General features: G+C 29.1%; 6 protein-coding genes and 1 long non-coding RNA gene across 11 annotated transcripts in view; 5 read left to right on the plus strand and 2 right to left on the minus strand.

Annotated features, from left to right (window-relative positions):
- The window catches only part of LOC122538394 (39S ribosomal protein L37, mitochondrial), a 5,680-nt gene extending 5,171 nt beyond the window's left edge, over window positions 1–509 (plus strand). For all 4 annotated transcript variants that reach the window (XM_043672429.1, XM_043672428.1, XM_043672427.1 and 1 more), the window contains exon 7: window positions 50–509. In XM_043672429.1, the coding sequence (XP_043528364.1) occupies window positions 50–471 (422 nt within the window). In that variant the 3' untranslated portion in view covers window positions 472–509. The remainder of the gene's footprint in view (window positions 1–49) is intronic.
- An 85-nt stretch (window positions 510–594) lies between these two features.
- On the minus strand, window positions 595–2,551 carry LOC122538395 (cyclin-dependent kinase 20-like). Its single transcript, XM_043672430.1, has 5 exons — window positions 2,112–2,551; window positions 1,815–2,003; window positions 1,423–1,659; window positions 915–1,142; window positions 595–841 (listed from the first exon to the last, which is right to left on the minus strand). The coding sequence occupies exons 1-5, from the start codon at window positions 2,295–2,297 to the stop codon at window positions 686–688; spliced, it is 996 nt and encodes a 331-aa protein (XP_043528365.1). The 5' UTR covers window positions 2,298–2,551; the 3' UTR covers window positions 595–685.
- A 3,235-nt stretch (window positions 2,552–5,786) lies between these two features.
- LOC122538393 (DNA helicase MCM8-like) lies at window positions 5,787–24,365 on the plus strand. 2 transcript variants are annotated; one of them, XM_043672423.1, is made up of 14 exons: window positions 5,787–6,200; window positions 15,077–15,217; window positions 15,347–15,588; window positions 15,659–15,791; window positions 15,877–16,127; window positions 19,636–19,740; window positions 21,821–21,964; window positions 22,048–22,267; window positions 22,342–22,505; window positions 22,664–22,876; window positions 22,956–23,080; window positions 23,161–23,383; window positions 23,878–24,015; window positions 24,086–24,365. In XM_043672423.1, the coding sequence occupies exons 1-14, from the start codon at window positions 6,125–6,127 to the stop codon at window positions 24,278–24,280; spliced, it is 2,370 nt and encodes a 789-aa protein (XP_043528358.1). In that variant the 5' UTR covers window positions 5,787–6,124; the 3' UTR covers window positions 24,281–24,365. The 2 variants fall into 2 exon arrangements, with proteins under 2 accessions (XP_043528358.1, XP_043528359.1); XM_043672424.1 differs by lacking the exon at window positions 15,347–15,588 and having other exon boundaries at window positions 5,794–6,200; window positions 24,086–24,356.
- Window positions 24,366–25,597: 1,232 nt separating this feature from the next.
- On the plus strand, window positions 25,598–59,113 carry LOC122538396 (keratin-associated protein 10-4-like). The gene is given in 4 exon segments (XM_043672431.1): window positions 25,598–25,763; window positions 25,827–25,908; window positions 58,257–58,890; window positions 58,893–59,113. Coding segments are annotated over 4 exon segments (933 nt in total). The 5' UTR covers window positions 25,598–25,674; the 3' UTR covers window positions 59,021–59,113.
- On the minus strand, window positions 35,204–54,743 carry LOC122538398. Its single transcript, XR_006308847.1, has 4 exons — window positions 54,732–54,743; window positions 53,725–53,732; window positions 53,463–53,467; window positions 35,204–35,266 (listed from the first exon to the last, which is right to left on the minus strand). It is a non-coding gene; the product is annotated as an uncharacterized LOC122538398 (long non-coding RNA).
- LOC122538397 lies at window positions 38,732–39,293 on the plus strand. Its single transcript, XM_043672432.1, has one exon. It carries the CDS (start codon window positions 38,732–38,734, stop codon window positions 39,191–39,193), a length of 462 nt encoding a protein of 153 aa, XP_043528367.1. The 3' UTR covers window positions 39,194–39,293.
- A 3,536-nt stretch (window positions 59,114–62,649) lies between the features above and the next one.
- Window positions 62,650–65,463, plus strand: LOC122538401 (zinc finger BED domain-containing protein 4). Its single transcript, XM_043672434.1, has 3 exons — window positions 62,650–62,768; window positions 64,184–64,701; window positions 65,195–65,463. Exons 1-3 carry the CDS (start codon window positions 62,650–62,652, stop codon window positions 65,461–65,463), a joined length of 906 nt encoding a protein of 301 aa, XP_043528369.1.
- Window positions 65,464–72,089: the final 6,626 nt, after the last annotated feature.

Here is a 72,089-nt window from a genome sequence, read left to right on the forward strand (position 1 = left end):
AAGTTTGTAAATTATAATTATGAAATTTAAACATATATTAACATTGTAGCAATTACTATGGACTCGCCATTGATGAATGTTCATACTATCTTTATAAATCACAATCCAGAGGAAGTTAAAAATTTAACTGAATTGCCAGTTACTGAAGATCAAATCCATGCACGTTCAATGATAAAATCATTTGGTGCAGCAGCAAGTTGTGCTCAACAAAAGTTTGGGTTAAGTGTGAAGGAATTACCTGAACCTATTGTTGTACAATGTATTCAGTCGGACGGACAAAATTTTCATTTCTCTGTGTATCAACTTAATACCTTAGATATAGATGGCAAAGAAGGAATTAAAAATTTTTGGTGGTCAGAACCATCAATAAAATTATATGAAGAAGCTCTATACAAAAATGGACAACCTTGTCTCGAAGGCTACAATACTGATGTTTTTAAAAGATATCTTGCATTTTATAAAAATAAGTAAAATAATATAATCATTAATAATAAATTCATCTTTTTAAAGAAAATATTCTAATTTTTTAATTATAAAAATATTTATACCTCATTCTGTTGTCTTTAAAATATATAAAATTACATAATTATATAATTTATTTGATTATCTGTATATGTTATATTTCAATGTAAATTATAGTTATATTTTATTGATTACATGTATATTTTATAAATATTAATATTTATTATATAATACTTAATAGATTTTTAAAAAGGATAGTAACTTGAATATTTGTATTAATTTCTTTTTCCTTTATTTGATAGCGATGACTAGTTTGTGACTTTATCAGATGTTTTGAAGAAATATGAGGTTTGACATGAAAATATGCATGACACAATGCCTGGAATAAGAAATGTTAATTTAATTTAATTTTTATGAATTCTGTTAATTATTATATTTACTGCATTACACACTTCATCAGCTGACAGGCGTTTTGATGAATTATAAATAAGAATTTTACTAATTAAATCAACAGCTTCTGGTTCAGTGTCTTCGATAATTTTTTCCCATACTATTCCTTTATGATATGGAAATGTAATTTTATTGTAATCAGGTAATATGCTTAAGTCTGGCCACGTTTCTGATGTAGGAGAACCTAAATATTTTAGAACAATTGCTAATTGTTCAATATCTGTTTCTCCCTGCAAATTTATTAAATAATTTAATAAATTCATTAATCAATTTTAATATTACACAATAATATATGTTATTGTTGTAGAAAGTGCAAAATTGTGAAAAATACACAATGTGAAAAAATGTAAAGTATAGTGCTATCTATAATATCTAATGTGTAAAACAATCTTCTATCCAAATTTTGATTTTTAAATTATATAAACGTATGAATTTGTATAAAAAATATGCAGTATAGTTTAATTATAAATATTAAAATATAGTAAATTAATAAATAGAAATATATTTTACAGGAAATAATGGTGATTTATTAAGTAGTTCACCAAAGATACAACCAATAGACCACATATCAATTGCTGATGTATAATATCGTGCACCATATAATAATTCAGGTGCTCTGTACCATCTAGTGGCAATTTGATGAGAATATGGCTTTGTTATGTTTTTCCATAATAATCTTCCTAAACCAAAATCAGCAATTTTCAAAATACCTTTTTCATTTATTAATAAATTAGCAGGTTTTAAATCCTAAAAATATTATTTTAATGATTTTTTTTTTAGTTGAATAGAAAACTAAAAATAGAATTCTATATATAAATTTAATATTTATACAATTATATACACATTAAATGATAATTTATAATTATTTTGATTTATATATAAACAATGTTACCACTTCTTACTCTATGTATTATATTCTTTCTGTGTATGTATGCAATGCCTTCTAAAATCATTTTTGTATAAATTTTTATTTGAACTGGAGTTAATAATATATCATTGTCTTTTATTACTTCCCACAATCCTGTTGGCATGTATTCAAAAACCATTATAAAATCTAAACCAGCAGGGAAAGCCTCTAATAACTCTATAACCTATTAAAATTAATTTTTTTATGAAATTTATTTCTATATCATTGAAAAGATGTTTTTATAAAATTATGAATGAGTTTTATATATAATACAATAATTAAATAAACATACATTAGAATGTTTTAACTGTTGTAAAATTTTTATTTCACGAATAATAGGAATGGATATACCATTATCAATATTTTTTAAAAATAATTTTTTTAACGCAACATTTTTTTCTGTTTCCACGTCGTATGCTTTCAAAACAATACCTTGAGCTCCTTTTCCAATTTTTCCTGTGATTATATATTTATCCATAATGAAGATAATTCTGAATCAATATTAATAATATTCAAATACTTCTTCTTTTTAAAATTAAGGAAGAATTATTGAAATTTATGACCATAATTTAATGAAGAGATTAAAAATTGAGTAAGTAAATAATTTGTAAAGCTCAGATAGGGTAGCATTAGGGTATTATTAAAGCATAGACCAGGTATATGAATAGACATTCCATCTTATGGAACTTCGTGTCCTGTGATCCAAACATACCGATATACTAAAAAAATCACTGATCTTTTAGCGTTTAAACAAGAGTGAGTTGGAGAACTAGTGAATGCTCCAGCAACATGATTCGAGAAACACAGTGTTGTCAAACTTTCAATACCGAAATGTGAACCTAATAATTAACCAAAATCATCATACTGTATGTCAGAAAGAGCTTTATCCTTGTTTTATGAATTTATCACAACTTTTTTCAATATATAGTAAATTAAAATTTAAAAATTATTAATGCATGGTTTTAGATATGAATGATTTATATTTTATTAAACATTTCTAAAAATAATTTTTATTTTCGTTGATTCGATAAAACGATTAAATTAATGAAATAGGCGAGTTAGAGGATTTTTCGTATATCTCAAAGTCCGGCGGAACTCAACCAAAATTATCCGATTTGGACAAAATAGTTAAATAATAAGTAATAAACAATAATTAAAAGTATAATTTTTATTTAAATAAAAATTATTTAAATATTAAAAACAATTTAATACACATTTCTGATTTTCGAGAATATGTTTATTCTATATTTAATATTATATAAAATAAAAATAATTTTTTATTTTACTTATTTCATGTTCGTTATATTGAATATAAATCACACAAATAATATCATTGTTTTTCATAAATATAATTTAGAATGTTACTTCTCTTTTCAACAAATTTTCGTGATAAAAATATAAATATTGGACTTGAAACAGTTACAAAAGTACAGTAATAAATATTAAAACCAATAATACGTATTGATGACATGAACGTGCTATTTTATTATTTCATTCATTGTCAGTGCTATTATTTCTATTCTTTCATTCATTATCGCTGCATTGTGAAATAATAGGAAAACTAATTGTAAAATGAAAAGGCATAAATGTTGCGTAATAATATAATATAGTATCACTTTTTCTATTTCTTCTATTAAAATTCGTTCAAGTTTCACAATATTGTTTTAGACAATTAATTCATGAGAATTTGGTATTATCAATGGTTGCAGCAGAAAGTGAATTATTTTTTTAATTAATAAAAGTTGAATTGTTTTCAAATATTTGATAAATAATAAAAATGAAAAAGAAAACATTTTAAAATAAGAAAATTTATATTACTTATTTATTTGTTATAAAGTTTTATAAAAAATAAAGAAATATATATTTCAAAAAATAAAAAGTTTTGTTAAAAATAATAATAAAAAAAAGTTAAAAAGAATTAAAAATCCTTTTCCTGATTTTAAATTTAAAATATTATGTTTCTTATATTTTCGTTTCCTGACGAATAGAACAGCATTAGATAAAAAATCTTCTTAGAATGCATTTCAGCAAGCGTGCTTTTAATAGGAAATCTGAAACTTATGTCCTTTTAAATACTTTGTTAGGACTTCGTCATCGAACTGTCTGTAGGTTTGGTCAAGGACTAAAATACAAATCAGAGAAAGGTATACGTATTTTTACGTATTTCAAGAAACTATCTTGTAAAAAATCTACCTTGTTCCAATAAAATTCTGTAAAATTGTAAAGTATTTTTCTGCTATCTTTCCTTGATCTGCAAAAATATAATTTGCACCACAATAATGCCTTTCTGTGCCAAATTTGTAAGCACATTCAACAAAGATTTATATTAAATAAATAACAAAGTTTTGTTATGATCATAATATTGGTAGGCAAAGTAGTTTATAGAATAATAGGAAAAGTAGTTTATAGAATAATTTCGAATAATATTTTAATTCAAGCGTAATTTTTACTAATGAATTACAGAATTTATGTTATTTTCACAACCAATCCACTGCATAGTTATAAATTGCTAAAAATTTAACATAAATTTGAATATGTAACATAAGGAATATGTAAATGAGGAAATATAATAGTTTTAATATTTTAATATTAATAATAATTTAAAATAGCTGAAAATTTAATTAATTAAAAATTATTTTTAGAAATGTTTAATAAAATATAAATCATTTATACCTAAAGCCATGTATTCATAACTTTAAAATTTTAATTTACTATATAAAAAAAGTTGTGATAACTCCATGAAAGTAGGAGTGGTAGGTGAAGGTATACAGTATAATGATTTTAGTTAATTATTAGGTTTACATTTCAGTAATGAAAATTTAACAACACTGTAATGGATCTCACGGATCATGTTGCTGGAGCATTCACTAGTTCTCCAATTCATCCTTGTTTAAACGCTAAAAAACCAGTGATATTTTAGTATGTCAATATTTCAGATCATGGGCCATGAAAGTGTGTAAGATGCAATGTCTATTCATATATCTCATCTGTGATCAAACAAAACGATCAGCAGGAGGGACGAACGGGTAATTCAATACGAGCTTTCCGGGACGAACTGCAACTCCTTCGAATATACGTCAATTATATAATTTATCTTACAAAATTATTTTATAAATCTATTTTGTATTTTAAATTAATTTTCGCACAATGAATGCCAGATTATTGTGTTTGTTCAACTGCATTAAATATCCGTACTGTTTTAACATGAAATTCAATCTCTTTGATAAACATTTTATTCCGAAAAAACTTCTTTAGATTAAATGACTGGAACAAAATTATTCAGATGATTTTTCAACTTTAATTTTTTTTAATTTTTATGCCTCATAAGAATATCGCCAAAGATATGAATTCCATTACTTTCATTTTAAAGTGATCTTGAAAATAATTCTTTCAACGAGTGTGTGCAACTTTTCTCAAATATTTTCTTCATAAAAATAAAAATACAGCAGATATGTTTTCATTTAAAAGCCGCATCCTGTATAAAATTTGAAGCATTTAGAAAAATATTAATTTTTTTTTCAACATTGTGCAATAATTTTTTTATTTAGAATAGAAAAAATTCAATCAAAAGAATCTTAGAAATTCATTAAAGAACAATGCATTTTTGTGAATCATACGATGATAGAGCTTCATAAACAATATCTAGTAAATTCGTATTTATTTATTACGATTATTGTATGTACGTACATATATATTGCTCGTAATAAAATGTCACCGAATTCAATTCAATAAATAATTTTCAATGTGGAAACAGCAATAGTCCATATTTTTTGATTTTAGTTTCTATCGCTACTAACACTGTAGTGCAATACTTGCGTAAGTCGATATGACAGGATGTGATATGAAAATGGTAAGAGGATCAGTGACTTTCAACGTGGGATACGAAAAAGCACCTGAAAAAGCATTGGATATCCAATCTATCCTATTAGTCAATGATTGTATGCAATGTCTATTCATATACCTTGTCTGTGATGCTTTAGTTAGTGAACGTTAATTAACGATGCGCTAAAAAACGAGTGATTTTTTTCTTCGGTCGGTATTTTAGATTCTGAGACACGAAATCCCATTTTATGTCTGATCTATTCTATCTTTAGTCAGTGGTATAAAATGATTAAACAACTATTTTCATAGTTGTGACTTGCTTGACTAACCTTATGTGTGGTTAAGTTCCTTCAAAATATTTTACAGTGAATTGATGAAAACAGTGAAGACATTAAGTTATATACATATATTTAACTATAATATATTTATGAAATTACATTTTTTATTAATTAAAAATATTTTTTGTGGTTCTATGTATTAAATATGAGTAATATAAAATCGAAAAATTTTACGTATAAAAACAAATGGTATCCCCGTAAGAAGTCATCAAAATCTTACAGTAAGATACTTTTTTCTCATTTTTACATACTTATAATTCTAAATAATTTAGTCAAATACAATCAAATCTCATTTTAACATACCTATAATTCTAAATAATTTAGTCAAATATAATCAAATATAATTATCAAATCTGTATTTATCTTTTGTACATAAATTTGTACATAAATTGTTGTTTTAATATTTGAAACGTTTTTTGATGTAGTGGTTATTGTGTTATACAGTTTTACTTTCATTATATGTATATGTATAAAAGAATAAATGAAGAAGTTATTTTTATTGCATTACATTACTTTTTTTATATCTAATGAAAATTATCAAGGTAAGCTCGATAATTTATAACTCAAGATACTAGTTTAAATGAAATGGAAGTGTTAGAAGTTTGTTTCTAAATTATGAAATTATCATTAAATATGTTTGATATGTTTATTGTTATAATATTACTAATGTTTTTTTAGTGTTATAAACATGTAATATTTTTACATATATGTTTTATGCTTTTATGTTTTGATTACATAATTTATAAAATATAAATAGAGATTTTTGTAACAGATTAATATTTTTGAATCTTTTCATTTTAATTAGTATCTCTGAATAATTAGATTGAATGTATGGCTAATTATGTCATCTTCGTATTAATTTATTGGATATATATTAGTAAAGAAAAGAATAATTACAAGGAAGAGTAATTGCACATTATCATTAAAACTTTTAGCATATAGAAACATTTTAGTATTTAAAATCAACTTACTATGTGAGAAATGGTACATAATCTACATGTAATAATTAAAGACAAATAATAATTATTTTCAGATATTTATTTCTATAATAAATGATTAAGAGGATACAAAAAGTTTAAAAACATTTTATAAAAAAAATTTGTATTTTCATATCACCTCTTTTTATATTCTAATTTGTATTTTAAATAACATGGAAAATAATATAATTATTCTATTATATGTTTCTATTCACAACTGTAATAGTTGTGACAATATAGCAATGCTGCCATATTAATGTGTTCAAGAAAATTTTTCCTAATTTATATATACCTATTAGTTTTGAGGGTGCCATCTCATTGTATATCATAAAGTAAAAAACTACTTTTAATAACTATGTTATTATGTTACATCTACTTGATGAAATTTACTTTATAATTTTATAAAAAATATAATTTTAAAAGAACTTGAAATATAGGAAGTAATAATATATGAAGATAAATCTCTTGTGTTTTTATCTATTTTCTTTTGTTGTTTATAATGGCTATTAATATTATAATAACTTGTATTATACATATTATGAATGTGAAAAAATATATAAAGCAGTGAAAATATTTGAAAGAGAATGAGACAAAATATAGGAAAAAAATTTGTTATAATAATATCTAAAGAATTAAAATACAATCTGATTTTAATATATTTATAGAATTATTTAAGAGAAATAAGTTTTTTTTGCTAAATTTTTGGATAAAAATTAATTATCATAGTGATTAATGTATCATTTTTGCCTTGTGTAATAATGTACATAGTGAAGGTTTTGAACATTCTTTCAAAGCAATCTATCAATTGTGATGAAATTTTAGGAATCATCGTGATAAATTTCAAATATGAAATTTGGAATTTTATGTATTTGAAAAATACGAAGTTATTCTTCTATATGACATATATGACACTATTAAATCTGTAGACGGTGTTTCACGATTTATGAGTTCAAAACATATGTACGTATATACATACTTGTATATATATATATATATATATATATATATATGTACACACACGTGCGCGCGCGCATACACACATATATGTAATATATGATGTATATAATATATGAAATTTATGTGAATTCAATGGTAATGTTTAAGAATTATTTAGCGTACAAGAAAATCTCGGTAGCCAAAAAATTCCGATTTTTTCAGAAATTTTATAGATTTGTAGCGAAGTACAAGAGAAGCATAAAATAATTCTTTTTTTCTGTTCCTTTTCGGTTGATAAAAATACTTTTTGAATAGAAATAGATGTTATTCCATTTTCTTGTAAAACTATAGATAAATAATTTTTATTTTTCGGCTCCACAGTTAAGAAAAGTGAACTTGATTTACATTTCGCTTTTTTTCATTCTCTCTGTTTCTCTCACTCTCGCTCTTCACTCTCATCTGTTTTATACTCTACCTGCACTATACGTAACTTTTAAGCTATACTTAACAATTTAATATCGGTTGTATTACACATAATTTGAGCCATTAGCTTTCGCCGTTTCCTAGTTTCCTTAGATATTCCAGTAGTCCTATTGTCTGAATGTGTTTGTATCTTTCATTATACCTTGATTTTTGTATTTTATTGTTCTGCACTTGGCCTTGTCTTTCCATATTTCTTCTTCTCAGATTCTCTATTATTTCTTTGCCTTCTTTCTTAGGTTCTCTATTATTTCTTTTTTCTTTCTTTTCTGTTCCAATCCGAGTTTACTCAGCCCATTTCTTATTAGATAGTCTTCCCTTTCTTCCATACTCTTTGCCTTCTGTTTTTCCTCCTTTTCCCTTAAACATTCCTTTACTAGGGTTCGGCCTATACTCTCCCTTATCCCTTTTTCAAAGTTTAGGGCTCTTTGTCCTGTCCTTATCCTTTTCTCTCTTCGTCTCTTCCAAGACTATATACTCTGGGGTTCATATGTCCAAGCCTAGTATTCATTTTATGTACTTTATCTGGATCCTCTCAACTTCAGCCCTTTCTTGGAATCCCCACACTTTTATTCCGTACAATAACATTCCCGCTATCAGGCTGTCCCACATAAACATCCTCATCTTGAAATCTTGTTTAAATTTACGTTCCCCTATCCCCCATACCTGATTCAGTACTATCCTCGCTCTCCTGGTCCTCTTCTCTATGTACTTAATCATATTTCTGTTCCTTTCCAAGACTATTTCCAGATAATTAAACTCCTTGATTATTTCTAGTTCCTGCCTTTTCCATTTCCAGTCCTGATTCTTCGTTTTCATCCTTCCTTTTCCAAATATCATTATTTTGTCTACGTTCAGCGTCAAGCCTTTCCTGTCTAAATACTTCCCTAACATCATCATACTTTTTAGGTCCTCCTCCTTGGTTGCGAGTAAGACCACGTCATTCGTTGTAAAACCATAGTAGACTGAATGATTTTTCATGCTTCACAAAATAGTGCTATTAAATTAATAAAAAATTTTATTTATATAAAAGACCCCGCACCAGTGGGAAAAATTTTGAATTCTGAGAATATACATGGAATAAACATAGATAAATATGTTAAATATGTTAAATTTATTGGAAATACCACAGTTGGAAGTAGTTTTATTTCAAAGAATACCAAAGAAGGTGACAGGATTAATTCAACTATTCGATGTTTATGGTTTTCGAATTTGGAAGAATTTTATTAGAACATTAGATTTATTCATTGATTTTTATATACGAAACAATATCATAAAATTATAATCATTAACTTATAATCAATTATCATTGTTCCGTTTGTATAATCTTTTTAAATATGCTTGAAGTTACAGAAGTGCTCATTTTTTTCACAGACCTGAAACATTTGAAAATTGAATGAGTCTTTGTTATTTGAACATAGATTTTATCTGTATAATGTGTAGAAGCCCGCATTGTTGTGATATGCCTAGTGTGAATATTTTGTTTCGAATACTATTTTTGTAATGAATAAAATAAATACTTACAGAACGATAAATATGTATATATGTGTCTGTATATAATATGGTAATATATTATATTATATTATCGATTAATACTTAATTAACATTTTTTATAATACTAATTATAATAAATTCCTATATTCTGTTAACGAATAATAAATATTAATATTAATAATAAATATTAATTAAAATAAAAGTCAGAAATTTAACAATAATCGAATAAATCTTTGTCCATTTTATTGTTTTTATTTTTATTTTACGTCATACATAAAAATTAAGATTCACATACATACAATTGATAATGATACAGGTAACGCATCGTTCAAAGTATAAGTGTATAAGATGCATATATCGCATAAAATTATTTAAATGCCACATTATCCAATAAGATTAAATTTTGATTTATTATTTTATTGACAGTTATTATTATTTTTTCTTATAAATTTTTTACGAAAGAAGTTGCATAATATTTAATAAGGTTTTCTTTGATGTAGAACTTCTCTTTTTTTATTTAGTAACTTTTTAAAATTCATAAAAAAAAATTTCATTTTTATTTTTCATCGTGGAAGAATAAATTAAAATGATTATTTTCCTGAAAATTGTTTTTCTGAACAACGTCCATAATTCATTTCTTAATTAATCGATCTATTTTTATTAATTGATTTATCGATTTAACTTACTTGCTTATAAAACAGAATTAATATTAGATGATGGCATTTTGTTTTAAAATAAAGCTTTATGAATTTCTAGTTTATAATAATTATGTGCAGTAAAATATATTTTTTAGTAAACTTGTACACTTATTTATTTTTTAATTCACTTTTAACGTGGTATAAATCAAAATTTAAATTAATAAAATTAAATTTCAAATTAAAAGTAGACATTGAAAGACATTGAAACGAAAGTTTGACTATAATCATATCGTCAATTTGAACAATGTACGTCTATACTTAACATGGTCGTCCTCTTTTGTTGTTTTTATTAAGTCATTCATGAAAGTCTTTGGAACCATTTACAATTATTGAGAATTTATGCATTGGATTCTTATCTATAAAACAATATTTCAACAACAATCGGAATATTCAAGTTTTAAGCCATAAATACATACCGTTGCAAATTTGCAACGTTCTACATCATTATATCATCATCTAAATATGTGGCATAAAAAAAATTGTGTATTTAAGGATTAAGAATATACGAATAAAATTTAAAAAAATCTGACAACAGAAGTGAACAGAAATGACAGAATAAGTTTTTTATTTTACCTCCATTTATAGTTCTCTTTATCTTTTTGACATTCATACATGTACTCATTTATTCTCATCCGTTCTTTTGTCTTTATCTCTTCACATATCATTTATTGTTATACGTTTTTGTAATATTCAATTGCATCTCATATGACATATGATAGTATTAAGGCTTAAATTTATGGATTGTTCGTAATATTTCATTACTAATGTTTCATTACTAATCGTAATATTTTATTACTAATGTTATATCGTTAAGATCTATCGAGTTTTCTAAGTCTTCTGTTAATGGATATTTTTATGATCATTGATCTGATATTTATGTTTTAATATTCAAAGATCTTGTGATATTTTCTAATATACTATGGACCTTAATTATTTTTAGAATTTTTGTTTGTTACACTTCAATTTTCTTTTGTTAAATTTTGATAGAGTAATTTAGAATGGTATTTTGTATGTCTATAGTCCACAGTTATTTTATAAGAGAAATGTATATTTGGTTTATTAATGTTTTAGATTAATTTTCAGTTTTGAGCTTTTTCCAATTAGTTAGTAAGAGATCTTATGTTATGTATTTAATTTTGTTTTTTTATTTCTTTTATATTCTTATTTAGAACAAGAAATGTATATGCAAGTAAAATTTCAAAACATATAAATTATTTTTGTAATAATTAGCGTCATTAATTACAGTCGATGTTTCATGAGCGTTTTTAATAGTTTTTTCTAAATTAATTTTTATATGAAATTATTTCATATTTTTATTGTTTTTAATATTTTTTTTATATTATTTCATAATTTTGTTCAAAACGAAAATTTTTTTATAAATTAAACTTATTTACCCTTTTGTTTAAATTTTATTTTAAAATATTCAGATATTTATATTTGTTTAAAATGCCGTCAATGAAGAGATTTCGATTTTCTTTTGCTGCCTCTGTGTTTTACCATCAAGAGTAAATTTTATTTTTCTATTTATATATTTTTATATTTCCATACATAATAAAATATAATAACATAATATAATAAAATATATAATATTTATAATGTATGACCGGCTATGGAAATCGTCCTTATATATTGGATTGTCGTGCTGATTTTTAAGGAAAATTCAAAGGCAACATTTTTATGTGTTGATGTTTATTTATTCAATCATGTGTTCACCATTTTGTTGTACAACCTTTCTCCATCTTTCATGCAACTTGAAGATTCCATCCTTTCAGAAGTTTTCAGGTTTCATGATGAAAAACTACACAAAGTAGTTTTTTTATGCTGACCGAAGAGTTGAAATTCTTGCCATTAAGAAAATTTTGCAAAGACCTGAATTAGTGAAATTCTGAAGGTATAATGTTTGGTGAATATGGCTGGTAGAACATCCTAGTCAAGCTCCAACAATTTTTGTTGAGTAATTAAAGAGACATGAGGTCTGGCATTATCCTGATGGAACATGACGCCCTTTCTGTTAGCTAATTTTGGATATTTTTCTTGAATCGCTATCTTTTCGCTTCGTCCAGTTGCGAGCAGTATCTGAATTTATCGATTGGTCGTTTGGTAGGAGTTCATAATACAGAATTCCATTCCAATTCCACCAGACACAGAACGTGACTTTCTTCGGATGAAGATCGGTTTTGGGGGTAACTAATGGTGGTTCATCTCGTTTACTCCAAAATCTTTTCCGCTAAACATTTTTGTAAATGATCCATTTTTCATCGTCTGTCACTAATTACTTAAAAAACAGTGCGTTTTTGTTGCGTTTGTACAGAGAGTCACAGATGGAGATGCGATCCATTAAATTTTTCTTGATCAAATTGTGCAGAACTTATACATCATAGCGATTTATGTAATCAAGCTTTATTAAATATTTGTGGACAATGTCATGTAACGCCGGTTATCCTTGATCAGTTTATTTGGTGGTCTTGATTTGGTCATCATCAGTGGTGGAAGGTCTACCCGAGCGTTCTTAGTCTTTAAGGTTAAAATCACCAGCTCTAAACTTAGCGAACCACTTGAGAACAGTTCTTTCAGTTAAAGCATTTTCTTCGTAAACAGCACATATCTTATTTGTTGCTTGTGCCTTTTCGATAATAGAAAAGCATTAAGTGTCTAAAATACACTTTGTTTTCTTCCATCTTCCAAAACTGACACAAATCAATTTATTTTAAGCAACTTTTTTTCTAAAGATGCGTTGAAATGTCGTCTTTAAGAATATGTATGTACATAAATCATATGTTCTCAGTAACTTTGACATATTCAGACATGTTCCAATATCATCTAGTCTACTACTAATCGGCACGAACTTTCCGGACAACCAATACATTACTGCTGAATATTTTGAATTTTATTTATGGATAGTATTGATTTAAAAATATTTACAAATAGTATTTCAAGCACTTTAAGCACTAAAGCACATAGTAGTAAACGGAAGTGAAAATGACGTAAGGAACCACTACGAAAAACAACTTTACGATTGGACAAGACAATACACCGGCTGTCAGAAGCAGATCGATTTCAAACTGCAGTTGATATTCATCGTGAAATTTCGACTCGAATGAACACACAAATTAGTGTACACATTGTCCAACAACGTCAGAAGAGCAGAATTCGGATTAAAAGGTCGCGTTGCACGCAAGAAACCGCTTATAAACCAAAAAAATTGTAAAGCAAGATTAACTTTCGCCAAGGATTAGCTTTCATTCAGGATAATATTTACAGATGAATCCAAATTCAACTGTTTGGATCGGATGGAAGAACTTACGTAAGACGAAGAATAGGTGAGGAATTTAACCTGAAGTGCATAAGATCGACAATTAAAGGAAGAGGGAGTTCTGTTATGGTCTGAGTTGGAATGACTATAAACGGTCCTGGTCCAATTTGCCGTATAAATGGCATTATGAATCAGCATCAGTATCCTGGACAAAAATTTAATACCCTTTGTTGAAGAAAACTTACCAGAGGACTGGATATTTCAAGCAGACAATGATTCTAAACACACGTCTAGGAAAACTAAAAGATTTTTGAAGGAGCATAATATTAACGTCATGTGTTGGCCGGCACAATCACCTGATTTGAACTCCATTGAACATCTCTGAAATTATGTAGAGAAAGAAGGTAAAACCTTCCAATTTAAATAATTTGTACAATGTAATCGAAAATGCGTGTAAAAACATTTCATCCGACCGATGCATTACACTTATTAATTCTATGCTTCGTCGCTATGCTGAGGTGATAAAAAATAAAGGTGATCCAACAAAATATTAATTACTAGTTATCAATATGTTGTATAAGTAAGGAAATTTATATTTAAAAAATAAAATAAGTTACTTTTTGAAACAAAATTGGTGTTTCCCTATTTAACTGCCCGTCCAATATTTCCCGTTTTCAACAATGCATATTTTTGTTAAAAATCAGATAATGTTAATTTTACAAACTATATTTATAAATGAAGTTAAGGAATCGTACTTTCAACATGTGCAAACAGAATAGAAGAAATAGTATTATCATTAGGACACTGCATTAAATGAAAAATACTTTTTTTCTATTTATGCTCGTTACTGTATATGTATTCAGCGATACAATTTGTATGACTAAACGATATAACTTCAATTGAGTAACGATTGTACGACTCAAATGTGATTTCTCAACTATAATTTCTCAATTCAACTCAACTATGACTCTTATTCAACTATGATTTCTTAATTTAAATCAACTGTTCGACTCTATCTTGACTTTTGTCTTCTCTCTAACTTACTTTTTTTTATATTGTTACATTCCTCATTTTTTTCAGACCCGATAACAATATTTTCCCAACATCTGTATCTTTTCCACTATTTGGCTCTTATAATGGCCTTGTCCCTTAATATAAAACTAATCTACCAGACTAAAGTTAAACATATAATTAAGTTCCAATATTACATTATTATATTATATTATTTATGTTATATTTATATAATTATTAATTTACAGATCAGAAGAATAATCAATGCAATGAAAAGATACGTCAACCTTTAGACCCTATTGAAACATATAATTTATTAAATGTACATAATAATTATATAAATTTCAATATTCCTTACTATGGATGGAAACTATTCTTTGATGATGAAGGTAAAAACATTTTTTATATCTATTATTAATTTTATTTATTATTAATTATTATTAATAATAATGTACTAATGGTTATATAAAAATAATTTATAAGTAGGTTCTAATATTGAAAAAAAAGTTTTGTTTTAGATTATAAAAATGATTCTGATACTGTTAAAAAAATTCAAATAATAATAAGTTTTATACATAGATATCAGCGATTATCAATGCTACTTTCGTTAGAAAATTTAGAAAATGGGATAGTTTTTATTATTGACATGTATGAATTATACAATGATCAAATTTTTTTGAACGAATGGCCAAATTTTAAAAAAGATATATATGAAAATCCATTGCATACTTTAAATTGTTTTAAATTAGCTGTGCACCAGGTATACTCATAATATTTCTTTTTATAATATTATATATTTATTTAAGAAATATTAAGTTTTGTATTTTTAGCAAATCTTAAATTCAGTTCCACAAGAAAATTTAAACTCTATAAATATAATAACTACACTCTCTACTGTTAGAATAAAAATATTAAATTATGAACCAATTATATCTTTGCAAGACTTGAAAGCAAATTCTTATGGTATGTATACAATATAAATATTGAGTATAAATAATTATAAATATATCTGGAAATAATTCTCGTCTTTACTTAATTTATTTAATAGGAAGATTAGTATCGATTAAAGGCTGTGTAATAAGAGTAGGTCATATAAAACATCTTGCACAATGGATTGTATTTGCTTGTCGTAAATGTAATTTACAGAAAATAATGAAACAATCATTAGGAGTTTACACAATTCCAAAAAAATGTGATATATGTGGTACATCTAAATTTCGTGCAATGTTGGATTCACCATTGGTGAAAAGTATCTTTTTCCAAACGATTAAGATACAAGAACATTCAAATAATGATCAGGTTTTTAATTTTATTACAAATAAAAGATAATCTTTATGTTATGCAAGTATGTGTTTGCATACGTGCATGTAAATGGATAATTATTAGGAATGTGGATCTCGCCGATTTCAATGATCTTGAAATACATATTAGGCGAAAAGTAATGTCGTTTTTTGTGTGTTATTTTGAAACTAATTGTCGTGCAACTGCGCCGAAGTACGTTAATTGTTGATACTATTTTTAAGCTCTTATACTGTTACCGTTTTCATTTCATTTTTTTTATTTTTACAGATAGTAAAAATGTCAAGGCCAAAGATCGAAGAGGTGCAGTTGCGGTCTATTTTGTTATTTTTGTTTGACAAAAGATTAAAGACCAAAGAAGCTACAAAAAATGTTAATAAAATTTACGGCGAAATCTTGAATATCTGTAAATAGTGGTTCAAACAATTTAAAAACGGCGAAAATACCGAAATCTTAAGAATAAGCCGAAATCTGGAAGACTATAAACAATCGATGACAACGTGTTGAAATCATTGGTGGAATCAGATCCGCGTAAAACCATTAAGGAATTGTCGCAGGATATCAGCTGTCCTTGGTCGACTGTAAAAGATCATTTAAAAAGGCATAAAACGCAGGAAGGGAGTTTGTATTTCGTACGATCTATCGTCGTTCGCTTTAGATCAGCGAGTGACCATTTGTTTTTCGTTGCTGACCAAGTAAGAAATCGATCCGTTTTTGAAAAGAATTGGGAAACGAAATATGGACCCTTTAGAGCAATCCACATAGAGGAAAAAAACAATGGCTTTGTCCAGGTCAAAAACCGGTTTTAACACCTCATCCATCTTTGACATTAAAAAAGGTTCTTCTTTTATGTGTCTGGTGGAATATTTCGAGTGTGATTCATTATGAATTATTAAAACTTGATCAGTCTATCACAGAGATTTGCGCACAATTGCAAAGATTAAAGGAATTACTAAAAAAAATGATCCGTTTTGGTGAATAAACAACGACGCATCTTGCAACAAAACAATGCGAGGCCGCATGCAACGAGAACTTAAGATTTCGTGTCGTTTAAATTGTTTGAACTACCGTTGGCATTCACGGACATTCAAGATTTCGCCGTAAATTTCATTAACATTTTCTGTAGCTTCTTTGGGCTTTAATCCTTTATTAAAAAAAAAATAACAAAATAGACCGCAACTGCACTTTTTCGATCTTTGGTCTTGACATTTTTACTATCTGTAAAAATGAAAAAAATGAAATGAGAACAGTAACAGTAGGAACAGAACTTCAAAATAGTACCAACAATTAACGTACTTAATCGGCGCAGTTGCACGACAATTAGTTCCAAAATGACACACAAAAAACATTACATATCGCTGTATCTAATATATCATCAAGATACTCATACATCTTACTACTGCAGATCTTCACTATTGCTTTTTTGTGATATTCGTAAAAAACTTCAGCGTCATTTCCAGAAAATGTATCATCTCCAGAAATTTTTAAAGTATATAAACTCAATGTTTATCAATAGGATCTTTAGCGACTCAAAAGTTAAGACTCCAAATTTTGTGAGAAAATTTGGAAATAAAAGGTATACGAGGAAATTATTCGGAATAGAAACGATTCCATCGATGTTTGTCAATTTAAAATAATCTAATCCAATTAATTTAATTCATATCTAATAAAATATAATAAAATATCCATAATAAAATAAAATATCCATAATAAAATAAAATATAATAAAATATAATAGTATTGAAAATGTTTTTATGTGTAATATATCTTTCATTTATGTAAGTTGTTAGTCGCCTTGTGACCTACTTCAAATACTAATTTAAAAAGTTTAAGTTAGATAAATCTCCGCGATGAAACCCAGGTGGATATATTGTATTTATATTAAAATAATTCACACAAATAAACAATTCTTAATGAACAAATTATTTATCGGACTCAAGAAAATTGTTTTTAAAATCGGTGAATCATTCCTTATATTCCTAATAATTATTATAAAACGAAGAATTTCAACTCATTTTATAAAATTCGGTTTATATACAGAATGTTTCGTTACCAGAATGGTAAGAATTAATACTTCATTATCTATTTTTGGAAGTATGAAAAAACTTTATTCGCAACGTTGTTCAATATAAAGGAAATTATAATGTGGCAGTACCTATTAATTTTAAGTGGAGGAATTTCGGAAGGTCGCTTCCGTTTAAATGGAATTATATGTTAAATTTTGGAATTATTATAAATTTTTTTAATATATTAACTGATGTAGCTCTACAGTCTTTGTGAAAATATATTAACCTATGTATGTAAAACAACTATTAGTTTAGGAGATATTTTAATTTTAATTCTGTAAACTCTAACGTACAGATGTGAACGAAAGTATTTGCACACTTGATGAAAAATTATCGATACTTTAACTGTTACAATTTCACTAAAAAGAGTCGTAGTTGTCTTATTTTTATTGCCACTAGTCATAGCTTCAAGCAAGAATATTTTTTTCTAGAATATTGTAAAAATTAAAACGCGAAATATAAAAAAACTTGTTTATTACTAAATGATCTTGAAGATTGAAGTTTCCACGGCCTCTTAAAACTTACTGTACGATTTTTTCTTGCCATTTAATTAAACTGCAAGCATGAGGATTAAATGGTAAAACATTTACCATTTAATCCTCCCCAAACATAAGATTTTTGAATTTTGTTGTTTAATTCTGTCATTCAAGGTTTAATAAAATAGCAAAAAAAAATTGTATAATAAGTTTTAAGGAAGAACTTCGATCTCTGAAATTATGATAAATCTAATCTTTGTGAAAAGAAATTTTCAATGATCTTAGAAACGCCTAAATTTTTACAATTTTCGAAATATTCTTGCTTTTTCACCTGCTGCATCTTTGAAAAAAAAAATAAGAAATAGAATAGAGAGTTTAAAAAATGAAGCCAACTGGATCGTTGTATGATTTTGTTTCACGAATTGATTATTGATTTTTCATCAAACGTACGAATACGTTTGCTCTGTACCGATATCTTATTCATATCGATGATTTTTAATATGTTGCAGAACTCAATATTTTAAACAACTTTTTCCTATATAAAAAGTATAACAGTCTGTTTTTATTGTTAGAGATATTAGCAAAAAACGAAATGGCGATATACGTATATAAGTAGCATATATAATTGCATATGGGGCTGTAAAAAACCATTATTGAAACTTTTCATTTAATAATAATCACCAAATATTGTGATACATATCGATACATATCGACTTTATTACAAAATGAATCTCCTTTGAATGTTCTATATTAGAATCAATAGCTTTGCAAATAATAAATAACGATTGTAATTTCTTTGTGTTTATTTATATTGACAATGTGCAATAAAAGAATAAATTATTTTGATTGTAAATATTAAGAACTGTAAAAAATGAGTTGATTTATAATTATCTATAAATTATCACAATGTCTTATATCTTATTTTAGTATAGAAATGTGTCTTACATATATTTTTTTTGTATACAGAATAATAAAGGAAGTATGCCTAGAATGGTTGATGTTGAATTAATGGATAACTTGGTCAATACTTGCATGCCTGGAGATGATATTACTTTAACAGGAATTATAAAGGTAAAGTATACTTACGTGGTAAATTACAGTAAAATGTCAGTGTTTATAATTGCTTAATTTATATTTATAGTTATAGATTTTTCAACAAATTTTGGCTATGTACATACATGAATTATATTTTTAAAGTTTTGTATTTGTTGCATTTTTTCTCGCAACATATTTAACTTTGTTCTACTTTAAATATTATTATATTATTTTTTAACTAAAATTTCAATTTTTGAGATTTTAAATCTCAATATTCTACACGTGACTAATTGAAGAATGTTTATAAAAAAAAAAACTATAAAAGTTATCCAATTTTAACCTATTTGGTAAAATTTAATTTATTTTTAATGCTAAGTGTTAAAAATACAATAACCCGAATATATAAAAAATTTTTCATTTTTAGCGTTAATATGATACGTGTTGAGTGAATGAAAATGTCCAGTAGATCTGGGTAATGTGGTTGACTTTGAAATGAACAATCACTGTATAGTACTCTGAATATAATCCTACAAATTTTTATTTTAGTTTCAAGGTTGAATTTTTTCGAATTATTTGTAAAAAATCTTTGAACATTAAGTTGTTTGAATTCATTATATACTTTGGATCGCAACTCCATTATATAATTTAATCCCAACTCGTTCTTATAATCGCTCTATAAAATTTCGATTTTCTTGTTGTCTCTTTCTCTTTTACTTTTAAATGAACTCAGTGCGTTCACATAGTAGAACCGTAACTCTTTTTGTCGATCCTCGTACATTGTATATTATATGTTGGTATACATGAGAAATAGTTTGAGTATACAGTTTTAGTATACAAAATAGTCTGTGTAATTTAATTATTTCTAATTTCTAAGGTATGTACGTTGTATACAAAAATTGGATGGTTTGAAGGAGTACATTATGTAATGTATATATTTTTCATGATCATCTCTATTTTTTAATATTATTTTTTTAAATAATTAACATTTTAATTACTGCGAATTAGTATAAAATAATCTCTAAAAAAATTTGACTGTTATATGTAAAAAAAATTTATTCAAAATGTAGTGTTTTACATTTATATTATGTATTTAAAAATCATCGAAATTAATGAAACATTCAGTTTCCAATTACTTCATTTTTTTTCATTTATTGATTTAAGCAGAAGCAACGCTATCTGTAAATGCTTGTATTTTATTTTATTTTATAATATTTTATCCTATCTTCACGAACAGAAAAAAATTTATCATTTATTGATGTATACTTTTAACCAACTAAATTAATAATTAGGGATTCCTTTTTCTACTACTCCGTGTTTCTAAATTAAAATGTGAGATGACATATCGCGGTTCATATATAGATGAGACTCACCTAAACTTATCCACATTAAAATATGTAAAAAATATCAAAACAGGGATATGTATCAATTATAATAATATGTTTATTACATATATTATTATACATAATTATTAAACATATAATGTAAATATGTATATTATTATTACTAAAATATTTATTATTATATGTTATAAATATTTCGAAAATTAAGACGAGTTACATTTGCATTATGATTATATATAATAGAAAATATGTAGTTGCTCAGTATGTCTCTGACAACAAAAATCACTGAAATCGGTGAAATGAATCTATAATTATCTAAAATTTATCATAAATTATCTAAGATTTATAATAAAAGTTTTTAATAAAATGTTATTGCTAAAATATAATAAATTTTATTTGAAATATTACTTTAAATATAATATTTCATCATTGCACGAGAAGTTTATAATATTGTTTTTATTTCCTATAATTTCTTCTATCTAAATATAGAATTATTTTAAATCATACTAAAATTATCACATTGAAAATAATTTTATCTATTTAAATAGATTCCTTAGGAATCTCAATAACCTTCACACTTCTAAAAATTTGACTTAAAAAACCAACAAAATATGTATTTTTATTCTAAACATTTCTTTCGCATTATTAAATATTTTAAATTCTAACTTTTGAGATGATTTATTTGTACAATGTTTTATTAATATATTATAATACATATTTTACTTTTAATGTTATAATGTTATAAAAATATTAATATGATATACTATATTATACAGGGTACTAATAATGCTAAGCCTCGAAATAAAATTTCATTTTCTTTATATATGGAAGCTATTTCAATAGTTAACAATAAACAAAGACTTCAAAATAAAAATATCATAAATAGTGAACTGACAATAAAGGATTATTTAGCAATAAAGGTATATAAATTGTTAATTTATTTTATCATAGTTTAAGTAATTTATGTTGTTATGAAATATTATTTTTTTATTAACTTTGATAGGAAGTATATAACACACCAAATATTTTTTCACTTTTGGTACATTCCTTATGTCCAAATATATATGGGCACGAAATTATTAAAGCTGGATTGATATTAAGCTTATTTGGCGGATCTGTAGAATGTTCAGAATCACGAGAAAATATTCATATCTTAATAGTTGGTGATCCTGGTCTTGGAAAGTCACAAATGTTACAAGCCTGTGCACGAATTGCTGCTAAAGGTACAGTACAGGATAATAATTTTATTATGTAATTAAGTATATTTTCAAAAGATCTATAAGAATAATTTTTATAGGTGTATATGTGTGTGGAAATTCAAGTACATCCTCTGGTTTGACAATAACGCTAGCAAAAGAAAATAAAAATAATAATTTTAGTTTAGAACCAGGAGCATTAGTTTTGACAGATAGAGGTTGCTGTTGCATAGATGAATTTGATAAAATGTACAAACAACATGCGGTAAAACTATTAAAATTATTTAAGTATCAAATTAATTGAAACTATTAAATATTATGTTTTTTATCAAATACCAAAAATATTATATTTGTGTAAGAAATAATTTACTTTTTTATTATGAGATAACATAATAAATTACAAAAAACTTTTTTAAATTTTAGGTTTTATTAGAAGCTATGGAACAACAAAGCATAAGCATTGCAAAATCAGGAATAATATGTTCTCTTCCTACTAGAGCATCAATTCTTGCAGCTGCTAATCCAATTAATGGTCGATTTAATAGAAGTAAAACAGTAATTCAGAACTTAAAAATGAGCATTCCTCTGTTGTCACGTTTTGATTTAACATTTTTATTACTAGATGAACCAAATGAGGTGAATATTTAATATTTAATAATTATACATAAATGAGTAAACACATTATGTATGATATTATGTTTTCTGCATGCAATAGCATATAGATGATTTATTATGTAAACATGTTATGTCAGTTCATGCTGATTTAAACGCAACTGACAGTATTCAAAGTAGTATGTCTCAACATATGAATGTACCACATACAGATAAACTTTCATTAAGGTAATTAAATCATATTAATCTTTTAGATTAGAGATAGATTACTTATAATGTTTATTTTTCACAAAACAAATTGTTTTTAGGAACAGACTGACATCTTCCATAACAGAAAATATGAATATCATTCCACAATCAATTCTCAGAAAGTATATTTCGTATGCCCGACAATATGTTAAGCCAAAATTAACTAAAGAAGCAGCTATAATATTACAAAATTATTATTTAGAACTTCGAAAAAGGAATAATAAATTTAGTGGTTTATCTATCTGTAATAGACAATTAGAAGCAATGATACGATTAACAGAGGTTTAATTTTTCTAGTGTACAGTTGTTGCAGTATATATACAGAATAAGACATCTAAAAAAAATGTATCCAATTAATCTTGCTTGGCGTTGTATATAATCTGATGTTTTTTCGCATAAAGTGAAGTGGTCAACTTTATTTTTTAAATGGAATCATTTTTTTATACTATAAACATTAAAGTTGAAATATCTACCAATAAGTTTTCTTATATAAATAAATCAATACTTTTTATAGTGAAGAGAATTTATTAAAGATTTAAAATTGTTAAATTATATGATTTTATTTTAAAAAGCGAAATTGAAAATTTATTATATTCTTTGCATGCTCATCTATTAAATATTAGATTACGTGTATTTGGAGACCAAGCAAGTTTGATGTATTTTTTTCTATTATCAATAAATATTCAGATATTTTAGATGCTTCATTTTGTATATTTTGAATTTTTCCTTTTTAAGAAATGAGAATTAAATTTCAAGAATTGAAAATTATTATACAGGCTAGAGCAAAATTGGAATTACGTACAGAGACAACAGAAAAAGATGCTTTGGATGTAATAGAAATTTTACAATATACATTTGAAGATAAAATTACAAATTGTCAATCCTTAAGTACAAAGAATGTAACTAATGGAAGAGTAAGTAAATTAATGTAAATTTACAATGATAGGAAATTGTAAAATAGTAATATGTATTTTTTATTTAAAGGTTAAAGAATTTATAAAAATATTAAAGAAAGAAACAGTTTCTAACAGCAATAAAATATTTTCCATGAAAAGATTAAATGAAATCGCACTGGACAATAAATTTTTAATGAGTAATTTTCCTGAATTTATTGCGAAATTAAATGAAAATGGCATTTTGCTGAAGATGGATAGTAATACGTTTAAATTTATTCCATAATAATTATATAATTATATGAAATTAACTATATACATATTTATTATATTATGTTCCTAAAAGCTTAAATAATTTATTCTGTTAATTTTAGGATATTATAATTGTAGTAAACAATAATATTTTATTACTAAAATGGCATTTAATAAAAGCGACATTTATTAGAAAATTATTAACACAATTATAATATCCTAAAATTTTTTAATATCCTATAATAATATAATAAAAATAATAAAAATAATTATATAATAAAAATAATTGTAATATCTTAAAATTTTCAGAATTATTTTGGGACATTATACTGTCGTATTAATATTATTTGCTGTATTTTATTAACATAAATTAAATAGATTTTTTAAATAAATTTTTATTAACATTGTTATTCAATTTTTTACACTTCAAAACAGTCAGCTTTACATGGAAGACGCCAATATAGGTACAGGCAGCATTTTGGTTCTGAGATATGAAAACAACCAGGTTTGCGACAAGGTTTTTTGGGAATATATATTTTTGATTGTGAAACACGTGGAGGAGGTATAGTGACTTTGCAAAATCTGTGTAATAAAAAATTTTTAATCTTATTTTTTTATAAAGATTTATATATTTCATAATTAAATATTATATATCATATATAACTATATATAAATATATGTATCTAAGGTTTTGTTGCTAACCAAGGTATAAAATATATTAATTATTGATATCCAAACTAACATAGTAATTGTTTTTAATCTGTGCCGAACGGACAAAAATAACATAAATTTTTATTCTTTTAATATGGAAATAATTCAATTAAAGCATTGTGCTGTAATTTTGGTTAAACATCTTGCAGCACATGCAGGTGGACAATATGGAATACATTTCGGTGGGCAAGGTCCGGACGGCACTGGCGGTGTACATATAGTAATTTTACATGGTGATGGACATGCTACACAAATTGGTGAAACACATGGATAAGCTACACACGATGGATAAGATGGTAATTGGTACTGGATCACAGGTGGCGGATAACAAGGTGATTTGTAACATGTTAAAAAATTTCCTCCACAAGACATTGTATTTCTTTTCCTTTTTTTTTATTAATTTTTTGTTGTATATTATTTTTTATAATATTATAAACATGAAATTTTGATATTGCTATTTATACGAAATATCTAACAATTGAAGTTTGTGTGAAGATATCATTCATTTATTATATATTAAAGACATATTCAGAGAATGTAGTCAATTTTTTGGAATAAAATATTTTAGTGCCATAAATCGAATGATAAATTAATAGGGTAAAAATATACTAAAAATATAATGAATATGTAAAAAAATTTATATTCTGCAATTTTTATAAAACTTGGATAATATCAAAATTTTTGTATTCAATTATTTGAACATAATTACTGTTAAAAATGCCGTGTGATGGACAAAATCCAAATTGTGACAGAAGACGGGAATTATTAGCTCAGTTAAAATGTTTGATTAATTCTATGGAAAAAAAGTAAGGAAGTAGAATGAAATGAAATTAATGAATATAAATAAAGTTATAAATAATTTATTATAGGAAAGCATGTGAATGGGATGAGCCACCTTGTCCACCTCCTGTTATTTGTTCTGCACTTTGCACATCTAATATTTCTGATTGCGTAAGTATAAATTGATTTAAATGTATAAGTTGTAATCATTTAAGTAATATACGTACATTTAGTGATATTGTATTCAAATCATTATAAAACTAGATCATAAATATATTTATGCATTTATAGGAAATTAAAAGATGCAAAAATGTATATAATATTAAAAAATATATAAGATATTCAAATATATACGATATTTATTATAATAGCAAAATAAATTCGTATTTAAGTGTTATTATTATTCGCATTATTTTCTTAATTACATTTTTAAAAAATTTAAAAAGTGCACAAAAATCTGCACTCTATTTATAATATACCAACAAAAAGTAAAATATCCTATTGTTTAAAATGTTTCTGGAGAAAATTTTAAAAATAATACATATATTATATTATAATATAGATATATATCTATAATATAGATATATATCTAATTAGAATATAAAGTAAATAAAATATTTAAATATATACAGGCTGTACGCGTTAAGTTTTGTCACCAGTTTTTAAGCATTTCCGGTAGTGCAATTAAAAAATGACCAATAAACTATGATACAGAGCTCCGCTCTGTGTATTAGACGTTTTGTTGTCATTATAATTACGCTGTCTTTGTTACTTTTGTCGCTTCCCATATTATGTATGCATTTATCACATACGCTCCAGAGTCATCAGTAAGACATCATTTCAAAGTCATAGTATAATACATTGTTGAATTCGTTTCGACATCAGCAACAATCCTATGATATCAAAAACATATGGTGTCATTTAAAAAAGTCAAGGTGACCTTGATTTTTTTACGTAAAAAGCATTTTTTGAGATTTAAGGATATGGGAACATGTAGCCCTCCAAATACTAAAACAATTTGTTTGAAACATTTTTTAATTGCACTATCGGAAATGACAAAACTTAACGCGTACACCCTGTATATAAGATGAATTAATAAAAAATTTTACTTTTTCAGTTATTTTCAAAACTAGAAAATTTTTAGCAAGATATTTTGCTAAGTCATTTATATGTAATATAAACTTACAATTGATGTTATTTGTGAAACATATATAAATATAATATATCATTATATTTGCTAATAACTATCAAGTAAAATAAAAATATGTAGTATAATACCAATCAACATGGATTATAAAAAGTTGTTTTGAAAATGTTCTGTAGATTGCTAGTATTAATAGAGTGTTATATAAAATACAGAATATGTTTGTATTATATTATACAGATTTCTGCATATTATTATAAAGAAAATATAAATTTGTTACTAGCTTTTAAGTTCAAGAAAATTGTTATAATTTTCATGTTATCTTCATGATCAATTGAGCATAAAGAATTACAACAATAACAATTATTGAAATTAGTATTATTTTAAATTAGGATAATTTTGTTTAGAAAATATTTATTCAATTTTATTCACAATATTTGTTGGAAATACTTTTATCAAAAGAGAAGGATTTCATTAAATTATAGTAATATAATTAAATAAATAAAAGATTAATTAGAAAAAGCTATTAAATAGCAAATTTCTTTTATAACTATTATTTTGGTTTTAAGCGTATACCATTTGCACGTTGACTTTCACAAGGATGAAGTGAATATGTATTTATTTTATTTTAAAATATTCTTTACAAATCATGCATTTTATACATACAATAATAATCAGATAAGAATTTAAAATAAGCAGTAAATAATAAATATAATTATTTAATATATTTTGCTATAAGACATAAAGAAGTATAGCGAAATAAAAAGAAAAAGATAATAAAGAGAATATTTTCTTTACTTTTTTATACAAATAATATCTTTTTATAAGTAATGACGAGTTGTACCAATTAATATAATAGAAAACAGATCCATTTAAAAAACAGATCTTTATGCGCCCATCTATAAAAATATATAATCTATAAAATCATTATATTTTCATCTGCAACATATTATTGACATAAATCAAGATGGTAATATATTATTTTTTCGCATTAAATTTAACACTTATAAATTCTGATTTATTGGAGAGTGAAGTTCTTTTGAAAAGTTGTCGTTTATACTGGTAGTTATCTTTATTTAGGAAGCAGGTGGATAGCTAATGGAAGTGACGTCTTACACGAGTGCTATGTAAAAAATTTCTCACAAATGAATACTGCATTTATCTCTTCGAGAATGATTGCGATATCGTTTGCTTTCAAGTAGAAATGAATGAGTTTCATTTTCTAAAGATGTGTATTTATTGACGAATAATTTGCAAATATTAGTGAGAATTTTATATAGTAGAAACTACGTGCAAAAAACATATAGACAATAGCAACGAACTGTTCGTGAATATTAATGCGGACTTGGGAATATAGTTTAAGAGTAAACTTTCGAGAATTAATCTCAAACGCCATTATCTGCTGAGAATATTGTTTTGAAAAGTATCAGCGATTGATTAGTACGAAATTTTGAGCGGAAAGGAGAGGAAAGCGACTCTAAATCTTAGCTTCAGATATTTATTAGTTCCTGAGATATTAATAATGATATCACTCAGTACCTATAGGGTACCCTATGTAAAATCGATTATTATAATTTCGATCGAATTTTATACCATGCATCATTGGTAACTAATACCAAGGTTAATACTTTATTCTTTAAATTCCAATTATGTTTTTGTATCATTTGTATGATTACTTTGTATGATTACATACAATTTTTATGGTTTCTAATGTGTACGTCTTATTGTTAGTTGATAAATTATCTCCATTTATATTTATCCGTAAATCTGTCGTAATACACAATTTTTGTATATGAGATAATTTTTCAATTATATTTCTTTTACTTTCTTCGTACTTTTTATTTATTCAAGATTTTATTAATTTTCTATTAGGAAACAATACTTTAGATCGCGAAATTTTTCTAAAGCAATTTATCCACTATTTTTTTATAATCGATAAACGTTGAAGATGGTACTAAATCTACACTCAAAAAATTGATTTTTAATCAGAATTATTATCTGAAGGAAAAAAAAGGACTTCTATACATAATACATAAAATGAAATCATACATAATAATAATACCTAAAATATACCGTATTTCCATATATGCACTTTAATTGTGAACATGTACTAATTGAAATAGAATTAATGAAGTATTTTCGTAAATGTGGCAGTTTTCTAATGAAACATCGTCTTCCTTTTATTTAGATACATCATGAATTTTCACATATTTAATCAAATTAGTAATATATTTATAAAATTTTAATTTCTTAAAATATACATATAACATAAGAGTTTTAAGATTCTGAATAATAATCTCATACCAAGAACATTTTGGCATGTTTGTTATCCGTCGATTTCGGAATTTTTGGAGTGAAAATAAATCAGCGCTACTTTGTACAATAGTCAAATATAAACTAATGGTAAGCATAAACTAATGGTAAGCAAAGCGTAAATTAAAGAAATAGAAGGAGAAGAAGAAAAAGAATATATTTATATATACATACATACGCTTATTGATATAATGATAAAATAATATTTTACATTTCATCTACCTAATTTCATTTGAACTAGCCTAGATTTCGATATTAATGTGTATATTCTAAATTGTATATATAGAGATTTGAGAAAGTAGATATGTGTGCGTGCGTGTCGTGTGCGTGTGCGTGTGTGAGATATAATTTATTTTGCAAATGTTGAATAGGATGGAATTTTATACTGTGGTGCAGTAATTATTCATTAATGAACGAACCTGAATCTTCCATTATACTATATGGCTGTAAATCTAACGCCATCATTCGAACACTTAAATATGTGCTATTGGTGCAGTTTTTGTCATAACATTTGCATGTATATCGGGATTGTGATTTTAAATGACTGCAATAGAGCAGTCATGTTTCTATATTTCGTTTTGAATTCCTGTTCACATTTTATCTCTTTCTTGACATTTATTTTCTCAAAGATCATTTTTCATGTCTACTTGTGCTTTATACTTTCACTATCATTACTAATATTACACTTTTGTTTCAGAATTTATAAATTTCGATAAAACAATATACGTTACTTCTAAGTTTTATGAAGTATTTATGAATTGCAAAGATTAGAGTAATAATATTTGTAAATATTTTCAATTCAATTCGATGAAGCTCGTCTCGAAATTTCATCTCGAATCCCGAGCCGAAAAAGAATTCGTGATCCACTCTGTGAGTACTTGAATTTTTCGGGTTTCGCACTTGACCCGACACAATCCGAATAATTTTGATCTGACCTGATATTTCGGGTTCTCACACATCTTCATCAAATTGTTTCTATTCAGAGTCAAACGATTCCTTTGACTAAATCAAGTTGATGAAAAATTGGAGAAAACATTTATCGGCTTCATTGTTTCTGGATCTCAAGATATTTTAAAAAATCTCTGATATATCTTATAAAATCAATGATTTATGGCACGAAGTTTCCACTGATGTAGTCAGTTTCAGTTCTGATAAATCAATAAGGCCTTGATTCTTTTCTTCAAGAAAATGTATTAAAATTTACTTAGAAAAATTATAAAAAAATATGGTTTTTAAATATATTGTTTAAACAAATAGTTTTTTTTGCAAAATATACACCATTAAAGTTGTTAAAGAATTAACTTTATCAATTTACATAAAAACTGTATCCTTAATAATTTCGAAGATATTTAACAAAATATGTTCCAGATCCACTTTTGAGAGTAGTTTTTATCCCTTCAACATTGATGATTGTCGATAAAAAAAATACATATCAAATATTTTGTTTGAAAACTACATTTATGCTAATTTTATCAAAATCAGTGATTGACACTTCGATATGTTTCTTTGTGAGAATCATATTCTAGATAATGTATTTCAAGGTTGTTAAAATCGATGGGGAAGTCCATATTCTCAATAATTATCAAAACTAATAAGCACAACATGTGAATAATTAGAAGATTAATGAAGAAAAGATAATAACAGAGAATATTTATAGAACAGATAAATTCAGATGATGAAGGACATAAAGCATCATACTTTACATAGTTTTAGAATAGGTATAATCATTTTGACTTACAATTAAATATGTTAAGGATATTTATTGGTATATAAAGAAGGAAAAAAACGCAAGATATTACATGCAGTAATAAATGTAGATACAAATTATGCATGAAAAAGGAAAAATTCTAACAATAAGTATGATAGAAAAATGAAAAAAAAAAGGGAATGTGCTATGATGAAAGAGGAGCAAGCAAAATAGATTAAAACTGAAAGTACAAGATACTAATCAATAGTAAGTAATTTTGAAAAAAATATTTGTAATTCAGATTCAATATTAGATAACGATAGTTTACATATAAAAAAAGATAAAAATTCAACTGAAAAGAAAAAAAAAACTAACAGAGAAGATATACAGAATAACAAGAATAAAAATAACGGAATGAATAAAACGAAAAGGAACCAAATAAATTACATAAAAAATTTAAATGGATGAAGATAAAAACAGCTACGAAAAACAGGAAAAATAGAAAATAGAACAAATCTTGATTTAGCAAATGCATATATATCAACAAGTTAAAGGATTTTAATGATTGAATTTGAATGTTGTATTTCAATGGTTTATACATATTATATATAATGTTTATACATATTATATTATAATGTTTAAATAAAGAAATACTCATAATTAGATTAATGATATATGAAGAAGTTCGGAAAATTTAAAAAAAAATTGGAAGGAAATCCAAACTTTAAGACAAACAGTGATTGTCTAACATAATTTAAATCGCGTCATCATAATTAAACGTTAGTAGAGAAAAATTTTCTGCAGATAAAATTGTTACAGAGACTTTTAAGACTTTTCTAATCAAAGAAGAATATAATTTAAATAGTATTTATAACGTTGATCAGATGGGTTTAATATGGAACTACTGCCAAGAATAATGTTTCTTGTTATGAAATAACAATTCTCAATCGCGAAGTTTGTAAAAAACTTATTACGGTACTAGTTTGTACAAATTGTACAGAGTCTCATTGGCATTTTTAATGTCAAGGGTCGAGGTGTTTCGAATATTAATATGTCTATTATGCCACTTGTATACATGGCTCAAAAAGATGCTTAGAATTAGATGGATAATATTGTATTTATTATTTTTTTTTTATTACGCTATAAAACCCGCTACTGGGTTATTAGCAGCATGCACATTGCTGTGCATACTAACAGTACAGAGAAAAATTCGCATGCTTTTTGTCTTGAAAATTACACGGATATACGACTATGATACATTTTATGTTTACCTATTTATAACTAGAACTTAAGGATATTGTTAAATTGTTAAAAGTCATTGCTAAGTACTCGATACAAATTAATTATAGATTTTTTTAGGACTTTTAAGACTAGTTTCTACGCCTACAAATACACCGACTTCTTCTAAGCGTTTTTGTAGTTCCTCTTTACGACTGCAAATTCTTCTACACACACACACACAGTTTCAGTAAAGCAGCTTCAGTCCAGTTCTAGAGCAGAGGTCACGGCTATTTAAATTCATGGCTGTGCAGATTAGGATTGGATGTATAAATTAATGGGAGTAGCATCCTCTGATGATATGGAGAAATCGGTGTCCGAGTCTGGGTTCTGAGATGAGAGAGGTTCATCTTCATTGTCCTTTTCTTCGGTCTAACTACCATGTAGTTCAAGTTTTTTTATAATTCGTGAAATTCTGTTTTTGATAGACCTATTTGCCAAGCTCGGATTTCACGCAACATTTTGGTTAGCGAAGAAAGATGTAGAATTGTGCCAACTGCACGATGTCTGGATTTTCTTTGGCTTTAGTTATAAATTCTTTATATGTTATAAATTCTTTACTGTTCGAACTTTATAGCGTATGCGGATTTTTAATGAAAATATGTTTAACAGGTTCTAGTGCAAAATCTATTGTTTTTGGATCAATCTGATCAGCCTTAATTCCGTTTTTCTGCTTCTTGTATGGAATAATAACTCGCCTTATTGAAGAGGGGGTGCAAAAGGAGAGGTCTCTTTGTTTCAGGGGGAGTTAGCAATCATCAAAGTGGGGTTTACATTTTTATCTATAGTCACAAAGCCAGCATGTGAGGTATTAGTAGAATTTGTAGAGAGTGGTTTCTTATTGGAAATTTTGTTTCAAGAAAGGTCCATATATTTATCATTTAAATCCTATTGTTTTTCAGTATTCAGAGGAGGAAATAAAGCTTTCTTATTTGAATCTAGCATGTGGGTCGATAAGGAAGTGCTGTTGCAGTGAGTCTCTGATAGGGACAATGTTTCGCTAGATGCCCTTCCTTCTTACATTGGAAACACTTTAAATTGCCTGTAGAAATGTAGATCCAATAAGAAATATCATTATAGTTCACTTGTATGATGATTCTTCGGTAGTTTGTCATCGTCCGGATGAATGTATACCTACCTACGGAAGCTGAGTATATGTGTGAATCCGGCTTCTGTGAATCCTACTTTTATGAAGGAGATTGATGATACGGTTCTGATTCCCATTTGAAAATGTTTGATATCACATTGTGTGGAATAATCAGACATACGTTTGAGAGAATAACTCACTTGGTTTTCATAATTAGGGGTCTGACAGAGAGCAACCGATCTTTGATGAATATGTTTAGAAAAATTCTAAACTCTCAACTTTATGTTTCTAAAATTAATTGGAAATTTTATAGAATGGCAATTCATAATAAAATATCAATATAATTGCACTTACTTGATAGTAGAATGATATTAATGTCCATTTAGAAAATATAATTCAGATAACTGAATCTGCTAGTCATAATAAGAAAGGCCGTAAAAAAATTCCATGTGGAATAAAAATTATAGTTCTATAATTTTCCTACTAGGAAAGCTTTTCAACACACTTAACACACTTAACATACATATATAATAGACAAAAAAATAAAATAAAATTCTCTTCTAAAAATAAAATTCAAAGAAATTGCAAGTCATCTTTGGCAAAACAATGAAAGATAGTAGCTCTAAATTTTTGATTGAATATGTTTCTTCTATTAATATTGTATGTGTCTTCTATTAATATTATAGCTGATTTAAAAATGACCTGGTTTCAGAAAATTAACAGTTATTATATACTTTTGAATATCCCTGTTCTGAATATTTCAGATTCTTTCTTGCTAACTGATCAGAAAGACATAGTGAAAACTTTAGTTATAAAATTTGCTAATAACTTTAGTGACCATAACTTTCTCCAAGATTTCAAATAAAAAACCAATAGTCTTTTAAGAAATCTATGTTTCAAATATTTTATCTCTTTTCAATAATTTCTATTGAAGATTAATTTAATTTACTTAAAGAACTTATTAGTGCTCAAATTTGCAAAAAATTCCATTCTCTGCCCTGATGGTATACCAAATTTGTTACTTAAACATCTTCCTTCAATTAGTTCTTTTTGCTCTTCTAGACTTGCTACAACCATATTTGGAACCAAAGAACTTTTCCATCTACTTGGAGAATTGTTATTATTATTCCGGTTTTAAAAACCAAAACAATCTTCTGGATTGTTCTTCTTATAAACCAATAGCCTTAACTAATCTACGTAAAATTTTAGAAAAAATGCTAGACTTATCTGAAAATTAGACTCAAATAATCTTCTTTTTATACATAGCACATTCAGAAAATTTCGATCAATTAATGGATCAATTAACAATCTTACTTTTCAATCTGTGGAGCCTTTACAAATAATGAAAAGGCATATGAGATGGTTTGGAAAACAAGAATCGTTCATTTCTTATAGAAATTTGATATATGTACCTACATTATTAACTAATAATATCGTTGCATTTATAATTAACATACTTTCTAATACATCAAAGTTAAAATAAACAATGCATTATCTCTAAACTTATATTTATTTAAGACGGCTAAGGATCAGTCATTAGTGTTATGATTGATTTATTTTTGATAGAAATTGACGAAATTATAACAAATATAACTTGCTTATTGATGTTTTGTATTCTGTTATGGAAAAAATATCAATTCCATCCAAGATCTATTACAATCTTGTCTCAACACATTTCTTTTTTAGGCTACTTATAATGGTTTCATTTTTTCTAAATTTAATCTAAATTTAATCACATAGATAGAGATAAAAAAAGTTTCCCTAATCTTAACTTGTTTTTAAATAGTTAATCTATTAACCCTCCGCCTACTGTGCCGGAATCATTTTTGACCCATATTGAGAGCTACTCGAATGCAATAACGCACACAGTGATGGGAGCTGCTTGTGTTAGTAGCTGAAACCTGATCGCACTAAACACGAACCCCAAGTAGCTAACACGTGTCCGCCAAAGTACCGAAGTGACGAAGACTGAAGACAAAGGAATCAGTTTTTGTTAACGCTCTGAGGAAAGACGTGTGCACTGCAGGACCTCGATCTCGAGCGACCATCACTCTGTTTAGCACAGTATCGGTGAGTCGTTCGGGCGATCTAAATATGTGAAATGTCCGTGTGAGTCAAAAATGATGGCAGAGGACTCCATGCTTCAGTAGTCGGAGGGTTAAAGAAGTCGATCATATAAAATTATCGAGACTTATATTTTTGATAAAAAATTAAATGATTAAAAATTAAAAATTTGAACAACAGCTGCATCAAAAGAATCAATATTTTAAAAAGTTTAGTCAACAAGAAGTCAGGAGCATTAATGTACTATTAACTACATATAAGGCACTGATTCTTTTAAAAATTGATTATTACTTTATAATATATGATTCTGTCAGTAAAACCCTACTAAATATTCTTAATCTTATTCCAACTTGCCTAAGAATTGTTTCTGATGCTTTTTGCACTGTATCTATATCTAGTCTACAAGGTTAACGAACTTCAATTAAACATTAGGCCTAAATTATATGCCTCTTTATGTCTTGTCAATTGCTATCTCATCGAATAATCTAGTCAATAATTATATTTCTGTAAATAATACATTAAAATTTAGCTCCAATGATAAATATTTCTACAAATCTGTAATCGTTAGAGCTTTCAATTCTGCTCAAGATCTTAATTTAACTTTTTCTTTCATCCTTTCTTTATCTACCTATAGTTCTCTTTTATTCTTCCCATAGATTCCACTTTTAGTAATTATGAAACAAAAAATACTAACAATTTTTAACGCTGTTTTCCAAGAGTACATCAATTCTGGTTCCTCTATTTCGATTTTTTACTGATGGTTCCAAATCTTGTGATGCTACTAGATGTGCTGAATAACAAATATTTCCTGAGAAGTTACTACTTTTGGCCTCTTCTTTAACTTGTGCATTACAAAATTTTAAAAATGTTTTGCTTTATATCGTGAACTCAAATTGTTTAAACAAGAGATTTTTTATTTTTATTGAATTTTCTTAATAAAGTTTTTTCTATCTTTACTGAGTTTTTCTCAGTGCCATTAGTATGCGGTTATTATTCGACAATATAATTTATTCAACAAACAATAACAGGGTTCAACAACAACAGAAATATGATTAAACTTATTTGAGTCCTAATATCTTAGGAATCGAAACTACAGATAAAGCTACTAAGGGTACCACTAAATTCCCCGTTTATATAAAAAATTGTGGAATTAATTTTAGAATTAATGCCAAAGCATTTCAAAAAAGTTTTATTTGCATACATTAAACGGAACTGGAACAAAATTTTATGATATAAGATGTAATATTCACTTATATTCAAGATTTTTCTTCTCTCTAGAAAAGAACAAATGGCGCTATATTTCGTATTTCATATTTTTTTTTTTTAAAGTGGAGGAAATCTTTGAAAGACACTCGGTTATCTTGGGGGAGATGACTGGATAGTGTCGGATTCTTACCGATTAAAACCTCCACGATGGCCTATTTCTTGTCTTTAACGATAGTTCCGGGGCCGAGGTATTCACCGGATATGTGATACTTGCGGCGTAACACTCACAATTCACAAAAGGGGGGAAGGGGAGGGAGGGAGGGAGGGAGAGAGCGAGAGAGAGAGAGAGAGAGAGAGAGAGAGAGAGAGAGAGAGAGAGAGAGAGAGAGATGCAGAAGAAGCTGAGGGAAATAGCAAAACAAAAGAGAGAGGAGGGGAAAAGAGTGATGGTAAAATACAAGGGGCTATGGATAGAGCAGAAGTGATATGTGGAATGAAGTAGAATAAAGTTTAGAAGAAAGGAAAGGAGAAAGAAATGAATGAAAAAGGTACTGCTTGGGGGAGCGAGAGAAGAGAGGGAAAAACTATGTTTCTGGAACACAGCTGGAGTATGAAACAAAAGCAAGGGTGTATGGAGGTATTTGGAAAACTATGATGTAGGTCTGGTAGGTCTGGTGGAAAGCTATGAGGTAGGTTTGGTAGGTCTGGTGGAAACATGGTTGGATCAGAGGTCGGAGGAGAAATTAAAAAACAAGTTATCTGAAAAGTTCAACTGGTGGTACGTGCTTAAATTAAGAGAGAACAAAATGGGTAGGGCAAAGGGAGGAATTATGATGGCGGCAAAAAAAGGATTAGAGGTGGTAGCGTTCAGGAAATGGAGTAATCAGATGGCAGAGTTAAGGCTAGAACATGAGAAGAAAAGTTGGCGAATAGTAACAGTGTATAGCCAGAATACAAAGAAAATAATACAGACAATCACAGAAGGAATAGAGGAAAGAGACAATATTGGGAGGAGACTTTACTGCAAGGGTTGGAGAGGAGGGAGGCCTATTCAAAGAAATGATGACAGAAAAGAGGGAAGAAAGAAGATCGAAGGACAAGAAAGTAAATAGGAAGGGAAGGATGCTAATAGAGGGACTGAGGGGTAGAGGTTGGTTTATAGTTAATGGATGCTTTGGGCGAGACAGAGAGTGGGCATGTAAAGGAGAAAGAGAGGCATCGGTGTAATTGCAAACACAGAATCATTTGAGGAGATAACAGATGTGAAAGAAGGAGAGAGGACAGAGTCGGACCACTTTCCATTGGAAGTGGATAGGAGAAAAACGCATAGACGAGGAAGACGAGAAAGGAAGAAAGGAGAAGAATAAAGCGATAAGAACAGTTGATTGGTCGAAGGAAGGGATAGAGAGTTATCATACCGTATAAAGAATGCGAAAAAGAAAGGGAGAAGCATGAGAGGATGGAGGAAGAAAAGATAAGGATGATTAAGACGGAAAGCGAAGCTTGGAAGTACGTAAACAGATATGGAGGAAGGAATTGTCAAAAACATGAAATGAAAAAAATGGAAATCGCATTTCATGGAACTATTATGGAAGATAGAGGGAAAACTAGCGGAGGGGTAATTTGGGTTTAGAGCGGAAAGAGGAACCACCGATGCCATATATGTTCTGAATTATATGATTAACAAGGAACTAAGTAAGAAAAGAGGAAAGCTGTTTGCCTGCTTCGTAGATCTGAAAGCGGCATTCGACAGAGTCAAACAAGAGAACACTGATGGAAAGATTAAAGGAAATGGATGTAGAGGGAAACTTAAGGAGGAGAATAACAGAAATATACAGGGAAACAGGCAACATGGTGAAGATCGAGGAGGAGAGAACAGAAGACTTCTGGACAACAAGAGGAGTGAGACAAGGATGTTAAGCCCAATCTTTTTTAATGCATTTTTGTCGGACTTAGAAGAGGACATAAACAAGGTGCAAGAGGAGTTGTGATAGAAAGAGAGAAAGTGCGGACGATAGTGTATGCTGATGACATCCTGCTTGTAGCAACGTCAGAAGTGGAGATGAAGGGGATGTTGATTTAGGAAGTATGTAGAGAGGAAAAGGCTGACAGTAAATACAGAAAAATCTAAGGTAGAGGCGAAAAGGGTAGAGGAAGAGGAAGAAAAAGGAAAGAATGGAGGTGGAGAGAGGAAGAGCTGGAGGAGGTAAAGGAAATGAAAAAGAACGGAAAAGTAGAGAAACATATACAGAAAAGGATAAGGAAAGCAGTGGTGGCGATGAAAAGAACGTGGCACATTGGAGAAAGATTATTTAAGGAAGATTTCGAAAGAAGAATAAAGATGTTCGTGGTACGAGTGGAGAGTGTGGCGTTGTACGGGGTAGAAATCTGGGGATGGAATGATGAAGGAAGGTTGGACACTATCAAGAGGAGATATATGGAGTGGATCTTAGCGTTGAACAAGGTTACATCAAACTATATTTTGAGAGAGGAGATACAACAGGAGGAACGAACGAAAGTAGTGAGGAGAGTGTTCAAGTATGAAGAAGGAGCAAAAAATTCAGACAAGAACTTAGTGAGAGACTGTATAAGGGAGATGGAAAGGCAAAGGGGGAAGAAAAATCTAAGTGTGGAAAGAAAGAAGAAGAGAATTGAGGAGGAGACTGGGAATCAGTGAGGATTGGATGGGAAGAGTTAGAGAGGAAGAGGAAGGGAAAACAGAGGGAGTTGCAAAGAGAGTAAGGAAAAGGATAGAGGTGGAAGTGGAAAGCAGAAGATTGAAGAGTCGAAGTACAATATACACTATAAAGAAATTGCAACAAAAGAAAGGCCAGAATATCTAAAGCCTGATAGCAAGGTTTAGGCAACGAAGTTAGGGGAAGGCAACACTGGAGAGAGGAGAAGGATAGACGGTGTAGAATATACAAAGAAGAAGAAGAGACAATAGGGCATGTGATAGGAAGATGTGATGCCATGAGAGGAGGTCTGAGAGTAGAAATTCTGAAGGGGAAGAGCTAGAGCAGATGAAGAGAGTACAGCGGGAAAGGAAAAGAAAAATCGTGGAAGAGGCAAATGTAGAAGGGAGGATGTTAGAGGGGTTGGGAGAAATAGATATATAAAAGAACGCAGGAGGGAGGATAAAAAAAAAACAGAAAAAGAAACAGCAAAACAATACCAAAGAAAAGGCAATAATAGAAACCAGTAGAAGATAGTTTTTTTCAACAAATTTTCGACAAATTAGATCCATAAGATGTAGACATTAAGAATTAGCTATAGAGTTAGAAATTAAGAAAGAAAGATGTAAACTGGAAGATTGTAAACCGGAAGCCATCCTAGGCAAGGATTATAATAAATAAATAATAATAATAAATATTAACTAACTAAGTATGTGCAATATATATTACGAGCTAAAGTATAATTTCCAAGTGCTTTATCTATGTGCTATTCTACTATGAAGCATTTGACACACGTTATAACGATGAAAACTATTATATCCATTAGATAACCAGAAATTACTATGGATATTAGCAATGATCATAATTATCTGTATCTGTTAGTGGATCGAATAAAAAACACACTGATTATTAACAGATTTAATATTTATAAATTATGAAACACATATAATATTTAATACTCATTAATTCACTCTCTATCTATTCACTCTTGCTTCTCGTTTTTCGTGATTCGCGTTTTTTCATTTTCCCGATCACAACTGTTTCTTGTCACCATCTCTCGCATACATCTCATGTATACTCAGATCACACCACACCACAATTATATGCACACTCGCCACACTCATCCTTCCATACAAACATTATGTATATTCATTTCACAATATATAACTATCTATAACCACAGTTATCGGATCATAGTTATCTGATGTGTTTACAAACTATTTCAACATAGGAATATGATAATGCGGTTACAGAATGTGTAATAACACATATACTCAAAAACAATTATTTGACATAAATAAATAAAATAAAATTTTAACATTATCTATAGAGGGAGGGAAAATAATTCTATTATTTACAAAGTTTCTTCACTGCCATGTTTTGAGATTTCACAAAAAAATTTCATTCAGTAACAACCAAATATTATGATAAATATCAACCTTTCAAAAATCAATCTCCTTTCAGTGTTTATATTTAATAGTTTTAGACTTTTTAAGAAATAGTGAGTAATGGTTAAAATTTCTTGAGAGTTACTCAGCAATAGCTAAAATTTTTTAGGAGTTACTCAAGAGAATGTCCTTGATAACATATATGAAGCTCACGATCATCTCCTCTAAACATAATATTTATCATTATAAATTTAACTATAACCAATATAGAATTAAAATATAGAATCGGTATCAGGACCAATGGTAGAATCGTTATCGGTACAAAATCGAAATAGAATTTATTAGAACTATTATTTTAATATAACAGTTATAACATTATTTCGGTTCTTCTAACTGTTTTAATTAGAATCGATACATAACAGTTTGAAACAGTTATTTTCGGAACTATTTCGAACCTTGACGAGAAATAATTAAATTGAAGTTGTTGCTGTAAATAAAACGAAAAAAAAAAAAGGATTTTGGATAGTAGTAAAGACGAAAGATTTGTAATGAAGGAGAAATGAATGAATAATATTTATTTAAGATGATTTAATTTAAGAAATAAGAAGAGAGAAAGAGAGATTTCGAATTTGAAAATAATATCTATGAAATATTGAAAGAATTAGTTTTGGAAGAAAAAGTATAAATAGCGAGATGTGTCTGCAGTTGACAGTATTTAATGTTTTCCGTAAAATAAAAAGTTTTCAGTAAATTAAAAGTTGTTTCCATTGATAGATGGTGACCTGCTAAAAGATATACCAGAGCAATATAAGATTCACAAAAATTATTTTTTTATTTGGCGTATCACAACTTTTAGTAATAAAAACAAGTAGATATGTAGAAATATATAATACAAAAATATGAATCTAGTAAATCTAACAGAATAAAGAATGGAAATCACGATGGAAATCAAATTACGATGAAATAAAAAAGTTCTTGAATCTGCTCATTATTTATTGCAAAATAGATCCACTATATTATTGTAAATTGATACAGCGTATTATGTTTGCTAATACAATTAAATTGTTATTTTCGAACATATAGAAAAACAAAGTCGCATAAATATGTATTTTGTAATTGTTATATTATTACATTGTTAAATTTATTAGTACAAATATCATCAAGATATTTTTTTACCCAGCAAAAATATTGTGACTAATAATAATTTTCTGGATATTCTCAACAAAATATATAAATATAAAATAAAATTATTCAACAAAGAACATGAAGCTTTATTTTGATCAATCGGTTAATGCAAGTAAAGTGACAACTTTTATACGAATTACGAATTAGCCTTAAAATTTTTAAATTTGAAAATTTAAAGTTCTAGACTATAATAGAAAATCCATACTAAAAGACATGAATTATCTGAAAAAAAAAAGAAACTATAATATGGTATCACATCTAAATAATAATGTGATCATAAAATGGAAGGACGTGTATAACGTACGATGTTAATAAAATATAATATCTTTTGTAAGCAATAATTTTACACTGAAATTTCCGTTAACAACAAAGCGTGTATTTTCGTGATAAAACTGAAGACTGGTTCGGACGTGCGATCTTGGCGACGTTCTCCCGACAGAGTGTCGCCTGGCTTCGTGTCCTCGTTCGGGTATCCTCCTCGGTCCAACCCTCGTCCGGATACCCTAGCTCGGTTTACAGGCGTCGGTCATAAACATTGGAATCGGCCCGTGGTCCTTAATCTCGAGTGGCCTCTTCTACCGAATAGCCAAGGAAGTCTTCCCACGCCTACGGGCGGCGTGGCTAACATTTGCTTACACTTTGTATTCAAAAATTCATCCATTTGTTATTGAGTAGGGACTTTGACATCATTAATCTTTTTCGAATGTAGTATTAGTAGTATTGAGACGCTTACGGTTGGCACTAACTCGATTGGTTGTCTATATTCAAACCTAATCTCGTACAGACACATTAAAAACTACATTTCCTGTAGTTAGTAACTGATCTGAAGTGATCAGTATTTCGTTCAACTGTTTTATCTCACTCGTATTTGTAACTGTAACTATTTACTTATTTTTGTGACTGTTTGCCAATATCTGCCACTGTCTATCTGCTTATCTGTCTTCCCGGCTGATGGCAGGTCTGTTCTGTAAACTTTAATTGTAACCAATATAACGAATTATAACAAATATAAATCAGTATAAATATAATTCAATCAATTTAAAGGAAGGACGGCTCGATTGTCTTGATCTAGGTGGACTAACGTTATTTTAAATATTGTTACGAATGATCGACGTCAATTACTTTTGGAGGACGCTGAACAAAACGGGCTCACGATTGTTGACTGGAGATGACAACAAAATGACCGTGTTAATAACTGTGATCGAGCGTGGCGGTCATTAGGACTTTTTATCACATGAAAAAGTGGGCGAACGTTATCTTTAGTCATAAATACTCTAAATTTAGACAATAGATTCTTCGTGCTGACAAGACTAACGTCTTTGATTTAGGAAATTCTGTATATGTAGATTGCGATTTTTATAACCGTCTCACGATTCGACGGAAAATGCTCCGACCACGGTTCTTCATTTGTTGAAGCTACTAAGGATTCAATAAGTAGAACAAGATGATTCTCGCAATTGGGACGGGTTATATCTAAAGAATAATAAATGAAAAATTGAAAATGAAAAAAAATAATAACAGAAGAATTGTTGAGGAGAAAATTAAATGATATGAGATTTACTTTTATTGTTTTTTTTTTTTTTTTTGTAGATATATAGATTTTGTAGAAAATGCAACTAAAAAAAAATGCAATTATATTTTTTTTTACTGTAAATCGATTCATTGCAACAATCTGCGTAAAGTCAATATTTAAAAAAAGTTGAAACATTTTTCATTAAAGAAGATATTCGAATGTTTCGTCTTTATATTTTAAAAATTTCATAATTCGTTTTTTTATGTATTTTGTTATAAAATTAAGATGATTATTGTTGCAACAGTATAATCTGTTCTTTTAAGTTTTCTACGGAAATAGAGTGGGTATGAATATATTTTTAAAATAACCTTATAAAAAAAATCGAAGGAAATTAAGTTCGAAAATAAGATGTTGACATATGTATATGTATGTATATGTTCCAAACCAATTTTTAGAATAATCCTTTGTCGTAAATAATCTGCTGCAATGCATGTATTATGTACCGATGCATTATTCTGTTGAAAATATTTCAAATCCAATTGTGTGTACAGAAGAACAGTATAAATGAAACCAGTCAATACAAATTCTATAATAAAAAGTGTTCATAACTTTCAACATTTATTTTTTTAAGAAATTTCGTTTCTTGTATCTAGGCGGATTTAGTATATATGGGGAATTTTTCCTTCCCACAATTAATCGTTACTAAATAGTCATTCATGACAATAAAAAATAAAGATATGATAATTGTTATGATAACGCTTTCTGATACATCATTTTTTATGAATGAATAAAGAGAGGATGTTGTTGATTTTGACTTGGATAACTTTTGCATCTAAGAAGTTATACAGCAGTCAAATAACTGACTTGATTGCGAAGGTATGACATAGGTTATAAATGCATATACTATACATATCCTTAGATTTATTAGGTATCTAATCATAGATGGAGAAAAAAATAATTAAGTTAAGTGGTTATGTTGCATATGGTCGTATATGTATGTTACATGAAAATCACTATGTATTTCAGGATTTATATCAAATATGTTATCTTATAAAATTGTATAACATCTCAATACACTACTTGAACTGATTGTTCAAACTTACTTTGTTTAATCCTAAATTCATTTCATTGTGGTCGTATGTTTTCTATAGTGAATTTTCAGATAAAGCCCATGATTTGTCAAAAAGTGTAAATTGTATATATGTACATATTTGGCACATTTTTACGCATTTAAGAAATTCTTCCTTTGGGTGTATTAGACAACACCCGATGGTTAAATAGATCTTGAGATTGAATGGTTAATTATTTTTCGTTGACTGGACCGTATTTGATCAACGTATTTGAATTTAATCACGACTACAAATTTGTATCTCACAAGTCTTTTCTTATAGTTAGGGGAGATAAAAAGAAGTCATGCATTAGTAAGCGGTAGTAGAACAAAAAAAGGGAAAATGGCAAACCAAAAGAAAGAAAAAAAAAAAAAATGAAAAAGTCGCGAATAAAGAAAGAACTAAAAGTTAATAAGAAGTAAGTGATAAATTTTGTAGTTTCTGCAACAATTTGATTTTATTGGATTGCTGGAAACATGGGTAGAAGAATATTGGAAAAAAAGATTATCAAAAGATTGAAAATGTCAGGCGGTAAGGAAGTAAGAGAGAAGAGGGAGAATACTAACAGGGATAAAAAGAAATAAGCAAAAGGAAGAAGATCACAATGGAAAAAGAATGAACAGTGAAAAAAACAAATAAAAGTTAGAAAGTAGAAAATAGAATAGTGAAAAAAACAAATAAAAGTTAGAAAGTAGAAAATAGAATAGTTTAAGAGAGAAATAAAAAAACTAGGAGAGATAGAAGAAGGCTTGTTATTAATGTGAGGCTAGGTGAAGAAGGAATAAGGGGATGAGATGGAAAAGAAACAAGGAAAGATATAATTTGTTAAAGATAGAACAAGAGTGAACGATATTGAATGGCAATAAAGAATGCACCTTCAGAAGAGATGCAAGGATAGTAATAAATTATGGTATAGTAAATGAGGAAATTTATAATAGGGATAAAGTAGAAAAATTTCAAATTGAAGGATTGAACGCTTTGACTATCAGTCATTAATAGTGATAAAAAAAAAAAAAAAAAAAAAAAAAAAAAAGAAAAAAAAAAAAAAAAAAAAAAAAAATAGGAAAATGAAAAGAAATAAGGATAGATAGAACAGAAGATATAATGTTGAGAAGAGGAAGACATAGAAAAATACAGAAAAATTAAATGTAAAGGGAGAAGAAGGAGTTAAAAACTGAAATAGAAATGAGGACATGATCGAAATATATAGAGATGAAAAAGGAATTGATGAAATGCTGGTAATAGTAAGAATGGGGAAGAAGAAGATAGAAAACTTTTGAAAGAAAATAGACAAAATTTGAAAATGAAGTACAAGAAAACGAAGTGCAAAGAAAAGAAGAAAGAACAGAAAAAAGGAGAATTGAGGAAGATAAGAAACGAGCAGCAGTTATGAGAATATATTTTGGGAATCCACGATTAGAATGGTCGCGTCTTGGTTACATCGTGACTTGATAGGTTATACTTATTGACTGACTATTTTACAAACTGTACTCTTGTGTACTAAATGATGCATATTAACTGTTGTGTACTGACTGTTTATCATTTTACAATTTTTTTTTGCCTTAATCTGTATTGTCTTCTTGCAGTGCCTGGAATAGTGTTACTCTATTACCTGCATTTAGGAGATAGTGTTACCCTATTACCTGCATGAGAGGTTTTGTTTATTATTTTTTATTTGATCATTTTAGTTGTTTAGTTTAATTTGCATTTAGGATAGCAGGAAAAGTTTCAAAAAATCTGCTTTTCTTGATGAGTTCATATTGTGTGCAGTGCGCTAGTCTGCAAGTGTAAATTGTACATGTTTTGGTAGTTTGGTTTTTATTTTGAATAGCATGTTGTTGATATAGTTTTCAGTGTGTCTAATTATCGAGTTATGATGTTTAGTATTGTAAACTGTTTCCATTGAATTCCTAGTATATTTCTGGATGGTCTATATGTTGGCTGTATGGTGTAGTTTGTAGCGGCCTAGAATCCCTCGAGTACGAGTTTCGAACACCCACTCGTACAAGCCGCAAGTGGCTGTGCGCCTAGCGTCGAAGTCAAACGATATTCGATGTTAAGCAAACAGAATGCGGAACACCGCTAGGATGGGTGCCGTCCAGCCTTAGCGAGTAGTTAGAAAAACAAGCGTCTGGGGCAAGGGGTCGCTGCCATCAGCCCCACTGATGAGTCTAGGCAGCGACTCTGAGACGAAACGCACAACCTTTCCTCACCTTACCCACATTACCACTTCCTACATTATCCTCGCAACATCTTCAGCCCTTCAAGTTCTCTGATTAGCGTGTCGCATGTTTTATTTAGGGATAATGCGGAGAAATTTGTTCTGTATTTTTTGTATTTTATTAATGTGAGTTGTGGCTGCTGCCGTCCAGATTTAGTATCTGCACGTAATAATTGGCCTGATGTATATTTTGTATAGGTTGAGTTTGATGGCGATTTTTAGTGTATTGTGTCTGGACAGTAGAGGATAGAGCTTTTTTAGGGTGGAATAGGCTAGTTCTTTTTGCTATTGCCAGGGCTCAAATTATTTTCTAGAATGACTTCGAGATATTTGAACATGGACTGTAGGGGTCCATGGGATATAATGTTCTGTTACTTTTATGTGGTCCGTGGGTGTAATCCTTTTTTTGGTAAATATGATGGCTTTCGTGAGGTTGATAGTAAGCTTATGGAAGTACATTTGAAGGTGGACCTGTATGTATTTGGTAGCTTTTTTATGGAGGCGAAAAGCAGCGTCATCTGCGTATATTGGCGTGTGCGTGTGCGTGTGCTTCAATTTTGTCGTTGATGTATATGATGAAAAGGAGGGTATCGAGCCTTGCGGGATTTCTGTGGGTATACTCTTGGCCATGAATGATGTATCATTGATGATTACGTAGGATCTTCTGTTTTTGAGATAGCTGGTGATTATGGAGATGAGATGGTGTTGTGGTGTTTAATTAGTGCAATTGGTGAGCAGGGCGCTGTGAATCGAAACTGAATCGAAAGCTTTTTCTATATCTAGTAGAATAAGCTGGGTTAATCTGTTCTTGTTATTTTCTATTATAATATGTTCTCTCACTCGCTGTAGTTGTTGGATGGAAGAATGGTTTTGTCTAAAACCAAACTGCTGCGGGATTATGATGTTTGAGCCTTTGATGCGTGAGGAGGTGGAGGTATATGATCCTCTCAAAGATTTCTCCTAGATTATCCAGCAAGCTTATTGGCCTGTAACTTGTAGCGGAGATGGCAGTTTTGCCAGGTTTGGGTACTGGTATTATTTTTGCTATTTTCCAATCCATGGGATAATATGCAAGTTTCAGGCAATATTCGGAAAAGTTCTCATGCTCATATTCTCATTCTCTAGTCGCAATAGTCGCAAGGGTGACAGAAAAGGTTTATGGGCTTTAAGCCGGAGCCTCCAGCAGACTCAAATCGCCACAAACCCTTAGCCTTCTGGCTGATCTTTGTTTCTACATCCAACAAAGCTTCAGACCGTGGCATAGACAAAGGCATTGACTTTCTCGAACACAGGCGTAGTGTCTGGACTAGATTGCATTGAAATGACAGCAAATAAGCGTTGCAGTCCCCGCCTAGAGCTAGGCGATTTTCCGAAACCGATGGAAAAGGAACCTAGCGAGCTTTCCCTGCTTTCCATCGGTTTGCAGACAGAATTCTTCTGACTTTCTTACGGTCCAGTACAGTTCTCGCGGTATACGTGAAGACTTACTCCGGACTACGTACAGCCGACCACGCGTCTCTCACTATCTTATTCACAACGAAGGGAAATTCCTCAACAGTCAAATGCGCGAATTATACAGTCCGTAACCGATTCAACACCATAAGACTTCGTCACGCACATATCGCGCGCGAACAGGCAAGCTTTATAAATGTAGTAGATTTGGATAATAGTTTTGATTGGCAAATTTTTGAGCTTGGTGTTTGTGATTTTGTTTGGTCCGGGAGTTTTACTACTGGGGAGTTTGTTGATGAGAATGTTTATGATCATTTGAGGAATACATTTTAGATTTTCATTGTGTGCGAGGGGGGTGTTTATTACGAGGGTTGCCTTTTGTTCATTTTCTTCTTGTATGGAAGAACAAGCGCTGTGTGCGTTGTGATAAATATGTTCAAAGGTTTGGGCCAGACTTTCTGCTTTTTTCTGGTTTGAAAAGCAGATTGTGTTGTTAGATGTATTTTATAGGGCTAGTATGCGGGTTTTCGGCTCTACTTGTTAGCTCGTACGTCTGCCAAAGTGTATGGTCAGTGCACTTGATTTTCCTGAGTTTATCTTGCCATGTTTGGTTTTTTTGAGTTCTACTATTTTTTTTTGTGTGTCGGTAGTTAGCATGTTTCTAGTTAACTTGTGTGGAGAGTTTTTTGTAATTCCGTCTTTGTTTGTTTCTCTCTTTTATGAGGTTGTGAAGTGTAGCGGGTTGGTGATTGAGTTTATGTTTTGGTCGTTACCGGTCGGGTGGCGATGCGATATGAATTGTGGATTAGTTGACAGAGATTTTTGATTTCTGTATCTATTGTTGCTATGATGCAAAGGTTATGGTTTATTTTTCTTGCTGCAGAGTTTTGCATAGGTGATTATAGGTGATCCAGTCTGTTACTTACTGTATTGTTTACCTGTCAGTTTGAAATTTTATGCATTTGGAGCGTAAGTTCAATTAGGAGATGATTCGAGAAGAGGTTATTCTAAGGTGTGGCAGTTGTGAAGGTAGGGGACGTTGATAAGGAAGATGTCTATGTTTGATGGAGCGCACTTAGGCTGTTTGTACGTATATATTGGGCTATGGATGTGAAGGGCTGAAAAGTGTTTATGACGATGCGAGGATGAAGTAGGAAGTGGTGGTAATGTGAGGAAATGCGTTTCGTCTCAGAGTCGCTGCCTAGACTCATCAGTGGGGCTGATGGCAGCGATCCCTTACCTCAGACGCTTGTTTTTTCTAACTACTCGCTAGGCTGGACGGTCCACCCATCCTAGCGGTGTTCCGCACTCTGTTTTGCTTAACATCGAATATCGTTTAGACTTCAACGCTAGGCGCACAGCCACTTGCGGCTTGTACGAGTGGGTGTTCGAAACTCGTACTCGAGGGACTCTAGGCCGCTACAGATGTGATGTTGGTTTGGTTGGATCTTGTGTGATGCGGGAATCTGTGTAAGTGTCTTTTTTGTTAGTGTCAATCTTATGGAATTCTATGTCTTGATCACTATCAAAACGAAAATACTGTATCTATTTCCTATTTGGATTTTTGGATTTACAATCTCCATACCGTGTGTTTTCGTTTTTATCTGTTATAGTGCAATTAGAGAGTGAGAAGGATCTCCTCTTAGTTGTGTTGCTTCAGGTGTTTTCTTCAATGGCCTTTCTTTTGACGTTGTCCATGGAATTTTTTTGTCTAGGGAGTCGTTCCGATGTTACTGGTTAGAATATTTGCTAGTCCTCTGCCCCTTTGGGTACAGGGGCTTATATGAGTTCGTTGTTTAGCTTTCCACACCTTTTCACTTATCATTTTGGACTCGCGGATATTGGGTTTATTAATGTGATTCTGTTCCCTCAAGCTGGAGAGAAGTGTTCGGATATCTGCTATGGTATCGTCAATGAGTCGAAGTGGAATATACTATCCAATCTGCTCTACCGTGCTTTGACTACAGAGCGAACTAAGAGTTGATGAGAGAGCAACACTCGCGACAGTCACGACGCATTAAAATCAGTTCTTATATAGGTCAGTTTTCTTTGTGTTTACGTAATCACGTGATCGAGACGGTAAAGACGGTTTGTAACTATTGGCAAAATTAGTCCCATAAAGTAATTTTGGCAGTTACTTTATAGATCTAACGGTACTGTATCCTGGGTTGGGTTCCTCACATAATACGTTTAATAGTCTTGACATTAAGACCAAGGGCAGAGGAACGTATCTTCTACATATATAAACAAATTTAATTAATTAAAAAAGAGTGATAGTTAGAAAAAATAGTGATGGAAGAATGGGAAAATTGTTATTGAGAAGAGAGGAATTAAAAGAAGATGGGTGAGGAGACGGGAAGAGAGTACAGAGCGAATAGGAGAAGAGGAACAAAACCAATTGGAAATGAAAGAAATAGCGAAACAAACAAACAAGTTGAAAGAAAGAAAAAAAGATAATGGGGAAAAAATAATAAAAAACAAAGCATAGATATACAGTAGAGTAAAAATAGGAATGATATTAGTGAAAATAATGGAAACAATATATAAGAAGAAGGGGTTACTTAAAGATTGGAAACAAGGGATATCTAAGCATTCATATTTAAAAAAGATGAAAAATTGATATTAAAAAAAAAAGGTAACGGATAGATATATCATTGGAATGGATATATCATATTGAGGAGCACGATATATAAAATATAAGTTGCTATAATCAATGAAAGGTTGGTGACGCGAAGTAATGAAATAATTTTGAATAATTTAAAAATAGTTTCATATATTATGAAACATGTAATTAAAAAAAATTAGGATAAAAAGATTCTGCGATTTTTGTGTGTCCAACTGATTTATCAGTGAACTATAGTCATATTCTAAACGCAACATCGATTTATTTTATAAGCAACATATAAATACTCTATGCTAAATTTTATTTATTTTTATTATGTGCTTATTCGTATATGTATTATTATTATATGCTTAGATGACTGGATGATAGGTGCATACTCAAAAATAGGCCACATAAGAACATGATATAAATATAGTACAGTTTGTGAATCTTTAAAATCTACAGAATTCCTAAAAATTTGGCTTTTTTTAGTCACAATATTATTTATCACATAATGATAAAGTTGAGATTACTTATGTGAGTACCACATAATGAAAGTTGAGATTACATAGCATCGAGGTCACGAATATATGAATACGAATAAGTATAAGTTGCCGTTCATCCAAAATATGGAAGTGTATCCTAGAAAAACTTGAGACATTGTATTAAATTCCATCCCATTTTGAATCGAATAATCTATCTAAGTTTGGTTTGTCAGTCCGCAATTGATTGTATGATAATAAGATCTTAAGATTATCTACAAACAGTAGAAATAGTGATAAGATGATTAATAAAGAAGTAAATAAATAAATTAGCCTCCTATTTTAATTTTTTAATTTTTTAAGAATGATTTGTAATATAAAAGAAAAACCAGTATAAAAGCTAGTAACGCTAAAACAAATGCTAGCAAGCTTTTTGATTAAAAACAAACGGTCAAGTGTTTTTCTAAAATCTAGGTAGATTGTATCAATTTAAAGATTTTTGTTGTGTTACAAAAATGATACTAGTAAATACATATTGCTACATTGATAAAGATAGATCGTCCCGCCAGGAAAACATGTTTTTCATTCGAGACATATTGTAACAGTGTTGTATCAATTCTTTTGATCATGATCCTTTTAAATAATTTAGTCATGACATCGGTCTATAGTTTACTATATTAGAAGATTCTCTATTTTTAAAAATAAGCATTACAGTACTAATTTTCTATATTTTAAAAAAATAACTCATTGATTGATGATCTATTAAAAATGAAATATAGCGGCTTAGATGTAATAAATCGGTAAGATGTAAGCTTAAAGAAGATAGATTTCTTTTTCTAGAAATTAAATTTCTTTTTTAGAAATTAAATACGTTGCACAAATGTTAACAAAATTTTTTTAATTAAATTTTTGTTCTGTGAACAGTGTATCCCATTGATGAATATTCTGATAATACACAATATGTTCATTTAAAAGATTCCAAACCAAATATCTTGAAAACAACGCTTTTCCGGAAAAAAATGTTTAATACAAATCAGAGTTTCGAAATGGAAGGACAACTATCATACTTGTTTTTTATTTCTTAGGTATCTTTAAGATTATTTGAAGATCAATTTTCTTTTTTTAAATAGACAGGTATACATATTTTTTTTAATGTTTTTATTCTGTGATTAAACAGAAACTTTTATATGGAATATTTTTTTTTATAGAATTTTCTTTTAAAAAAATATTTGATAAAATAGAAATATACAAATATCAATTTTCTACATTAAGATATTAAATAATACGAACAAAATTTTTTTAATTATTTTTAAAATGGTGAAATAAAATCAATAGCAATTGTACTTTTTACGTTATTTTTTATTACATATAATTAATCATTAATTTATCATATATAATTCAACACAATCGTCAGAAGTTCAATGATATCTCTGTTTAAATTCTATTTTTATTTTTTTGCTTAATGAACAGTAAAGCCCGATGCAGATGAGGTTTGAGATAAATTGCCACAGCGGCATTGTGTTGGAAAAACAAAAATATAAAGTTCGTGGAACAAAAAAAATGTTGTATCTGTGTTCTTCCAAAACGTTGCTCTTGCGATTGAATCTAAATAATCGAATGACAACTGTTCGGGTCAATTCTTAGTCTTATTTTCGTTACGAGCGATTGAGAATAAATTACGCATTCAGATACAGTTAAATAGCATTAAAAGCATGTGGTGACCTTGAATAGCAAAGGCAGGTTGCACAAAAGGATATTTAGGATTATGTTAGAGCAAAGATTTGGATTTGAATTTAGTTCAAAAATATTTTAATTCATCACCGTAACTCTTAAATATGAAAAAATATATTTGAGACAGTTACGGTCAATGAGTTATATTTTATATTTAAAGCATTTGAACATTTTTTAATTCTTTTTATGATTTTGAATTTAATTACATAATTCTTACTAAAAATTTTTTGAACTTCAATTCATATATTTCATTCATCATATTTCTGATATTTTATATATGTGGAACGTGAGTTATCTTTATTAATTAAGGTAAATATTTTATATTGATAATTTTTTATTGTTAATATTTATGTTAAATTTCTTTAACTAGAGGGTGGTGGTTGAAGAATGATATTTTATATACATATATATATCAAAATCAAATATTCTTATACATTCTGCACTGATGCATTGCTAGTGTACTAGGTATTAACAAGAATGTACAAATTTTAAGATATTTAATTGTATTGTTGTATTGAAAATACTCTTGTATAGATTTATAGAAATACTCTTCTATAGATGTAATCCCAATTTAAAGTAACGTTAAACGTAAACTTCCTTACTACGTAAAATGACTATTTATTTTCGCGTTATATAAGGCTACCTGAGTCTTTTGTTTATCCAATGAGAGTTTAGTACTATAATATTAGATGCCGATTAGTTGACGCTGACACTGAGAAAATTGATAAAAGCCACATTTGCCATACATTGTTATCATTCTCGTTCACGAAAGCATTCAACTGAGATCAGCAGTTAAAATTGTGCTCCAATATTTGAAAATGGCAAAAACGATACAGATTAGTGTTGAAACTAGAAGTGCTATTATCACATTTAAAAAAGAAGGTCATTCTTTGCGAAATATTACAAAAAAATTGAAGATATCATACAAGGGAGTTCAGAGTACGTTTTGAGAGTTCTGGCTGTTTAAAAGATTACAACTACAATCAGAAAGACCTAGGATAACGTCGAAGGCTGAAGATATTAGAATTAGATAGATTATATGCAAACTTAACAGATCTCATAACAGATTATATGCAAATTTAACAGACCTCATAACAGGCATCATAAATTCGTGCAGATCTTAATCATAGTAGATCGACTCCAGTATCTCTGACCATAGTGAAAAGACGACTAAGAATCGGTGGTTTAAACGGCTGCATAGCTGTCAGAAAACCATTACTTTCATCAAAAAATTGCAAAATGCGGTTGGATTGGGAAAAAAGTCACAAAAATTGGACATTGAGGACATTTGAGAGTCCTTTGGACTGAGTCATTTGTTGTCGATCTGTAGAACAAAAAATGTTGGCAGAATTTATTGTACCGACTGTCAAACATGATGAAGGCTCAGTTATGATGTGGGGATGTTTCTCAACCGTTGGAGTAGGAAAACTGATAAAAGTAGAGAATACAATGAGGAAGGAGGACTATAAGCAGATACTTGAGCAACATGCCATACCACCAAGTTGCCATTTAATAGGTCGAAATTTTTATTATGCAGCAAGATAAGGACCTTAAGCACTCATGTAAATTGTGTAAAGGGTTCTTGTTGCAAAAAGAAACACAGGGGATTTTGAAGAACATGAGATGGCCATCACAGTCACCAGATTTGTAGCCAATTAAGCTTTTATGGGAAGAGATCGATAGGAATATCCGATTCCACTATCTAACATCGAAGGAACACCTTTGGCAAATATTACAAGAAGCGCAGAAGAATATAAAATCAGAAACAATTAAAAAACTCATTGCCAGGATGCCTAGAATGTGTCAGGCAGTCATTAGAAGCAATTTTTCAATGAAAAGGCGATTTAAGAAAAATACCTATTTCTTTGTGAAAAAAAAACGAAAGAAAATGTAAAAATTGTTGTCTACTAGATGTTTTGATAAATAAAATATCTTCAGTTCCTATAAAAATGTGTAACTTTCCTTTAATATATCTAGTTTTCCTTAAAACTCGCAGTGATTCCAAACTTTTGGCCGGTAGTGCATATATATATATATCAAAAGAGACAAAATATCAAAGAGACATCCAAAAATGTTTTATAACATTGAAAAGTGTGCAAGAGTACATGATTGAAAGAAAATATAATTTAATATAATGTATTAAATTATATTATATTTATTAAAAATAATTTTCGATATTAACGTTTCTGTTGATACCTAAATTTCTAAAGTCAAAGACATCTGAAGGTCATAATGTAGTAGGTCGTTGAATTCGTTTTTTTAGAAACAACAATCCCGCGAAGTTAAAAATACACGGTGCCATTTAAAAAAATCAATGTGACCTTAATTTTTTATCGAAAAAAAAGTTTTTGAAATTTTTTATATTGTACTTTGTAGCCAACTAGAAACTGATTAATTTTTGTTCAAAATATATTTTTTGTCACACAATCAGAAGTGCCTGAAAAATCGTGGTGACAGTTGCCATACTCTCTGTGTGTGTTTACACACGCACGCACGCACGTATTTTAATCGTGATTGCTTTTTAATCTTTTCTATTGTTGCGATGTGGCCCTTAATTTTTAAATTAAGTACCACATCTCGATCCTTAATTTAAAATGAGAGATTTAAAATGAAGAGATTTTCGAAAAATTTACATTCTTTTATATCTATTTAAATTACGCTTGCAATTTTTTATAGCTTGTGGAGATAATTTATTTATTACTGTGGATTAATTTTCATAATATTTGCTATCAAATGAATAATTCTTATATGTAGCAGAATTACTTCATCACTTTCAGTTTTTGAAAAAAATGTATTTTTGTAATAAAGTATAATTTTTGTCAAACATAATGCATCACGTGAAAACTAAAAATATTAGAAGTTACAGCTTAAGTTTCAGTCTTAAATAATAGAAACGACTTTCCTGAATACAGCAGTGTATACAACTCTAAATAGTTGTAAATTGACACCAAAATGTAAGAGCACGAATTTTCTATGTATTATTATTTTTATAATTGTACGAAAGTTGTAATCTTGTAATCTTATGAAAATAATACAGTTAAAGAATATAGTATCAGATTTCTGAGCAAGAAATATATCATGCAAAATACGATTTAGAATACATGAAAACAAATGCTGCAAACGTATCTATAGTATTTAATCACCATTTTTTTGCATTTAAAAAATCATTAACAATTCAGTCTACAAAAATATATATATCGGATAAATGGTTTTAATTTATAAACGTGAGTTACAGATAAACTATCTATTATAAAAAGATGGTTCAAACAAGTATTGGATGATTTCGAGGAGCCTTTCGTTACCGTGGACAAGATCTCGCCACAACTATATTGTTTGTATAATACTACCGACGAGATATCTCACTTCATAATATCGTTGTTATTGTTTTATTAACAAATTATTTCAGTTTACAATTTTTTTTACGATGTCACTGATGAGATATTTCGCACCGTAGTAGTGTTTTGTCTCTTGTCTAATGGCTTCTATCAATGAAGGAGACATCTCATGTACTATCAATAATACAAGTACTACTAATATTTGCGCCTTTTCTTCAATGTTTTCAATTGATTCTAATAAAAGACATACGAGATAATTCATCGATGGCTTCATAAAAGCGAAATTATAAACCTAGATAACTCGGCAATGGTATTGTAAAAGAGATGAAGAGAGATATCTAGTCGGTATTACATAACCAACATAGTTGTGGTGAGATATTTTATCCATGTATTAAATTTAAAGACTAAAATTAAAGTTAAAATATCTTTTAATAATGTTTTGACATATATAATTTTTTTTGCATTATATTCTATTCATCATGAAGATAAAATTTTTTCAAGAAATCATAGGTTGCAACCTAATAGTTCTCTTGAAAAATAGCAAAAAAGATTTTTAACCATTTAACATTGCGGACGCGTGTATACTAACAGAGACTTTATAGTTCTGGATTAAGTTTCACTAACACATTGGATTTTTTTGGAATATTTAAAAGTATATGACGACTAGTTTTAACAAGGCACTTTATTCTTCAAGACAATACAGTATATGATAATAGCACGTTAAAGCTTACGAACACGAAAAGGAATGAATTCCGACCGTTAAGGACAGATATATAAATACGCCAAATATCTTAGTGACGAAGTTATCACTACAATTAATAGATGTCGTGATTAGTATCACATTTTAACAGATTTATTATAGTTGTGGTATCAGTGTGAGTCTAATTGTAAATAATCAAATAAATAATAAAACTAACTGTTAATATTATTCGAAATATAAACATTACATCCAAACATACCATCCGTGCAACTATAAAATCGCTTTTAGAACGCACGCGTCCGCGTAATTAAAAAATTTTTAAGTCCAAAGTCATTTGAAGGTCATATCGTAAACATATCTGAATGTATTTTTTCATGAGCTACGTGATGGAAAGAAATATATATTTCTTACATAAAAAATGTTAATGATCTTGAAAAACATTAAAAAAAATTTTTTTAGAAAAAATACTTCTTCCAATTCGTCTCTTCAACTAGTTTGTATGCCAGGAATGATTTTCGTATTATCACTAATAAAGAAGGTGGCCTAGTGAAACATCTTGTGCATTTTACATAATTAGGAAAACAATTAGGAAAACTTGAAATTTTTTAAAATGTTTTGTCAGTTTCAAAGAATTCAAAAGTATTCAACATATTTAATTACTAAACATATTCTATAAAAATGAAAAACACAAATCATTTGCCAAAAGCATATATTTCAAAATATACACTGATTTTTTAAAATAAATTTTACGATTAAGTAATAATACAATTTGATATATCTGGTTGTATTGGTGGATGTCAGATCATAAACTATGTTTTATCTATGTATTTTATCTATATATTAACATATAAAAACAAAAATATTTATGCAATCGATCTTATACTTTGAATTTTCGATTTCTATGACTGAAATATTTTGAGTTGATGGAATTATTAGTCAGTCATAAATTATTGACATGCGGTAATAAATACGAATCTGACTCTCTCTAATTGTAAGATCAATGATTATTATCTAATTAATTAAAGAATTAGAAGACGTTATTATGTAATTGTGCCTTATTTGCCTATTTTAATTAGTGATAATTTTAAAATAGAGCTTATTTAAAAACATATAACGTATGCAAATATTAAATTTATTATTGACTGTCTTGTCTGGTACTGTCTTGAATAGTTTCTTAATAGGTTAACTTTCTAAAATAGGTACTTATAGTTTATTAATATATTAAGGTTAATGAAAACATTGTGTTAAAAATAATTTTAATCAAATTTGAAAAAAAACTTTTTTATTCAGTAGTAATTTTAAATTTCATATTATATTAATGAGAAACTGTTATCTGTTAAATTTCAGATTCCAATTAAATCATGTAAAAGTTATGAGTTTCGAGGAAGCATTATATATAGATGTGAATGTATCAAAAGAAATGGTCTACAAGACAGATGTATGGTATGGGATTGTATGGGTAGACCAGAATGTATGACAAAATTATACCCTGTTTGTATGCCTGGCCGCAATGCCTTGCTGAAATTAACAGATTTAGGAGATATGGAAATTGCTTTAAGAAAATTTTATTGTGCTGATCAAGCAAGAGAAGCTGCATTAGCTGCATATTGTAGATTGGCGTGTAATAATACTGCAGAAGGATTTTATTCTTCAACTAAGAAGCCAATATGTTTAAACAATATGATTTGTAAACCTTCATGTGTCGAACTACCATTCTGTTTACCCTCTATTACTCCTTGTACACCGGCTTCTGTTTACAATATTTGTGTTCCATGTCCACCAGCATGTCCATCACCATGTCCACCATCATGTCTACCAATATGTTCACCACCATGTCCACCATCATGTCTACCAATATGTTCACCACCATGTCCACCACCATGTCCACCACCGTGTCCACCATCATGTCCACCAATATGTTCACCACCGTGTCCACCACCGTATCCACCACCGTGTCCACCATCATATCCATGTTCATCACCATATCATTGTTCACTTGTTTAGCACCATGTCCACCACCATTATGTTCGTCATTTTATCCACCATGTCCACCACCATTATGTTTATCAAAGTGTCCACCATATCTACCAATATGCCCATTATCATGTTAACTAAAATGTGTATTCTATTTTCTATTTTGTGTAATAAGTTGTTTATGACAGTATTTATCTGTTATTTTATATGTTCGTAACATATAAATTCTTTATTCTATACATTTTTCATTCATCATTTTGTTATAAATTTATTTTACTGTGTATATTTTACATCTGACTTTGTAATATTTTTTAAAATATTTTTATAATATTATGCAAATAAAACAGTTATTTGTATATGTAAGTTATTTGAAAATTTTATATGTACTTTCTATTATTTTGTATACTTTATATTATTTTGTATATTTTAGAGTATATATAAATAAATAATGTATGTTATAAAAATTTCGATAAATATAATAATAAAATATATTTGAATAATAAGTGAATTATTTTATGTGATAATTTTGATTTTTTATTATATGTAGATCATAAGGTTATATAAATTTCAGTATAGTAATAATGTGTTATTAATTAGATGATGGATATTGTTCTGGATGTCGAGATTGTAAATATTTTGCTGGTAAGCAATTAGGTCATGGTTTGCGAAGATATTTAGATTGCGTTTGGCATTGATTTAGTGGACAGGAGTCTTGGAGATCATCTCTGTGAACACAATGACATCTTGTAAATAGAATGCCAGATCGCATTTCAGGAAATTGTAAATGTGCTAAAATAAAAATTAATATTTTTATTATATGTGAGAACCAAATTACATTGAAGTCATCGGTATGGGTTTTCACCACTAATACCAGTTTTGATCAACAGTAGCAGCTGGTCAATAATGGCAGCAATAACAACATCCAAGAAACATCCATATATATACATATATATATTAGAACTGGGGAAAATACAGGGTGTTCATAAAGTCTCTTTACAATTTCAAAAATTTATTACAAAGGCAAATGAAAAGATAAGTTTATTAATTTAAGTTTTTTTTGCCTCATTTAATACTCTCTCTGAGTATCATTAGTTGCACGAAGCACATCAAGATAGTACTCGATTTCTTGCCATGTTTGCTGTAGCATACAACAGTAGCAATGGCATCAGTGATCCTCTGCTTTTAATTAGTAATGTCCCACCTTTATTTACCTTTGTTCGATACACGATATTTTTAATGTAACCCCATAGAAAGTTGAGGGGAGTGATACCTGTGAACAAGATGGTCAGGGAATTGGGCCACTTTTTCCAATCCACCGATCTGGAAATGTTTCATTTAGGAATCCACGAACATGCAGTCCCGAATGGGACTGATGGTAGTGCACATCTTGCTGGAAAATGATGGTTGGTTGAAGGTCGGAAGAATGTAGTTGTAGTGCCACGTATTCAGTCAAAAGGTTAAGATTAACGTTTGCAGTAATTGATGTCTCATCGAACAAAAACGGACCAATGATTTGATTGCACATGATCTCACCATTCACTTTTGTCTATCTCGTTGAAGTTTCCTAGTTACATGAAAGTTTTCTGATCCTCAGAGTCTCACTCATTATGTATCGCGTATCGAACAAAGGTAAGGGACATCATTAATCTAAAGCAGAGGCTCACTGATGCCATTGTTACCGTTGTATGCTACAGCGAACATGACAAGAAATCGAGTACTGTCTTGATGTGCTTTGTGCAACTAATGGTGCCCATATAAAGCTATATTAAATAAGGCAAAAATATATATACGTTTCATTTTATAATAGTTTCCACTTATTTGTCTTGTTATTTGCCTTGTAATAAATTTTTGAAATTGTAAAGAAACTTTATGGACACTCTACATGTATATTAGAATCTCGTTTATATGAATCAATTATATAATACTAAATGTCAGGTATACGAATTTATAATTGATTAATTTTTGTTATCCGAACTCCTGTTCGGAAATTATCAAAACAAGAGCTAGTGAGCTAGCCAGTGACTTTCTGTTATTCGAACTTGTCAATTGTTCAAATAACCTTGGCTTCTTCGTTCAGATGAACGAGGTTCTGTAACATTTGAAATAGATAATTAAAAATACTAAATATTTGTAATATTTTTAAATAACAAATATTAAGTATTTGTATACTCTATAAAGTATTCAAAATAAAATATTTCTTATACATTTTATACACAAAATGATCCATTTAAGTGAGGCTGTCTAAATATCTTTTTGAATTGTGATGATACAAAAAATATTGTTCATCTAATATGAATGGTTAGTTAACTGGAATATCTTTTTAAGAAGTTTTCTTTTTTCGGAGTTTTCAAAGTCATTAATAATTTTTTTTTCATATTATATTCTTGTAATGGTGTTCAAAAATTAAAGTTTTTCTTTTAAGGAATGATCACTTTCATATTGTTGCAAATTAGGGGTGTGCGGGTACCCGAAATTTCGGGTACCCGACTGTTCGGGTCGGGCTTTCACGAAGTCGGGCGGGCTCGGGCGGGTAGCCCGAAAACTTCGGGTAGTCCGAAAATTTCGGATAGCCCGACTATTTCGGGTAGTGCATCTACTTCGGATCGAGTTGGAAAAAGTTCAAATGGGATATGATATGCAGTATATTGCGTTATCGAAATCAATTATTCATAATATTTAATAAACATATACATATTTTTTTCTTTAAATGTAATAATATTTATTCTAAATGATAATACAAAAAAGATAATTGTTCTACATTTTGTGATAGTAATTTCGCTCGAGTTGGTGTTATAATATTTACAGATAAGGAAAATAATCTTTTCTCTCGTAGTATCAGTGGCAGGTAGAGCAAGAAATTTTTTTGCAGCTGAAGACAATAGTGGGAATCTGGCTGTATTGCATTTCCACCAACTAATGTCTATATTTCTAGCACTAAAACCATCGACGAAATACATACAGTGACTCTTATTAATATCTGGACATCATGCTATTCAAAATATTGTTGTGGACTTCGATCGTTTATAATAGTAAGTTTGGATTAATTTTTTAATAATATATTAGAACATTCATTATAGTTTATAGTAACATAAAGTTTATTTATTTATTGCACATCCTTTTCTTAATATCAAACAATAAACTGAATTATGTCGAAATATAGTGTGGCATAAATATTCGGACATTTAAAGAACTATAATATTTAAACCTGAAAATTGTTAACATAAACAATAATTAATATTTTGTTGGGTCTTAATTCTCTTAACTTCAATTACATATCGCAGACGTCTAGGCATATTTCCAGTAATTTTCTTTAAGTCATTGAGCGGGATATTCTTCCGTTCTTCGATTAATCGTTGTTTTAACTCGTCTTTCGATTTATTGACGTATGACAATTAGTGATTTTTCACTGAGAAAAAGGAAACGTATCGAGAAATCGGTCATCTTTTAAAATTAAGTAAAAGAGTACCGTGGCTTATATTGTACGGTGATACAATGATGAAGACCGAATTGAATCAATTTCTCAGAAAGGTCGGCCACGAAAACTTAACGACCGAGACAAACGCATTATTCTAAGAAAAATAAAAGTGAATCCTAGTTTAAGTACTCCTAAGTTAATTTCAGAAGTATATTTATTAATGCGAACTACATTGGATAATATTAGGAGACAGTTGGATATGTTTCGCCAATCATTTATTGTATAACATTTACTGGTTTCTGCCTCTGTACATATTACTGAATTAATTACATCACTATGCTTATACTTTAAATGACGACCAAGGGAACTCGTATTGCTGTACTTGTTGTAATCGAACTAATCGTAACATCTATTGGTCATGTGAGGGAGTACTATGTACATAGTCTTTTGTTTCTCCGATGTCCTGATTGGTATACATATTCAGTAAATTCAGTTTGGTCTAAAGACATTCTTGTTTCGTCAGCGGAGCTGTACAGACATATTGAACATTCGTGTAAAGTCTACAAGTGTTACTTTATTATAAATAAAATTATACAACAACACTTCATTTTAATTTTTTGTTGACATATTTTACATTGTGTCATCATATAATCATATTTTCATGTGGATTAATTTTTGCAGAATGCTGCCATTCATTACTTCTATACGTTTTCGTACAACATTCACACCAGATGCGTTGGCAATATCTTCGGTGCTATCACTATCACGCATACCTGCGTATAATATATAATACGTTTTAAAAATAAACTCCAGAAAATTTTGATCGCGTTACTATTTACATATATTCGTAGTTAACCCTTTGCCAGTCCCGCAAATTTGACGAAATCGGTCCAAAAAATGCTTACGTCTTTTTTCCATAAATTGGTTGATTATTGTGAGCGAACGTTAATCAGGCCGCCTGTTCCTAGGCGTTGGAAGACTTCCTCGCCTATTTCGTAGAAGAGTCCACGACCATGGGCCGATTCCGAGGCATAAACCTAGGAGCTAGGGTATCCGGACGAGGGTTGAACCGAGGAAGGTACGAACTGAAGCACGAAGCCAGGCGACATTCCTTCGGCAAACTCCAAATTACTATTGCACTGCAAAATAATAACAAAAATGAACACTGAACACAATACTCTTCGATGTAACTTGCAAAACGACACTTTCACGAGAAGAAGTTTTCAAGTCAGAGAACCAGAGAACGATACATTTCAAAGCCTTTATCAAATGTTTATATAATATTTTCTTCTTCTCTTTCTTAGTATATCTTCGCTTTCTCAGTATATATAAATGCTCTTACCATACTACAAAATAAGCATGGCAAGAGCTATATATTTCTGGAAGAGACCACTTATAGACCATATAAGTGGTCTGTTCATGTAGTCCTGTGAAAAAAGAATCCTCATCGATGTAGTGTTTCTATCTGAGCTCGGGCGTGAAAGAAAAGAAGAAAATATTGTATAAACATTTGAAAAAGGCTTTGAAATGTATCGTTCTTTAGTTTTCTGACTTGAAAACTTCTTCTCAGTCGTGAAAGTGTCGCTTTGCAAGTCACATCGGAGAGTATTGTGTTCATTTCTGTGATCATTTCTATTTTTGTTAGCATTATTTTGCAGTGCAATAGTAATTTGGAATGTTGTTACAAATAAAAAATTCGTTTACCACTTAAATCCCCATTTTACATCAAAATAAAATAAACAACGAATTTATGGAAAAAAACAGGTAAGCATTTTTTGGACCGATTTCGTCAAATTTGCGGGACTAACTACGAATATATGTAAATAGTAACGCGATCAAAATTTTCTGGAATTTATTTTTAAAACTTATTATATATTATACGCAGTACAGATATATGCGATAGTGATAGCCTTGAAGATCTCGTCGACGCATCTGGTATGAATGTTGTGCGACGAAAACAGCATGGAAGCAATGTATGGCAGCATTTTGAAAAAATTAAGCCACATGAAACACAATGTAAAATATGTCAACAGAAAATTAAAATAAAGTATAGCAACACGAGTTCCCTTGGTCGTCATTTGAAGTATACACATAGTAATGTAATTAACTTAGTAACATGTACAGAGGCAGAGGCTAGTAACAACCAACAGCAGAATATAACATATTTGGACAAAAATTCAAAAAGATCTAGGGAGTTTACGAAGGCTATTGCTAGCATGATGGCATTAGATTTACAACCTTATAGTTTAGTTGAAGGCTGTGGATTTCGAAAGTTAATGAAGATAGCAGAACCACTATACAAAATACCCTCGCGAACTACATTTTCACGTGAAATAATTCCAAAACTGTATGAAAAGATAAAACAAACTCTGAAGGACAAAATATCTATAGACTTGAAAGAAGGTAAATTATACTTTTCTTTAGCATTATTTCATTAAGCATTATTTTTTGATATTATTTTTTTATATGTATCTTCTAACTGTAATTTTCTAACAGGGAATACCACTGTAGCATTTACTACTGACGGCTGGACGTCAAGAGCCGTACAAAGTTATTTATCTCTAATTATACACTATATAAATAAAAATTTTGAACTTTGCCATTATATGTTAAATTTAAAACAGTGCTTCCGGAGAAACATACGTATAAATATATTCAAAACACTATATTACACCGTTTACAACTATGGGATATACATATTGAGACGCCAGTCTTTATCACTACAGATAATGGACGAAATATAGTTAAAGCCATCGATAATTATAATAAATAGAGCAGAATTCCTTGTTTTGCCCATTGTCTACAATTGTTAAGCAAGGTTTAAAGAATTTTGAATTATATGATAATCTCTGGAAAAAGTGCAAGGAAATAGTTACGTTCTTTTCACGCTCCACAGCCGCAAATCACAAGCTTATAATTGCACAAAAATCCATCAACGAACAACAAGAACCACTGAAATTAATACAGGATATAGATACAAGATGGAATTCAACATACGAAATATTTAAACGGTTCATTCTTTTGCAAACAACACTAAATATAGTACTGTGTGAAGATAATATGCCGGATAATTTAGATTCAGTAGAGTGGAATTTTATTATAGCAATAACAGATGTCTTGAAACCTATTAACACGGGATTACCCACGTGGGTAATCCCGGGTTAAAGATGTTACAGAAAAAATGAGTGGCGAAATATATCCAACTGTCTCCCAATATTACCCAATGTATTTCGCATTAATAAATATACTTCAACCACAGCCAACAGCAATTATACTGATAAGAGATATGAGCAATAGTATTCGCGAAGTATTAAAGGTTCGTTCAATTATTTATTTTTAGTTACACAAGAAAGACGAAAGAAATCATATTAAATTACGTAATTTTATTTTTAGGAACGATTCGAGCCTATTGTACACAATAATAACCTGTACTTCAATACCATGTTATTGGATCCTCGTTTTAAGGATTATTTATTACCGACAGAAGAAAGACATCAAGCAATAGAAACATTAAGTGCAACTATTTCAGATATTTACAAGGAAACATCATATTCACATGAAAACATATTAGACAAACGCGATACCAGAAAAAGTAGTAAGTTTATATAACAATAAATATAATTTTTCTATTATTTAAATGTTTCTTTATTTTATATTATCATTTAGAATAAATATTATTACATTTAAAGAAAAAAATATATATATGTTTATTAAATATTATGAATAATTGACTTCGATAACGCAGTATAATCTCTATCCTATCCAAAGTTAGGCATCGAACGAATAAAATACTGTCAAATTTATTCGTAAATAACGGATAACGATTTTATTCGAGCAAAAATTATCCGTTCCTTACGAGTAACAATTTTATTCGAAGAAAAATTATTCGAACACACAGTTGGGCATTATTCGAATAAAATTTTATTTAAAATATTTACTGAAATAATATAAAGAAAAAGAGTCAGGAGTACATTTTTTTTCAATTTTGGTTTATTTAATAAATTTTCTTTGCTTTTAACATTTAATAAAGCGGAATCTACTTCAACCGACCAACATTTACGAACAAATGATAACGTAGAAATTTTTGTACTACAATTTTTTATAAATAATAGAAATGATTACATATATCTGAACGTATATCCCATAATTAAAAATATATTTTTGAAATATAACACTCCTTCGCCATCTTCTGCTCCAGTAAAACGTTGATTTTCATTTGCAACGACAACAAACTCGCCTAGAGTAAACAGATTAATTAACAAAATGTTCGAACAAAAAATTATACTAAAGGCAAATTTATTAAATAAACAAAATTGTGAAGAAAGGACTCCTGATTCTTTTTCTTTACATTATTTAAGTAAATATTTCGAATAAAATGTTATTCGAAGAATTTATTCGAAATGTTATTCGAATAATGCCCATCTCTGATCCTGTCCCCCTTGAACTTTTTCCAACTCGATTCGAAATCATCTGGCTACCCGAAATTATCGGGTTACCCGAAATCTTCGGGCTACCCGCCCGAGCCCGCCCGATTTTATGCGAGCCCGACCCGAAATTTCGGGTACCCGCACACCCGTAATAGTTACATATCGTGATCAATCTAAACAACAGGCTCGCGTTGCGTGGTACCCAAATGAACAACCAATTTTCTTAATTATTTCCTCAAAGATCGATGCACTTTCATCTCTTAATCGTTGTTTTAAACCTTGAATATTGGCTCTTCTTTAGAGAAAATTTATAATCAGTAATCATATTAAATTATCTTCTGCTTTTAATTCTACAACATCAAATGAAATTTTTCGGTATACAACATCCAGATATCGTCAGATTTTTATGTCTTATTCTGTATATAATGTTTTCAACTTGAAATATATAGAAATCTTTCTTATATTAAATACACTTAATGCATTAACAGTTGAATCATAAAGGACAGTACGTAGAAAAATGGAAAATTGCATCAGATATTTGATCTATTTTTAATAAAAGTATATATATATATATATATATATATATATATATATATATATATATATACACGTAAACAAATTTCGCGTTAATGTTGAAAAAGCTTAAAAGACAGAAATATTTAAGTTTAAAATTAAATATTTTCGGGTAACCTGATAATAAATGAAAATAAACATGATTGACAGAAATATGAATTGAAAAGACATTAATTTTATTAGTAAGTTATGAATTTTTATTAAATTTTTGGTTTTTGCGAATGACATTTGTAATGAATTTTTCTCCGTAATTTCACTTGATACATATGTAGGAATGTTATGTAACCATGTTTCAGTTTGTGATAGTGCGTGTGTGCTTGTCAAGAAATCTGTTGCTTCTATAGTTGCGTGGATTTTCCTTCTTTCATTTGCAACTGACCTTTGTGTTGATTTAGATGACTCACCTGTTGCCATTTCAACATCGTTGACGGTAGCATTCGGTAATTTGTAGTTGTGTATTCGTTTCTTATTTTGGAAATTTTTAATTGCATAGACGGCATTGTTGGCTCGGTTCCCGTACCGTTAACTCGGGATTACCCACGTGAGGGTCTAGTCGCCGGGATGTACCTGCGCTAGACCCCCAGGTGGGTAATCCCGGGTTAAGATACACAGGCACGAATTCACGCCACTATAGCCAAGCGGTTGATTTGGATGTACTTCTATGTATTTAAAACACACAACTATTCACTGCATATATATACCAATGACTTGCGAGTAATATAAACACACGTGTTGTCTCTACGACTGCTTAACGAGGACTGAATGACGTATTATATAGAACACATGATAGCTGTACGGCGAAAGTTGATTCAGCACATTAAAAACAGACTAAAAAAGAAAAGTTCATGGAAACATGCTCATGTTTTCGAATCACAGTTTACTTTAATAATCTTATTATACCAACGTCGGTGTGATGAAACTGAAAGCTAGATATTGATAGATAATCTAGTAAATGGATAGGTCGTCTTAATCCAACTTCTTGACTAGTTTGATCTCCGCAGTTAAATCCTTTTGACTATTATGGAAATATTTATAAAACATTAGTTGAAAATATTGAAATATTTTGTCAACATATAATTCAAAGCTGTTACCAAATTCGTCCAATAATCTCGTCTGTTTGAACAAGTTCAACAGTTCATAATTGCGACATATACATTGTATTAAAGCTGAAGTGTTCACTTCAAGCAATTTCTCTGTAATAACATGTAAGCAAATATAAAATGTGCCGTAACTCAAAAATGGGGTCATATGTATATATAAACGTTTCTCCTTACGTTAGTGTGTTGAATCATACTCTACATGTTCTGAATCACCCTGTATATATAATATTTGAATAGGCTGATTCATGTACAATTGATTGACCTACATATATTTCTTGCAGACAAAGTTAATACTGTATATGTGTATTGTATCCCAACACATCTTATGTCGTTAATAAATTGCTCTATTTAAATTTTTGGTCATTTTCGTAATACATTTATTATGTTATAATTAAGGTATAATTTTAAGCATTTATTGTCTTAAATTTCTTAAGAGAAAATTCAACCTCGTGAAGAACTGTTTGAAAATTGTTCGCTAAGTTTAGAGTTGATTTCGATCTTAAAGACCAAGAATGCTCGAGTAGATCTCTATCACTGATGATAACCAAATCAAGACACTGATCAAAAATAACCGACGCCTCACGGCACGGGAATTAGCAGAAATATTAAAAATATCGAAAACCACCGTCCATTTAGTGAAGTTTGGTTATCTAAATCGATATAATGTATGAATTTCGCACAATTTGACCGAGAAAAGTTTAATGGATCGCATCTTCATTTGTGACTTACTGCACGCAATGAAAATGCACCGTTTTTGAAGCAGTTAGTGATGGGCGACGAAAAATAGATTATTTGCAACAATGTTGAGCAAAAAAGATCCTGGGGTAAGCGAAATGAACCACCATTAGCAACCCTCAAACCGGTCTGAAGAAAATTATGCTCTGTGTTTGGTGGGATTGGAAAAGAATTCTGTATTATGAGATCAAACGGGTTTGATTAGTCGATAAATTCAGGTAAATACTGCTCGCAACTAAACGAATTAAAGATATAGATTCAGGAAAAACGTCCAGAATTAGCTAATGGAAAGAACGTCGTATTCCATCAGGATAATGACAGACCTTATGTCTCTGACTACCCGACAGAGATTGTTAGAGCTTGGTAGGGATGTGCTGCTTCATTTGCCATATTCACCAGATATTGCACCTTCAGACTCTTATACTTATTTAGATCTTTGTGAAGAGACTAAATTCTCTTAGCGACATCTTCAATTCTTCGGTCGATATAAAAAACTAGCTTAGTTTTTCACTGAGAAACTTGAGAAGTTCTCCACCTTCAAATTGCATGAAAGATACAAAAAGGTTGTAGAACAAAATGGTAAATACATAAATGAATAAATAAACATCAACACATAAATATATAAATATATAAATTTTCCTTAATAATCGGTACGAACTTTCCAGACAATAGACATAATTTCTTCTACGGAACATTTAATTTTTGATATAATCTTCGAATTTTTCTTTCATATTTTCAAGAACCAGATGAGAATAAAGAAATTAATGTACATGCAGTTAGATTAAAACTTAAAGTTAAAGTGCAGTTGAATACTTAAAGCAAACATGTTGTTCGTTATAACTTTCATTCGTTCATTCGAAACATCGTTCATTATTGGATACTCTACTGTAATTTGATAGTTGAAGTGGTAAAAACGTAAACTATTAAATATTATTTTTAAAAAATAGAATAATTTAAAGTTGTGTGTAAGTATATGAAAAGTATCACAAGAGGTAATAAAAAGAGGTAAATACTCTAAAATTATAATCTGGTAGTGGAACAAAACTCTATTTTTTTACTCGATGAATTCAATCAAAATAATGCTCCTTTAATGTTTTAAAATATTAATTTGCTTTTCTGAAAAACTAAGTTATTCGAGTCATATCATTATTGAAACGAATGTGCGAAATATCTTTCTATTGAAATAATTATGATTTCGTGTATATAATCATATGCAATAATACACAATTAATAATACAGAGTTAATAATATATTGACAATAAATTTATTTCGAGCAGAAATAAGTAAATCGATGGAAATGAGTAAATTGTTTGTACGGGCGCTTGTATTTTTGGAAAGATGAAATGTTAATTGTTAATACTAATAGTATATTATATATTTAAATCATCTACTTAAAAGTAGTGCAAGCCAATTTCTTCTTACTTCTACATTTCTTTTTTATATTTGATGTAATGCCATATTTCGGAAGCTCAATCTCTATTTTATGTAGAAAGAAACCTAGAAAGATATCTAAAAATCTCTATGTTTTCTTCTTCTTCTTCATTTCTTTTTCCTTTTACATCGCATCGAGAGCGAGGTCATTAGCGACGACGGTGGTATCAGATATGTTTGTAATATATTTGTGTTTTTGAGATATTTTCTTTGTATGTCATTTTGAGAAGTCAGATTTATGTTTGAGTTAATTCCATGTCTTTGTCTTTGGGCTTCTGTGGTGTGATATGCGTGCAAAATGTGGGTGACTGTTAATAGGTGTTTAGTGCAATGGCTGCAGGTGGAAGGTATAGTTCTTTCCTGTTGCTAATGTTTGGTGTTTGTTGGTGAAAGACTCGGATACTTTTGTGTAGTTGATACTTTTGTTTTTAGTTGTGATTCATATATTGTTCCATTCACTTTTCATTACTTTTTTGCAGTGGATTATTTTGTCTTCACAGGGGATTGGAAGATGATTGCGATTGTTAGTAAGTGAGGAATCTGTAGCTTCTTTTGCTGCTGTGTCGGCTTTTTCATCTCTTTCTATTCCTTGATGAGCTGGAATCCAGATGACTATAGCTTTTGTGTTAGGTTGGTTGTGATTAGTTCTTGGATGGTGATTATTAATTAGTTATTTTGATCATATGATTTCGTTGAGGATTTTGTAATGCTCATGAAGTCGGTGTATATGACAACCTCGGTTTCGTTATTTGATTGTAAAGCTTTAAGAATGGTATAAGTTTCGGCTGTGAAAATGAATGATGAAGAGGGAAGATTTTGTGCTTTTTTGCCTTTTTCTATCATGATGGTGTATCCAACTCCAGTGTCCGTTTCTGACCCATCAGTGTAAATCTTGCTGTGATGGGGGTAGCTGTTGTTTAATTCTAGGAATCGGGCCCTGTGGTCAGTTGGATCGAGGATTTTTTGGGGGAATTCGGCAAGACTGGTGTTTGTTGGGAATGTTTCTATTGTCTATGGAGGGATTTGTGGTGGTTTACGTTCGATAGTTGGGTAGATTGGAGGATTTTAGTAAATCTGATATGAAAAGGGGAGGGGATTTTGGGTTTATTGTTGTAAAGAGCTTTGTATCTATTGGAGAAGATATTGCTGTAGGAAAGGTTATTCGAAGTGGAGGAAACTTTTATTGCGTATTTAAGGGTTTCTTCTGGTTTCAAGAGCAATTTCTTTGGCTTCGAAGTAGGCTGTTTAGGGGGCATGCACCTGTGGCTAGTCTTAGAGTGGCTGAGTGGCAGATTAGTTCTATTATTTTTTTGGTCAAGCTTTTGGCTGAGTTATAAACGATAGAGCCATAATCTAGTGTAGATCTAATTAACGCTCTGTATGTTTCTAAAAGAGTGTCTTTATCGTCTTCCGAGTTGTTATTAGAAAGAGTTTTTATAATGTCAAGTTTTTTTATGCATGACTCTTTTAAGGATTTTACATATGGTATTCAAGATAGTTTTTCGTCGAAAATAAGGCCTAATAT

This window comes from Frieseomelitta varia, unplaced genomic scaffold, assembly GCF_011392965.1.
Source record: "Frieseomelitta varia isolate USP_RPSP 00005682 unplaced genomic scaffold, Fvar_1.2 scaffold_991, whole genome shotgun sequence".
NCBI lineage: Eukaryota > Metazoa > Arthropoda > Insecta > Hymenoptera > Apidae > Frieseomelitta > Frieseomelitta varia.

Bases quoted from the DNA above. Each gene is read 5' to 3' on its own strand.
- LOC122538395 (XM_043672430.1), bottom strand. From the start codon at position 2,297: ATGGATAAATATATAATCACAGGAAAAATTGGAAAAGGAGCTCAAGGT. The intron at 2,004-2,111 runs GTATGTTTATTT...TAATTTTAATAG, and splicing joins AACAGTTAAAACATTCTAAT to GTTATAGAGTTATTAGAGGC. The intron at 1,143-1,422 runs GTAAAATATATT...ATAAATTTGCAG, and splicing joins ATAAATCACCATTATTTCCT to GGAGAAACAGATATTGAACA.
- LOC122538393 (XM_043672423.1), top strand. From the start codon at position 6,125: ATGAGTAATATAAAATCGAAAAATTTTACGTATAAAAACAAATGGTAT. The intron at 16,128-19,635 runs GTTTTTAATTTT...TTTTGTATACAG, and splicing joins AACATTCAAATAATGATCAG to AATAATAAAGGAAGTATGCC. The intron at 22,268-22,341 runs GTACAGTACAGG...TAATTTTTATAG, and splicing joins TGCACGAATTGCTGCTAAAG to GTGTATATGTGTGTGGAAAT.
- LOC122538397 (XM_043672432.1), top strand. From the start codon at position 38,732: ATGAAAAAGAACGGAAAAGTAGAGAAACATATACAGAAAAGGATAAGG.
- LOC122538401 (XM_043672434.1), top strand. From the start codon at position 62,650: ATGACGACCAAGGGAACTCGTATTGCTGTACTTGTTGTAATCGAACTA. The intron at 62,769-64,183 runs GTATACATATTC...TATTATACGCAG, and splicing joins TTTCTCCGATGTCCTGATTG to TACAGATATATGCGATAGTG. The intron at 64,702-65,194 runs GTAAATTATACT...CACGCTCCACAG, and splicing joins ATCTATAGACTTGAAAGAAG to CCGCAAATCACAAGCTTATA.